The sequence below is a fragment of the Papaver somniferum genome, unplaced genomic scaffold, assembly GCF_003573695.1.
Source record: "Papaver somniferum cultivar HN1 unplaced genomic scaffold, ASM357369v1 unplaced-scaffold_137, whole genome shotgun sequence".
Taxonomy (NCBI): domain Eukaryota; kingdom Viridiplantae; phylum Streptophyta; class Magnoliopsida; order Ranunculales; family Papaveraceae; genus Papaver; species Papaver somniferum.
In genome coordinates, this window is record NW_020622934.1 from 6,979,448 (window position 1) to 7,051,536 (window position 72,089).

General features: G+C 38.4%; 2 protein-coding genes across 2 annotated transcripts; one reads left to right on the plus strand and one right to left on the minus strand.

Annotated features, from left to right (window-relative positions):
* The first annotated feature begins 25,557 nt into the window (after positions 1-25,557).
* Positions 25,558-28,839, plus strand: LOC113334364. Its single transcript, XM_026580637.1, has 5 exons — positions 25,558-26,189; positions 26,507-26,667; positions 26,965-26,992; positions 27,842-27,947; positions 28,350-28,839. The coding sequence occupies exons 1-5, from the start codon at positions 25,788-25,790 to the stop codon at positions 28,457-28,459; spliced, it is 807 nt and encodes a 268-aa protein (XP_026436422.1). The 5' UTR covers positions 25,558-25,787; the 3' UTR covers positions 28,460-28,839.
* A 7,588-nt stretch (positions 28,840-36,427) lies between these two features.
* On the minus strand, positions 36,428-38,261 carry LOC113334434. Its single transcript, XM_026580690.1, has 4 exons — positions 37,908-38,261; positions 37,590-37,820; positions 36,837-37,124; positions 36,428-36,737 (listed from the first exon to the last, which is right to left on the minus strand). Exons 1-4 carry the CDS (start codon positions 37,911-37,913, stop codon positions 36,687-36,689), a joined length of 576 nt encoding a protein of 191 aa, XP_026436475.1. The 5' UTR covers positions 37,914-38,261; the 3' UTR covers positions 36,428-36,686.
* Between the last annotated feature and the right edge of the window lie 33,828 nt (positions 38,262-72,089).

Genomic DNA, 72,089 nt, shown 5'->3' on the forward strand with positions numbered 1-72,089 from the left:
ACAAAGTGAAGGGAAGGGTTGGTCTTAGGGAGGGAAGCGAAGAAGGTGTTGAGACCAGAATGGTTAATTCTGAAGGTGTAGCTATTTTATGACTTGTATCAGAATGCGGAACTGGCTTGCAGAATTTAAGCTATCAGTTCTTTGGTATTTTTTGGATACTGTGTTGTTGTTAACCAAACTGTTTCCGTTTGGTCGAAATAGGTAGAACCTATTTATACAAGTCATATTGAACGCAACTTGATCTCTTAAAAAGTGGGAATGATTGAGTGATGGAGAAGTAGGGTCGTGTGTAAATGCCAGAAACCACGTTCCCACTATGAAGGAGACGGGTTAGTTTACACCCACTACTTCTTTCCGCCACTAACTACCCTTCTTTCTGACACTTTCTTACAATGGGCGTGTTGCACGCCGCACGCTGTAAACTTCCAGACCAATACCCTGATGAGTATCCCCCAGTTTGTGACATGTTGGATGTCTCGAGTGTTTTCGCGAAAAACGTGTAGCAGATTTCTATGTGTGGCAAGTCAAAGTCAAGAGACTTTCCACAAGAGAATAACATGTGACGCTATTAAGATTGTCTTGGCTAGTCGCCTAATACTTGCCACAGGCCTGTCAATCCTGTGGCGAATTTGGACGTCTGAGATTGTAACTCATGAGAAAGCGTGGCCATTGATTATGGCCACATTCTATTGGCGCCTGATAATAGCACAGTGGCGTCATTGGCACATGCCAATGGCGTATTGGCATATTTAGTACACGCCAGTGGCACAATGGCATGGTTGGCATAGTTAGCGTATGCCAGTGGCTCGGTGGTGTAAGTAGCGCCTGGCGTAGCCATTACCGCTAGATTTTGGCACATTGGTGCTAGACCCAATTATGGCTTGGCAACATTAGTTCTAGTTGCCATATAAATCCCAATGCTATGGGTAGCATAACTTGGCTTTGTTTGCGTATAAACTTCTCCTAAATTAGGGTTTGGTATGCCTAAACCCTAATTAGTGCATGTGGCATGTGGACGCGTCATGGTGACGTTTTTGTGCACACGGTGCCATAGTCACGCCAAAGGAACCGTAGCAAAGCCATAATGTGGAAACGGCCAGAGGATCAAGGGTTGCTATGAGTGGGTATGGCGCCATTCCTAGGGTTTCCTGGGTCCCGCATGGCTCGTGGCATGTTGTGGGGCCCAAAGGGGCGTAATTTGGGCCACAACGGGAAATTAGGGTTTTGGTTAATGCGCCTAAAACAAAGTCGTGCTTCTGACTATAAAATCCTAATTTAAGCACATCACAGCGTTGGCCACGAACATGAGGTAGGTTAGCACGTAGGCGCGCTATTTACGACACGTTGGCACGTTTGGCATGTTTGGCTTGCCGATTAGTACATTGGCGCAGCAGGGCATGATTGGCATGCACGTTTAATGCATTGATGTGACATGGAAAGTTTGGCATGCCATTAGCATGCGGAGTGGGATAACACATTTGGCATGCACGTTTGGCATGCCATTGGCATGTTGGTGCGGTTTTTGGAAAGCCAATTTGGCGTTGTGACCATAGGGCGCAATTTTGCCTCTTTTCACATTGTAGCAAGTTTAGAGCAGCCTGATTGGTTAATATAAAAGAGGTCGGCCAAGCATGGAAGTGGACACACTTCTAGTGTGCATGTGGCGGATTTAAAGCGACCTTATTGGTCGATGGAAAATAGGGCCGGAAAGTATGGGCCTAGCCACAACTCATGTGCGTGTGGCGGGTTTAAGGCGACCTAATTGGTTGACGGGAAACAGGGGTCGATCGGGCAACATGGGGTGTGGCCACTTGCAAGTGGCACCGGTTGGCCTATGGCATGGCCACACCTCCCTTTGTTGCTGCTCCTATTCCACGGCTCCTTTTATTCTTTGTTTTCTGATTTTGGGTAGGATTTTGCACCTACTAATCCATGGCGGATTAATGCAAGGACCTTAACCTTGATACTTGGAAATTCGTGCTACCCTGCTGCGAGTGAACACAAATTATCATGCCATACCAATATTAAGGGTTCAGCCGAGGAACATAGCACATGATGAATACTCGTCAGGCTCCGGCATTAGTGAGTAATACAGCTAGGATCTTAAATACTCATTAGGCTCTATACTAGTGAACAATTCATCTAGGAGCTGGAGTTTCAATATAATTGTTAAAGCATTGCTCGGTCGAACTCGCATGCGTTGCTATCTCAAGCATGTTTGTCAATGATAGTGATCAAAACTATAAGTCTTGATTTCGAGTCTATTATAGCTAAGTCTCGGACTAGGATAGAAAGTTTAGTTGAGCTCAAGAACTTCATGGCGATGCATCATACAAGTAGAAGAACTACTCAAGGAACTGGTGGAGCTTCTCGACAAAAAGGTATGTGGAGACTTGAACTTATCTATCACTCAAAAGTCTATCTACTTTATCTCCTACTCTTTGAGACAACAAGTTGTATGCTATATATATAGACTTGGATTATACACATTTGGCATTTCGAGCCGAGTATACCTCGCCTATCTATATCTCGAAATATGTGTTGGTAAACTTTTTGCTTCGATCAAGTTTATCTTTACCATGTGACGAAAGTCATGATATGTTTCAATCATCTTGAAAATTGCATTGAGGAAAAATGGTGAAACAACTTATAACGTCCTCTAAGAATGTTTCAATGATTGAAATGAGACTTTAGATTACATAACCAATGGTGGACATAAGCATTGTTGTGGAAAGACATTTATGTATAAGTCCTATTCCTTGAACCAAAGTTTGCGAACTTTGTTGATCAAGAGAACCGGAAGAATGGCGTGAGCCAAGTCCGCGAACTTCCGAAGTTCTCAAACCCGAGAATTTCTGCTGGAGTTGACAAACTAATTGTGTGAAGCTAAGTCCGCGAACCGTCGAAGTTCTCATACCCGAGAATTTCTGCTGGAGTTTTGTAAACTCTGCCCCGGTAACTTAAGTCCGCGAACCTAGTCTGCGAACTTGAGAAGGTTATATATCTGAAGATGATTTCTGAATTTAAACTTAAAAAGACTAAGGAACGCAGTTTGCAAACCGTGGCTATAAAAGTTCATGAACCAATTCAAGTGAATCAAATCATCTTTGCTTCAATTGTGTCTTGTCTTGTGTAGTACATAAGATTTCCTTGCAATTGAACAACTCTCTAACTATTTCATTTGAAGTCATTTGAACTAGTTATGGTGAATAAGAACATGGTTGATATGAAATGCTCATATGGCTAACCATTTGGTTAACTATTGTTGAACCAACAAGTGCATACGTTTGGGTACGGTTAACAAACCTAGAAGCGTGGATTGTCAAGTGTGTGTAACAAGCTAAGTTTTCGATCTAACGGTTGAGAAATATTAGCTTGAATCTAAATCAGGTTTTCATCTAACGGTGAATATTGAATGCTTTGTTACTAAGCTAACATTGATTGCAAACCCTGATTTGAAAAACTATATAAAGAAGACATCTAGTATTATGCAAAACTAATCTCTACACTTTACGTGTGATACTAGTTTGCGTGCTAGAGTCGATTCTCCTTTAACCTTTGATTTTCTTCTTCTAAAACCGGGTTAACGACTTAAAGACTTCATTGGGATTGTGAAGACAGACCGATACTACTTTTATCGTAGTTGTGTGATCTGATCTTGCATCTTCTATCGTACAAGTACAATCAGATTGATTAGATTTAGATTGATATCTCCGATAGGCAAGATATAAAAAGTAATCACAAACATCTTCGTCTCACTGTTTGTGATTCCGCAACATCTTGTTTCGCTACCATACGATTAAGATTGTTGTGAGGTGATTGATAACTCTAGGATGTTCTTCGGGAATATAAGACCAGATTATCAATTGGTTCATGTTCACCTTGATTATTATCAAAAGACGGAACAAAACCTTTAGGGTTTATCTATGGGAGAAAGATTGATCCTTTGATAGACTTGTATTTGTGAGACAGATTTGTTTATTGTCAAAGCCTGCGATTTTGGGTCGTAACAACTCTTAGTTGTGGGTGAGATCAGCTAAGGGAATCAAGTGCGCAGTATCATGCTGGGATCAGAAGCGTAGGGAGTAAAACTGTACCTTGGATCAGTGGAAGACTGACTGGGTTTCAACTAAAGTCCATTCCGAAGTTAGCTTGGAGTAGGCTAGTGTCTGTAGCGTCTTAATACAGTGTGTGTTCAATCTGCACTAGGTCCCGGGGTTTTTCTGCATTTGCGATTTCCTCGTTAACAAAACTTCTTGCGTCTGTGTTATTTCAATTTTCGAATTATATTGTTTTATCTTTATAATTGAAATAATACAAGTTGTACGTTTAGATCATCAATTAGAATAATCCAACCTGTTAGAGCATTGCTCATTCGAACTCGCATGCGTTACTATCTCAAGCATGTTTGTCAATGTTAGTGATCAAAACTATAAGTCTTGATTTCTAGTCTATTATAGCTAAGTCTCGGACTAGGATAGAAAGTGTAGTTGAGCTCAAGGACTTCATGGCGCTTCATCATACAAGTAGAAGAACTAATCAAGGAACCGGTGGAACTTCTCGACAAAAAGGTATGTGAAGACTTGAACTTATCTATCACTCAAAAGTGTATCTACTCTATCTCCTACTCTTTGAGACAAGAAGTCGTATGGTATATATATATACTTGGATTATACAAATTTAGTATTTAGAGCCAAGTATACCTCGCCTATCTATATCACGAAATATGTGGTGGTAAGCTTTTTGCTTCGATCAAGTTTATCTTTACCATGTGACGAAAGTCATGATATGTTTCAATCATCTTGAAATTTGCTTTGACGAGAAATGGTGTAACAACTGTATAACGTCCTCTAAGAATGTTTCAATGATTGAAATGAGAGTTTAGATTACATAACTAATGGTAGACATAAGTATTGTTGTGGAAACACATTTATGTGTAAGTCATATTCCAAGTCCGCGAACTGCCGAAGTTCTCAAACCCGAGAATTTCTGTTGGAGTTGAGAAACTCTGTGAAGCTAAGTCCGCGAACTCAGTCCGCGAACCGGCGAAGTTCTCATACCCGAGAATTTCTGCTGGAGTTTGTAAACTCTGCCCGGTAACTTAAGTCCGCGAACCTAGTCTGCGAACTTGAGAAGGTTATATCTGAAGATGATTTCTGAACTTAAACTTAAAAAGACTAAGGAATGCAGTTTGCAAACCGTGGCTATAAAAGTTCATGAACTGATTCAAGTGAATCAAATCATCTTTGCTTCAATTGTGTCTTGTCTTGTGTAGTACATAAGATTTCCTTTCAATTGAACAACTCTCTAACTAGTTCATTTGAAGTCATTTGAACTAGTTATGGTGAAGAATAACATGGTTCATATGAAATGCTCATATGGCTAACCTTTTGGTTAACTATTGTTGAACCAACAAGTACATACGTTTGGGTACGGTTAACAAACCTAGAAGCGTGCATTGTTAAGTTGTATAACAAGCTAAGTTTTCGATCTAACGGTTGAGAAATATTAGCTTGAATCTAAATCAGGTTTTCATCCAACGGTGAATATTGAATGCTTTGTAACTAAGCTAACATTGATTGCAAACCCTGATTTGAAAGACTATATAAAGGAGACATCTGGTATTGTACAAAACTAATCCCCACACCTTACATGTGATACTAGTTTGCGTGCTAGAGTCGATTCTCCTTTAAATTTTGATTTTCTTCTTCTAAAACCAGTTTAACGACTTAAAGACTTCATTGGGATTGTGAATCCAGACCGATACTACTTTTATCGTAGTTGTGTGATCTGATCTTGCATCTTATATTGTACGAGTACAATCAAATTGATTGGCTTGAGATTGATGTCTCCGATAGGCAAGATATAACAGGTAATCATAAACATCTTCGTCTCATTGTTTGTGATTCCGCAACATCTTGTTTCGCTACCATACGATTAAGATTCTTGTGAGGTGATTGATAACTCTAGGTTGTTCTTCGGGAATATAAGACCGGATTATCAATTGGTTCCTGTTCACCTTGATTATTATCAAAAGACGGAACAAAACCTTTAGGGTTTATCTGTGGGAGACAGATTGATCCTTTGATAGATTTGTTTGTGTGAGACAGATTTGTTTATTGTTAAAGTCTGCGATTTTGGGTCGTAGAAACTCTTAGTTGTGGGTGAGATCAGCTAAGGGAATCAAGTGGGCAGTATCCTGTTGGGATCAGAGGCGTAGGAGCATAATTGTACCTTGGATCAGTGGGAGATTGATTGGGGTTCAACTACAGTCCAGTTCGAAGTTAGCTTGGAGTAGGCTAGTGTCTGTAGCGGCTTAATACAGTGTGTGTTCAATCTGGACTAGGTCCCGGGGTTTTTCTGCATTTGCGGTTTCCACGTTAACAAAATTTCTGGTATCTGTGTTATTTCAATTTCCGCATTATATTGTTTTATCCTCATAATTGAAATAATACAGGTTGTGCGTTAGATCATCAATTAAATTAATCCAACCTTTGGTTGTTGATTGTCAATGATTGATCCTTGGATATTGGTCTTTGGTACCATCCAAGTTATTCCTTGTGTTTGATTAAAGACTCGCTGATTTCTATTAGATTGAGTAAATCAAAACAAGAGAGAGATATTAACTCCTTGAGATACTTTTACCTAGATTGAGTCTGACTATCTAGTTGATTTTCTGGAAAGTATTTCGGAGTTAGTCCATACAGATTGCGAAGCGAAATATTGGGTGGTGTCGTTAGACCCCCGCTTTTTCAATTGGTATCAGAGCAGGCAAACACGTTTAAGACCTTACAAGTCTGTGTTTGTAGCGATCTGACTCTATGGACAGTAGCGCTATCTCAATAAATGCACCACCAGATCCAGGGATTTCAGAATTCTCTTCCATGACTGATTTAATAAAATCTGTAGAAAAAATTCTATCTAAACCTCCACCAGGTTTAAAATCCCTTGAAGTGTTTTCAGGTCTTGAAAAGAAGCTTGAGAGCTTATCTCTTGATGTTGAGTTATACCTCCTGAAAGAGCAAGAATTTCTTGACAGGCTAAATCAAGTTACGATGAATAATATTCATGTTGAGGTTGATATTGATTATCAGTGAGAGCAATGCTCCTCCTCTCGTAATCCAATTTTTTGTGATAAACTAAACGAATTACAAGAGGATTTTAAATCTCAGTTATCTGAGTGTATCACCTTAAAGCATGAATTGATTCGTTTCTCAATTCCTGATACTTCCTATCAAGATAGTAGTATTTTATTCTTTTATGAAGAATCTAGGACGTCTCTTTTTATCAAAAGAGTTTCCCTTCGCAGTACTAAAAACTATCTGCACAAACTGTTTTTTATAAGTTGGAAAACAAGAAATCAGAAACACAAATCTTTTTGGGTTCTCTTGAAGTTCTTTGATAGACTTATAAAAACAGTTTCTTGGGTGCTTCTCAACACTATAAGATTTGAGAGTTGTTGGAAAGAAACTCTTTCTTGGTGCCATGTGAGCAAGACATTGTTAACCTCAACACAACTTGTTTGTGTTGAAAGTGCATCCTCACCAAGAAATGCCCTGCTATGTATACAGTGAGGGAAGCACAACAACTGGGGCGCACAGATTATATTCGGTAAGGCTGTAGAATTCAAATGGACTTTTCTAAAAAGGTATGTCTATAAACTTGAGCAAGTTTTAAATTTTTATTACTTGTTTGAGTACTTATAATGATCCATGTACCTTGACTATCGTTCATTTCTACCTAACTTGATCTGTGTTTAAGGTTCTTAAATGTTTAGGTTTAAAAACATTAGTTCGGGATGTTTGGACTTCATGGTACACATACCAAGTATGCATAACATCACTTAAAACTAAAATCCAGGGGTTTAAGTTCGCAAACCCCGTCTGCATACTGCTCCAAGATACGGAAATTCGTTTGCAAACCCGTATGCATACTTGACGTCGATATTCGGTAAACTTGTTTTGGCCGTAACTTCTTCGTACGAACTCGGATTGACCTCATTCTTTTTGCACAATCTTCCTATTTGAATTATCTTCAAAATGGAGATGAGAAACCTTGAATTTGGATTAGTTAATATTGGTATTTGTCCCATCTCTTGTTTTTGAGTATTTTGCTCCGTTTCGTTGCACTTGTTCCACTTCTCTTGGACTTGAGCACTTGGATTCTTGGAGTACTACTCTTATGAGATAATTTTTATCTTTTACTTGTTGGTAAATCACAAAGAAGGAAGTTCAAGAATGGGCTGTAGTACGCATTACTATAGGATTCTTGAATGTTCACAATCATTTTATGTGAACTATGGTGCATGGTCGTTAATGACTTTGTATGTTCTTCGTTTTTAAGAAAATCTTTTTATACGCCTTTGGTAGCTATTCTTGGTATAAATCCAGGCGAAAAAGATTGATTCTATCCCCTAAGGACAAATCATCTTATATGTGCATTACAAGTTTGTCTTGATGCCTAGGAATCTTCTTATGAGAATTTATTCTTGTTTTGAGAAGGATTACTAGAGTTTGGAATAGAAATTATTGTGAGTACATATAGCTATGTCCAACGTTTTCATCTTCATGTTTTTAGATTTACTGGTTAAATTTTATATTTGTTTGGAAGATGATTTTTGCAGTATTAATCTTTATGGTTTTATATATTGCAATATTATTATGGGATATTGGGGTTTACGACCGTGAACTATGTTCGTCTCATATTTTGTCAAAAGTAAAGTCGTTCGTGATCGGTATTCACGTATTGATAAAAGAATGAATGGACTTTTGACAAATATAAAAGTTAAGCCTACATTGTCAAATATTTGATGGAAGATAGGTTAAAATATTTTGTTTTCAAGGATTATGTCTATTAATATCATTATGCAAATAGTGGTGAAAAATAGAATGATTCCTTGTGTATTCCGCAGTATTGATCATCCCTGATCCATATTTTATGTATTACTGTGAGGATCCGTAATGTATCTTATGTTGAGCACTATACAACCAAGTTTATTTTTTAGTTTAGTTGGTGTTCCGTGAGATATGTTATGTCGAGCATATTGAACTAAATTAATCATCTTGTTTGGTTATTTAGTTATTGCTCCGTAAGTTTTCTTATGTCGAGCAAAACAAACGAAAATTAAATTGATTACTTTTGTGATTAGTTTGGTTGTGTATTCCAATTAGATTAATTATGGGTTCTCTTGTAATTAATCTAGTTGAGTATTTTCGTGTCTCCATAAGTTCTCTTATGTTGAGCATAATCAATTGAATTGATCACTTTTTGTGTTTAATTTGATTGCGCATTCCGATTAAATTAATCATGGGTTTACTTGTGATTAATTTGATTGAGTTTTTGGATATAGGAAATCATTCTCATGTTTTTTTGTGTCCAATAAAAAATCCTTTTTTTTTCGAAATTAAGGTCGCTCTTGTTGTTTCTTCGGGAATGACATCTAATGGGGGAGAGTTCTTTTGAGCTTGTGCTTAATGGTCATATCTTGAGGGGTGTGCGGTTGTGGAAATTTAGAGGGGTTATCTTGTATCTTTAAACTCCTTGATGAATGCATTTAGCTTTGGCTTTATGATTGCATCTAAATTAGTTGGTATGTATTTTTTCCTTTTGTCATGAAATATCTCTCTCGGAAATTTCATTATGATCTCGTTCTTGTACCTTTGCCAATTTTATTGACAAAAAGGGGGAGAATTAATATGTAGTTCAAACTACAAATACATATGGTAAGGGGGAGTGGTTTCTATGTGAGATGGAGTATTGACTAAGGGGGAGTGATACATATCACCATAGTATTATTGTTGAAGTTGTGATACAATTGAACTTTGACGCTGTGTAATAATACTATGACACTGTATAACAATGATCGAGAACTATGTTTTCTCATTGTTATAGCTACGGATCTTCAACAGCGGTGATGCTAAACTTACAACCTTTGGGATCATTGGAGTACTTGAAAGTGACGAAGATTTCGAGGAATGTTGAAGATTAGACGTGTGGAATATGAGCTACTAAAGTTTTTTTTATCTTTTTTGTATTCCATATGTATTGATAGTTTTGTCATTAAAATTGACAAAGGGGGAGATTGTTAGAGCATTAGTCGGTCGAAGTCGCATGCGTTGCTATCTAAAGCATGTTTGTCAATGTTAGTGATCAAAACTATAAGTCTTGATATCTAGTCTATTATAGCTAAGTCTCGGACTAGGATAGAAAGTGTAGTTGAGCTCAAGGACTTCATGGCGATTCATCATACAAGTAGAAGAACTGTAGCGCCCCCTAAGCTAACAGCTGACTAATCAAGGAGATTAACTAAATAAAGAGGCACTACGAATCTAATTCAAATACTTAAACATTCAATTAAGAAATTGAATACAAAATTTAACCCAGAACTAGCCCCGCTCAGAAATATATAAATAAAAGAACTTCTCTCAAATGATACATATATACAATAGTCATTTGGTTTACAAATGCAATATGGAACATAATAAACATATCAGAAGTTAACCAACTAACGGACTCAACTCCTCGAAGCCGTCGCTGCACAACTCTGATCTGTCTATGAAACTGAAAGTGGGAATGGGTGAGCACATCATCCCTAAAAGGGGTACCCATTAGGAATAACATTTAACTTTCAAGTAATCATGGCAAGATTTGGAAAACAATAATGTTTTCCCAAACATTAAAAAGTGACAAAGTCACTGAAATATACAAACATGTATATGGAAAAACTACTTCTTCAAACAATGTATAATATTCATGCTAACCACACTCATTAGCTATTGATATCACCAAGACCATGATGACCCACTCTAAGCAATAAAAGCTGAATTCATGTAGATATAAATGTGAAGGAGCGTATCCTATATAACACAAGTGGAAATTCGTATTTCCCATAACAATTCATATGACAAACAAACATTACAAGTCCTTTCCAAACCATGGAAATATTAACAAAATCAACAGAAGTATAGTAAAGCAATTTAAACAAAGCATGGAATGTACACTAGACAATGCATGAGTTTGTTAAGCATAAACTTTTGTAAAAGAAACAACAATGGTTACAAAAGAGTCAAATGTATTCCCACCTCTTTTGATGACAAACCACGCCTACCTCGAGATCCACGATCAACCGGTTCATCCTTTGAATCGATCGTTGTTAATTTAGACTAACTGTTAATCACACAAGAAGTCTAAGAATCTAACAAAAAACTCACACATGAATCATACAAGTCTTTCTAATGATTCTAGGCCCATTTAAGGTTCTACATCTTTTATTTATCTATCTTTAGCACATCTAAGGTTTACTAATTGAATTGGGTTGGTTTTATAGTCTATTTGATAAGTCTTGTGAATATCTACAAAGAAGAAGCCAAAGGTTAATTCGAACCATAAAGGGTTCAATTCAATCACAGTACGAAAACTATGCCTAAGCCCAAGTTTACTAATCCGGCCCATTAATCTAAGGCCCGGTCAATTTGGTTCAACTAACAGTCCACTGGGTCAACTGACGGTCAATGTCTAAAATCAGGTCAATGGTCAAGGTCAACGAGTCAAGTGGTCAATGACTCGGGTCTAGTGACTCAACGAGTCAAACTGATTCGACTCAGTCATATGGACTAAGTCAGCTACAGTCAAAACTCTTGCACAAGCCAGAGCCAAATGCTCAGGCCAAAGAACACTAAGGCACAATCAATGTGAAACAACCAAGACTCTTAACTATAATTCAAATTACAATCTATATAAACATAAATCTATAATTCAATACATTTGTAATTTAAGCCTACCTGTAATAGCAGTTCCAATCTTTTACAGCAAACTCTAACAACAACTAGCACCAATTCATCCTCTCTGCAAAAGCTTACACTCGCCTAACTCTTAACTACCACTCAGACATCAAAGCTCAACAACTTCAAGCCTGCAATTACCTTTACAATCTGAACTTCATAACCACTATTCACAAGGCCTGCACAACTCAACTGCGACTCATCCAACAGTTCATCATTAACTCAGCTCTTCTCTGCAAGTTCTACCCTTTCACTTTCTTGATCACCTGCAACTCCAATATCCTCAACTCCTACATCAATCTAAGTTCATCTCAAAACATACACTGCCTGCACCATTATTCAATCTCAGCTTCACTAACCCAACATCTTCATCAACTCATACAAATTTAAGCACCACTTCATCATAGCCATACTACACCAGTCCATATCTCACCTAATACATTCATCTATTCCAACTCAGCATATTACAGCTCTATTCCTAATTACATCTCCCTTCAACACCACCAGATTGTAACAATATCACTTCCAGGTCTGCAAGGTCATTACTTCCTACTAAATTACATCCATTATTCTATTCACTGCTCATACAGATTTCCTGGCATCAACTAAACCATGAGCTGACTTCAATCCAAACCATAAACATCGTCTTTTCCTCAATCATCTCAACCTTACAAACAACATCATAAATTACACATCTCATTTTGCTTCCTTAACAATCAGACCATAATTACAATTCCATTATGCACTTATCTCAATCCAGGTTCTATTCTCAATCAAATAAACCAAATACTTTAATAAACTCAATTCAAAATACCGAAATTAAAGTAATTAGAGACTTACCCAAGCTTCAATATCCTCTGTATTTCCAATTTACCAAATCAATTCTAATCAAACCGGAACTTCAATTTGGGGAAGAACACATGAACCCTAATTCTTCAGTTCTTCTCTAAATTCGAAATTGAAACCAAACAAACAATTCTACTCCACATCTAATCAAAAATCGTCTTTAATTCGTCACTTAAACCCTCGAATTCATCTTCCAGGATCCAGTTAACTCCATAACCTTAAATATTTGATTCAAACCTCAAAATAACTCCACAAATTCAATTAAATATTAACCCTCTTAATCTTTCATCTTCACCAACTTAACATCATCATCATAAATACTAAAAACAAAAACCCTAATTTTATTCCCCATGATTCACCACAAACCTTAACAATCGTTAATCTCTTCCTCCCTAAATAACATCAACAACACCTCCTTCACCATCTGATTAATTCATCATTCAATCTCTATCTAACCCGCTCTCAAATTCATCACTCGATTCTTACAGATGAAGAACAGAAAAGAAAGACGGAGAATATGAAAGAAGGAGAAGAAAGAGAAATGAGAAAGAAGAATGAAGAAGAAGTGAAACAGAAATTAGATTTATCCTCTCGATTTGGCTAGGGATAAGGCCAACGAAAAATGTTAAAGGAACCCAAGAATATGATAAGGGAAAGCCACACGTATCCTTGTTGCATCAAAAGCATTTTTCCGAAAATGATAATTTTACCCTTCATATTGTCTTGATGTTTTCTTCTTCATCCGATATCTGATTGACACATTCGAGTAGTCCATTCCGCGTAACTTTTCGAGATATATCCAATGGTACTAGTTTCGTATCTAAATCATTGTTAGGTTAATTTCTATTAATTAATGTTCATGTTAAACTAATTGAGTTCTTTTTGGCTAAATCAACACTTGACCGGTCTAATAGCATTGACGAGCTTGAGGGTCTTTACAAGAACTACTCAAGAAACCGGTGGAACTTCTCGACAAAAAGGTATGTGAATACTTGAACTTATCTATCACTTAAAAGTATATCTACTCTATCTCCTACTCTTTGAGACAAGAAGTCGTATGCTATATATATAGACTTGGATTATACACATTTGGTATTTCGAGCCGAGTATACCTCGCCTATCTATATCTCGAAATATGTGTTGGTAAGCTTTTCGCTTCGATCAAGTTTAAGTTTACCATGTGACAAAAGTCATGATATGTTTCAATCATCTTGAAAATTGCTTTGACGAGAAATGGTGTAACAACTATATAACGTCCTCTAAGAATGTTTCAATGATTGAAATGAGAGTTTAGATTACATAACTAATGGTGGACATAAGCATTGTTGTGGAAACACATTAATGTATAAGTCCTATTCCTTGAACCAAAGTTTGCGAACTTTGTAGATCAAGAGAACCGGAAGAATAGCGTGAGCCAAGTCCGCGAACTCAGTCCGCGAACTACCGAAGTTCTCAAACCCGAAAATTTCTGCTGGAGTTGACAAACTACTTGCGTGAAGCTAAGTCCGCGAACTCAGTCCGGGAACCGGCGAAATTCTCATACCCGAGAATTTCTGCTGGAGTTTGTAAACTCTGCCCGGTAACTTAAGTCCGCGAACCTAGTCTGCGAACTTGAGAAGGTTATATATCTGCAGATGATTTCTGAACTTAAACTTAAAAAGACTAAGGAATACAGTTTGCAAACCGTGGCTATAAAAGTTCATGAACCGATTCAAGTGAATCAAATCATCTTTGCTTCAATTGTGTTATGTGTAGTATATAAGATTTCCTTTCAATTGAACAACTCTCTAACTAGTTCATTTGAAGTCATTTGAACTAGTTATGGTGAAGAAGAACATGGTTGATATTAAATGCTCATATGGCTAACCTTTTGGTTAACTATTGTTGAACCAACAAGTGCATACGTTTGGGTACGGTTAACAAACCGAGAAGCGTGCATTGTCAAGTGTGTGTAACAAACTAAGTTTTCGATCTAACGGTTCAGAAATATTAGCTTGAATATAAATCATGTTTTCATCCAACGGTGAATATTGAATGTTTTGTTACTAAGCTAACATTGATTGCAAACCCTGGTTTGAAAGACTATATAAAGGAGACATCTAGTATTGTGCAAAACTAATCCCCAAACCTTACGTGTGATACTAGTTTGCGTGCTAGAGTCGATTCTTCTTTAACCTTTGGTTTTCTTCTTCTAAAACCAGGTTAACGACTTAAAGACTTCATTGGGATTGTGAAACCAGACCGATACTACTTTTATCGTAGTTGTGTGATCTGATCTTGCATCTTCTATCGTACGAGTACAATCAGATTGATTGGCTTGAGATTGATATCTCCAATAGGCAAGATATAAAAAGTAATCACAAACATCTTCGTCTCATTGTTTGTGATTTCGCAACATCTTGTTTCGCTACCATACGATTAAGATTGTTGTGAGGTGATTGGTAACTCTAGGATGTTCTTTGGGAGTATAAGACCGGATTATCAATCGGTTCCTGTTCACCTTGATTATTATCAAAAGACGGAACAAAACCTTTAGGGTTTATCTTTGGGAGACAGATTGATCCTTTGATAGACTTGTCTGTGTGAGACAGATTTGTTTATTGTTAAAGCCTGTGATTTTGGGTCATAGCAACTCTTAGTTGTTGGTGAGATCAACTAAGGGAATCAAGTGCGCAGTATCCTGCTGGGATCAGAGGCGTAAGAGCATAATTGTACCTTGGATCAGTGGGAGATTGATTTGGGTTCAACTACAGTCCAGTACGAAGTTAGCTTGGAGTAGGCTAGTGTCTGTAGCGGCTTCATATAGTGTGTGTTCAATCTGGACTAGGTCCCGGGGGTTTTCTGCATTTGCGGTTTTCTCGTTAACAAAATTTCTGGTGTCTGTGTTATTTCAATTTCCGTATTATATTGTTTTATCTTTATAATTGAAATAATACAGGTTGTGCGTTAGATCATCAATTAGAGTAATCCAACCTTTCGTTGTTGATTGTCATCGATTGATCCTTGTATATTGGTCTTTGTTGCCATCCAAGTTATTCCTTGTGTTTGATTAAAGACTCGCTGATTTCTATTAGCTTTAGTAAATCAAAACAAGAGAGAGATATTAACTCCATAAGATACTTTTACCTAGATTGAGTTTGACTGTCTAGTTGATTCTCTAGAAAGTATTTCGGAGTTAGTCCATACAGATTGCGAAGCAAAATATTGAGTGTTGTTGTTAGACCCCCTATTTTTCACAACCTTTGGTTGTTGATTGTCATTGATTGATCCTTGGATATTGGTCTTTGGTACCATCCAAGTTATTCCTTGTGTTTGATTAAAGACTCGCTGATTTCTATTAGCTTGAGTAAATCAAAACAAGAGAGAGATATTAACTCCTTGAAATACTTTTACCTAGATTGAGTCTGACTGTCTAGTTGATTCTCTAGAAAGTATTCCTGAGTTAGTCCATACAGATTGCTAAGCGAAATATTGGGTGGTGTTGTTAGACCCCCGCTTTTTCAATTGGTATCAGAGCACGAAAACACATTCACGACCTTACAAGTTTGTGTTTGTAGCGATCTGACTCTATGGACAGAGGTGCTATCTCTATTAACCTACCACCAGTCTTCGATGGCTCTAATTACTTATGGTGGAAAATTGTTACGCGAGCTTTTTTTCAAGCGCGTGATTTTCAATCGCGTGATTTTCAATCATGGGTATATGTTATTAATGGCTATGATGCTCCCATTGTGGCGGTTGGAGATGTAAACGTTCCCAAGAATATTGGTGAATATAATCCTGCCGAGATACTTGTTGCAAAGCAAAATTCCGACGGTTTGAATGCCATCATACATGCCATTACCCCAAATCTTCAGCACCATGTGTCAAATTGCACTAGGTCTAAAGATGCTTGGGATATCTTAGAAACCGTATTTGAAGGTAACTCCAGTGAAAAGGAAGCTAGGCTTCAAAACCTTAATTCCAATTGGGAGAACCTTCGTATGGCAGATGAAGATACATTTGATGAGTTTAATCACAGAGTGTCTGAAATTGTTAATGCATCTTTCGCATTGGGTAAGACTATCCCTGAAAAGGACATTATGATGAAAATTGTCAGATCGCTGCCATCTAGATACGAGTCTAAGAAGCATGTCATCTTTGAGGGAAATAACCTTGATAATCTTTCCAAAAATACATTGGTTGGAAAGCTAAAGATCTTTGATCATGAGCATACATCCAAAATCGGAAAGGATGTTGCCTTTAAAGCAGATAAGAACACTAAGTTGCTTGATAAAAGTAAAAATGTATATGTCTCTGAGGATGATCAGTCTGAGGGTGATTTTTTGGATGAAGATCTTGACAAATCAGTCTCCTTGATCACAACACAGTTTAGGGATCTTCTATTGAAGAGAAGTAAACGGTTTTCAAGAGACAAACCTAGGTCATCAGATAAACCTCACAATCGCGTCCCTCCTAAAAACGGGGATGCTAACGAGGCTGATGACGAGGATATTCCACAGTGCTTTAAGTGTAAAGGTTTTGGTCATTTTGCAAACGAGTGCCTAAATTGTAGAAAATACACTAGGAACAAAGGTCTTGCTGTAAAACTTGATGAGATGTCTGAGATCTATGATTCTTATGAAGATAGGAAATCAAGTGTTGGTCTTCTATGTGAAAACATTGATTTTGATAATTGTAGCAATACATATATCAACCTTGATGGTTTCGATGAAGAAGAGAATCCAATTAAGCTGGAAGAATCAATTGACCCATGCTTTGGAAACTCTATTTGTAATGTTTCAGGATCTACTATGTGTCTGGCTGCTTTCACACCACAGAGGCCTGAATACTATCTAAGTTTGACGTGTTCATTTTGTTCTCAGAAGGGTCATGAAATATCAAGATGTTACAAGTACAAACATCAAGTGAGGCACGCCAACAAACTTCAACGAAGAGCAAATCGATTAGCAAGGAAGCTTAAACTTGCTCAGAAGACTGCCGAGGTATGTAGGATTCTATCTTCGTCTAAGAAGTTGGTTTCCAAAGACAACATAAGACCATTAGAGAAGGTATGGTCAAATCGCTTTGATAGTCAGAAGTCATAGGATTCATCTCAAGAGAAAAATAGTGGACAAATTGTTGTCCACCATAGCACAAATTAATTGTGTTGTTTGGTAAACCTTGTCCCATGTGCCTGATCAAAAGAGATAAGATTGTGTACCGCTCAGGCTCTAGGAAAAGTTTTTTTTCTTAGGTTTGTTTTTCTTGTCTATCAAATAAAGTAAAGGGTTATTATTGACAATTCTACTCTTTATAGGGTTTAGAATTGGGCGTCCACGAACCCGTTTAAAGGTTGCGAACCCTACATTCCTTTTTCCTCTCTGATATACTTTATATCTTAAGACTGCTTGATGAGATTGTGAATTCCACTCACAAAATCCATTTGTTTATAATTGTTCTCTAAGCATCATGGCTTTGGATGTAAAATATGTCAATATGATTGTTAAGCCATCAATCAAGGAAAAAGAGAAATCTTCAGTAACTCCTTCCTTGAAAAGAAAGAGGAGGAATACAAGAAAGCCAAGGTTGTACCTTCTAACTCTCAGAAGTTTTCTGATGTTATTTATGAGTTGAAGGAAGTAATAAAGGAGATTAGTGAAATAAAGGCTTGCGTTTTAAGATCTTTGGAAATTCAGAAGGCCCTGGTTCGACATCATCAGCCAAGATGGTTTGTTGGTATTGACTCCTTGCTCCACGAACCTTATATTCCAATGGTTGTTGACGACAAGGAGTTCGGGAATAATAAAGAATTTCTCAAAGACATTGTTTCCTAGTATGTCTTCTTTTTGGTTTAGTTGGAAGAATAACTAGTGCTGGAATAACAATGATTGTGACTACACATAGCTATTATTTTTCATCTTCTTATTTTTTTAGGTTTATTGGTATTAAATTCTAAAAATATTTGGAGGATGATGTTTTTGCAGTATTAATCTTTATGATTTGATATATTGCAATTTTTTATGGGATATTGGTGTTTACGTCCGTGAACTATGTTTTTCCCATACTCTGTCAAAAGTAAAGTCGTTCGTAATTGGTATTCACGTACTGGTAAAAGAATGAATGGACTTTTGACAAATACAAAATTTAAGCTTATATTGTCAAATATTTTGATGGAAGATAGGTTAAAATATTTTGTTTTCAAGGATTATGTCTATTAATTGTCGTTATGCAAATAGTGATTCAAGATAGAATGAATCCTTGTGTATTCCGCAGTATTGATCATCCCTGATCCATATTTTTATGTATTACTGTGAGGCTCCGTAATGCATCTTATGTTGAGCACTATACAACCAAGTTGATTTATTAGCTTAGTTGGTGTTCCGTGAGATATGTTATGTCGAGCATATTGAACTAAATTAATCATCTTGTTTGGTTATTTAGTTATTGCTCCGTAAGTTTTCTTATGTCAAGCAAAACAAATGACAATTAAATTGATTACTTTTGTGATTAGGTTGGTTGTGTATTACAATTAGATTAATTATGGGTGCTCTTGTAACTAATCTAATTGATAATTTTCGTGTCTCCATAAGTTGTCTTATGTTGAGCACAATCAATTGGATTGATCACCTCTTGTGTTTAATTTGATTGCGTATTCCGATTAAATTAATCATGGGTTTACTTGTGATTAATTTGATTGAGTTTTTGGATATAGAAAATCATTCTTATGGTTTTTGGTGTCCAATAAAAATCATTCTTTTCTTTTGAAATTAAGGTCGCTCTTGTTGTTTCTTCGGGAATGACATCTAATGGGGGAGAGTTCTTTTGAACTTATGCTTAATGGTCATATCTTGAGGGGTGTGCGGTTGTGGAAATTTAGAGGGGTTATCTTGTATCTTTAAACTCCTTGATGAATGCATTTAGCTTTGGATTTATGATTGCATCTAAATTAGTTGGTATGTATTTTTTCCTTTTGTCATGAAATATCTCTCTCGGAAATTTCATTATGATCCCGTTCTTGTACCTTTGCCAATTTTATTGACAAAAAGGGGGAGAATTAATATGTAATTCAGACTACAAATATATATGGTAAGGGGGAGTGGTTTCTATGTGAGATGGAGTATTGACTAAGGGGGAGTGATACATATCACCATAGTATTATTGTTGAAGTTGTGATATAATTGAACTTTTACGCTGTGTAATAATACTATGACACTGTATAACAATGATCGAGAACTATGTTTTCTCATTGTTATAGCTACGGATCTTCAACAGCGGTGATGCTAAACTTACAACCTTTGGGATCATTGGAGTACTTGAAAGTGACGAAAATTTCGAGGAATGTTGAAGATTAGACGTGTGGAATATGAGCTACTAAAGTTTTTTTTATCTTTTTTGTATTTCATATGTATTGATAGTTTTATCACTAAAATTGACAAAGGGGGAGATTGTTAGAGCATTGCTCGGTCGAACTCGCATGCGTTTCTATCTAAATCATGTTTGTCAATGTTAGTGATCAAACGGTTGAGAAATATTTATTTGAATCTAAATCAGGTTTTCATCTAACAGTGGATATTGATTGCTTTGTTACCAAGGTAACTTAATTGCAAACCCTGATTTTAAATACTATATAAGGGGAACTGTAGTATCTGTGCAAAACTAATCCCCACACCTCACGTGTGATACTGGTTTGCATACTAGAGTCGGTTCTCCTTTAACCTTTGGTTTTCTTCTTCTAAAGCCAGGTTAATGACTTAAAGACTTCATTGGGATTGTGAAGCCAGGCCGATACTACTTTTATCGTAGTTGTGTGATCTGATCTTGCATCTTCTATCGTACTAGTACATAAACAGACACCAGAATTTTGTTAACGAGGAAACCGCAAATGCAGAAAAACCTTGGGATCTAGTCCAGATTGAACACACACTGTATTAAGCCGCTACAGACACTAGCCTACTCCAAACTAACTTCCGTCTGGACTGTAGTTGAACCCCAACCAATCTCACACTGATCCAAGGTACAGTTATGCTCCTACGTCTCTGATCCCAGTAGGATGCTACGTACTTGATTCCCTTAGCTGATCTCACCCACAACCAATAGTTGCAACGACCCAAAGTCGAAGACTTTAATAAACAAATCTGTATCACACAGAAAAGTCTATGATAATAGATAAATCCGTGTCCCACGAATATACCTATGAGTTTTGTTCCGTCTTTTGATAAATCAAGGTGAACAAGAACCAATTGATAATCTGGACTTATATTCTCGAAGAACAGCCTAGTATTATCAATCACCTCACAATAGTCTTAATTGACGCAGCGAAAAAAGATATTGTGGAATCACAAACGATGAGACGAAGATGTTTGTGATTACTTTTTATCTTGCCTATCGGAGATAGAAATCTCAAGCCAATTATTACAATTGTACTCGTATGATAGAAACAACAAGATCAGATCACACAACTACAATAAAAGTAGTATCGGTCTGGCTTCACAATCCCAATGAAGTCTTTAAGTCATTAACCTGGTTTAGAAGAAGAAACCAAAGGTTAAAGGAGAATCGACTCTAGCTTAGCACAACTAGTATCACACAGAATGTGTGGGGATTAGGTTTCCCAGTTGCTAGAGTTCTCCCTTATATAGTCTTTCAAATCAGGGTTTGCAATCAATGTTAGCTTAGTAACAAAGCATTCAATATTCACCATTAGATGAAAACCTGATTAGATTCAAGCTAATATTTATCAACCGTTAGATCGAAAACTTAGCTTGTTATACACAAATGAAATGCACGTTCCTGGGCTTGTGTAACCGTACCCAAACTTGTACATTAGTTGGTTCAACAAGAGTTAACCAAATGGTTAGCCATATGATCACTTTCATATCAACCATGTTCTTCTTCACCATAACTAATTCAAACGACTAAATGAACTAGTTAGAGAGTTGTTCAATTGCAAGGAAATCTTATGTACTACACAAGACACAATTGAAGCAAAAACGATTCGATTCACATGAGTCGGTTCATGAACTCTATAGCCACGGTTTGCAATTGCATTCCTTAGTTTATAAAGATAAGTTCACTAAACATCGTTTTTAGACATAACCTACTCAAGTTCGCGCACTGGTTCGCGGACTTAATTTCCCGGATGGAGTTCACAAACTCCAGCATATATTATCGGGTTTGAGAACTTCACCAGTTCGCGGACTTAGCTCACGCACTACTCCAGTTCACTTGATCAACAAAGTTCGCAAACTTAGGTTCAAGCAGTAGGGACTTATACATATATGTGTTTCCACAACAATGCTCATATCCTCCAAATGGTTATATAGTCTAAACTCTCATTTCAATCATTGAAACATTCTCAGAGGACGTTATATAGTCGTTATTCACAAACTATTTCTCGTCAGAGCAATTTTCAAAGTGATTGAAACATAACATGACTTTCGTCACTAGGTAAAGATGAACTTGGCTAAAGCGAAATCTTTACCAACACATATTTTGATAAATAGATAGGCGAGGTAAACTCGGCTCAAAATACCAAATGTGTATAATCTAAGTCTATATAGCAAAACGGCTTTTGCCTCAAGATAGGAGATAAATAGACTTTTGAGTGATAGATAAGTTCAAGTCTCCACATACCTTTTAGTCGATGAAGATCCACCAGTTCCTTGAATATTCCCTCATCTTGTATGATGATTGCCATGGAGTTCTTTAGCTCAACTACACTTTCTATCCTAGTCCGAAACCTTAGCTATAATAGACTAGAAATCAAGACTTACAGATTCGATCATTAACATTGACAAACATGCTTGAGATAGCAATGCATGCGAGTTCGACCGAGCAATGCTCTAATAGACCCAAATTCGAAGACTTGATAAACAGATCTGTCTCACACAGAAAAGTCTATTGGAATAGATAAATCTGTCTTCCACGGAAAAACCAACGAGTTTTGTTCCGTGTTTTGATAAATCAAGGTGCATAGGAACCAATTGATAAATCGTATATTCCCGAAGAACAACCTAGTATTATCAATCACCTCACAATAATCTTAATCGTATGGTAGCGAAACAAGATATTGTAGAATCACAAACGATGAGACGAAGATGCTTGTGACTACTTTTAATCTTACCTATCGGGGATAAATCTCAAGCAAATCTTAGCAAAGATAATACTCAATCATGATAGTAGAAGTAAGATCAGAACACGCAACTACAGAGAAAATAGTTGGGACTGGCTTCACAATCCCAATGAAGTATTTAAGTCGTTAATCTATAGAGTTCTGTGAAAAACCTAAGGTTAAAGGAGAATCGACTCTAGTCGTGACTAGTATCACACATGAGGTGTGGGGATTAGGTTTCCCATTTGCTAGAGTTCTCCCTTATATAGTTTTCAAATCGGGATTTGCAATCTAAGTTACCTTGGTAACAAAGCATTCAATATTCACCTTATATAGTTTTCAAATCGGGATTTGAAATCTAAGTTACCTTGGTAACACAACATTCAATATTCACCGTTATATGAAAACCTGATTAGACTCAAGCTAATATCTTTCAATCGTTAGATCGAACTTAGCTTGTTATACACAAATGAAATGTACCCTCATTTAGGTTTGAGTAACCGTACCTATACGTGTACACCATGTTGGCTCAACAGAGTTGACCGAGGTTAGCTATATGAACACTCTCATATCAACCTTATTCATCTTAACCACAACTAGTTCGAATGACTCAAATGAAACTAGTTAAAGAGTTGTTCAATTGCTATATTCTCATAGAAGTATACAAGAACACAATTGAAGCAAAATCGATTTGATTCACTCGAATCAATTCATGAACATTATAGCCACGGTAATAATGCATTCTTAAATATATAAATGTATTAGTTCATGAACAAACCGATTTTAGAACTTTAACCATTCAAGTATGCATACGGGTACACATACCTAAGTAGACGGTCTGAGTTTGGGTTCGCCAGTATGCGAACGGGTACGCATACCTTAGTACACTTCCAAAACCCAACAGAAATTCCCGGACCTATACGTTACGCAAATATGTGTACCGGTATGTGTGCTTGGTACCCGGAATTCCACAACCACAAGTACGCATATGGGTATGCATACTATAGTTCCGGTCATGGATCACATACATGCAAGAATGCATACTATGTTCATAATCCAATAGTTCTAAACTCTATTTCAATCATTGAAACTTTCTTAGAGGATGACAATAGCCGTTTTCACATACTATTAGCATCAAAGCAATTTTCAAGTTATTGAAATAATCATAACGAAACATTCCAAGTCTACACCAAATGATTGTATTACACACATGTAAGATGTTACTCGGTAATTTTCACATGATCACCTTTTGACTTTCGTCAAGAATATAAGATGAACTTGGTTGAAGCGAAAGCTTACCAACACATATTTCGAGAAATATGTAAGCGAGTTAAACTCAGCTCGAAATCTCAAATGTGCATAATCGAATACTATATAGTAATACGACTTTTGTCTCGATATAGGAGATAGAGTAGAAATAGGCTTTCCAAGTGATAGATGAGTTTTACTCTCCACATACCTTTTGTTGATGAAGTTCCACAATCTCTCCTTAGTAGTTCTTCGTCTTCAATTGATGAACGCCATGAAGTCTAATGCTCAACTAGACAATCTATCCTAATACGAGACATCACTATAAGTAGACTAGAAATCAAGACTTATAGTTTTGATCACTAACATTGACAAACAAGCTTAAGATAGCAACGCTTGCGAGTTCGACCGAGCAGTGCTCTAACAGATTTTGATCCAGTTTAGTGACGGTGACGTCCATTGTATGTAGATAGTAACCGTGGTAGTCCTTTGTTGTAGATTTCTTGGAAGTATCGGTCTGTTTTCCATGATTGGTGTTGTATGTGTCCGAGCCCATTAGTATTCTTCAAACGTTACCTGTATGACCTGGTAAATATGCCTTGGTGAATTTTGCTGCTCTTGTACACTTTTGCATTCCTTGTCAGCCGTATGTGCCAAATCGTAAATCCTATTAGTCCTCAAGTTGATTCTGAGTGGTTTTCTAGTACATCTTGGAGATTTGTTTGGGCAATATGCTGGTGTTGCTGTTGATGATGAGTTTGAGGTTGAAGATGATGTTGAAGTTGTTGTTGATGCTGAATGTGATTCCCTCCTAGCTGCGTTTGTTGTTCAGTGCTAAGGCTTCTCGCCAGGTGCGACATTATGAGTTTCCAGATTGTTTTTGAGTAATCGCAATCGAAAAATAGGTGATGTTCTGACTCCGGGTGGATGTTACATAGTGGGCATGTGTTGGTAGTGGTGATATTTAGTACGTGTAGTCTTTTGAAGGTTGGTAGGCCGTTGTGTGCGGCTTTCTACAAGAAAAGTCTGGTCTTTGGTGGACATCTTAGCTTCCAGATTGCTTTGATGTTCACATGTTGATGACAATGGTTTGGTTTGTTCGGGTCGGAGGTTGCATGGAGATGAGATGGTTGTAGCCAGATTTTGAGGAGTATTTTCCATTTTCTGTGAAGGGCCAAACGGTTTTGTCGGGTACTGGGTATTTGGTAGGTGGATATTGATGATTTGGTGAGCCATATTTATTGAGACGGAGTGTTGGATTGTGTTATGGTTCCAAGTGTTTGATGTTTGGTCAATCAGGTGGGACACTAAGGTGGTGGGTGGTAGAATATGGCTCACTAGGTGTGGTTGATTTGGAGGTGTATGAGGAATCCAATGTTGACCAATCATTGTGCTTTCACCATCACCTATTTGTGAGAAAACTATGTCTGTAAAAAAGAAGATAGATTAACTAAACATTTCCAAAAATAACCGACTGATGAGGAAGGTCGTGGGATTGCGAAGAATCATTTTCATTCTACCATAGTCCGTTCTGACTCCACGAATTTCTGAGGGTCCACAAACAAATAGAGGGAGAGTCGTTAAGTTGGGGATGGTTTTAGCTCCACCCCATAGGAGTTGCCCTTCCAAAAACATTGTTGTTGTTCGAGTTGGGGATGGGGTGCGAAAAACCCAAAGCTGGTTTTGCCTGAAAAACAAAGGAGGCTTCGAACACTGATTGTTTCGATTCTCCAACTAGCTGATTTTTAAAAGATTTTGTCCTTGAAACTTTCTCAAGTAACCAAAATCTTCATCATCTCTTAAGATACCACTAATTGCTAATGTTATCTATAACCAGGAAGTTGCAGAGATTAACTCAGCTTCAAGGAAACCCATTTCTCCATCCACATGTACTACCAATAGAAGAAACCCAGCAGCAAATACAGCAGCTTCGGTGTTATATAGGTGGAAGTGGTGGTGATGTTGGTCCCTATTCTTCATCATCAGCACCTTCAACTGCAAAGAGAAGGACTAAGAAAAATCCAGTGGTATCGATGAAGAATAAGAATTCAAAAGGTGATAAATCAGAATGGTGGGTTATTGATGGTGAAATGCATGAAATTGGTGAACATATTCCTCCTAGAGAACGTTTTGTTATACCTAGAGATAATCTTCCTAATAAGCGTCGTAAACAAATGCGCGAACAGTTCATGCGTCGTACTCGTCTCGTGCTTAAGGAACAGGTACTCTCTTTTCACTTCTAGGGTTATACTCTCTTACTACATGGTGATGCCCTATTGAGCTCCATCAATGGAAATTACGGTTCTTAATAGAAAGGGTTTTTATTTAGGATGATGAATCATGTACAACAGGTATTCGACATTTTGCCTAACTGAAGAATGTGGGCAGTTGGAAAATATCATCTTATAGATAAGGTGCCTGATTATGGCAGAACCATTAATATTTATAAATCCAAATTTATACACTCCTATAAGAGCTGAGGACATTTGTTAAATTTCTGGGGGACTAATGTTGCTATTGTTTTATAATGTGGAAAAAGGAACACGAACCTTTTTGCAAAAGGTATATGGAACTATATCAGGAGCTAAGAGAGAACTGGGAAAGGTTGTACTGGGATGAAGGCTATTCCAAGAAACTTGCCCAAGATCACGCGGATTATGAATCTGGTGACGAGGATGATCAGGACTTTTCGCCCTACAGGTTTGCTTCTGTAACCTAATTTTGAATTTTAATAATCCCTCTAGATACCTATTCTGCATTTTTGTATCACGATTTATCAAGTTCTAGTTACCGGGTCATACCCATTGTCGCTTCTTCTTATTTCACCTTGCACTTTAAGAGGCATGTGTGCATTTGAGGATTTGACTGTATACCCTCTCACTTGGAAACGGCCATCTATCTTCATACGCTCGTGAAAAACATGTGGGCATGATGAATTATTATGTGTAACCAGATAAATGTAATGTAAACTTAGACCTCTTTTTTCTTCTGTTCCAGGAGACAACGGTCCAACTACCAAATTAAGGTACCAATGTCATGTCCTTAACTCTTGCTTTACTTTTTCATTTCAATGCTAATAACATGATCATAGTATGATACTATATCTTGACAAAAGAGTAACCGGTCCCCTGTTCGAGAAGCTTGGACATAGGTGGGCAATATCAGTTTTAGTTTGTGTAGGAAACACTACCACAGAGCTGAGCAATCCAAGTAGTTACCACTCATCTATCATGCAGTTGCGTGAACTTTTATCTGCTCTAATAAATTATGTGTATCACATAGCAGGTAACTTGCCTCCTTAGTCTTTGTCTTGTACACAAATACCCGGCAGTAGTCAGAGGTTAGAGGAAGGTTAGGTTACGGGTCGGTTGGTACTTCTGTCAGTATCTGTTTGTGAGCTCATAATCAAAAGCAAGTTTAACATTTGCAGAAACGCAGACTTGTTTTGATCCTATTCTGTGCTGTGGCTTTTGCTAAATCTCAGAATCAAATTTCTGTTTAGGTTGCAGAAGCCTATTCAATTTAACTTTGGGGAGTATTGATAGGCTGAAGGTGCTATGTTTGATTTGTTCACCACTCATTTGAAGTGGCATGGATGTTCCACGCTGTTGGTTCCATGTCATCCATCAAGTTTTCCCCTGTCATTGCTTCAGAAAAGTATCCATAGATGAGATTTAACTAGAAGCAAGTTCCTGAAAACTTTTGTCGACACTTGAAAATGTTACTAATATGAAAGCTTTGCATGCCGTCATGCTGTATTTCCATCATGGATCTCCAACATTGTGGTGCATTAAGAGAACGTGCATCATACTGCAAGTCTTTGTACTGCAGTAGGATTCGGTTTCTCATTTAAGGTGTATAATTTGTAATGCAGGGCCAAGGTTTGGGAGCTGATAGACAAGGTGACAATACTTTACAAAAGGCTGGGCAAATCCAAGATAAGTTTGATTATGATAGGGAGAGAAGAATGAGGGACAAAGGTTGATCATTTTCCAGATATCCTGTCTCTTCTTGCAATTGAATTCTAACTTGATACCATATATTTACTGTTTTTCTTGCTTATATTATTTTTTTTCTTAATTTGAAAACATTTAGTTCAAGTTCTGTTATCGTAGAGGACCAAACATTTGAAGACCAGGTTTCCTGGTTGGGTCTCTGCACTGAATCACTGATTCAGCATGTGACAATAGGTTGCAAATTCAAGATTCTGCTGCTATGATACATACAGAACACAAATTTGTTCATATTTTGGAGTTCTTTGTCGGCCGAAATTTACAACTTTATTAGGCGTGTCTGCTAGTAAGGACACTTCATGGGGATGCAACTGGTTGTTTATTCTGTTATTTCAAATTTTGACGCCTTCTGTTTCCATCTGTTTGCAGCATTTGCTCCAATGAATGGTGGAAGTGGTTCCGACTTCCGTGGTTCAGCGGCTTCCAGGGATAGACCATTTGATGCTCAGAGATACTTCCCGGAGTCGGAGAGAGGTTAAACTGAGGACTTCAAATTTCTGTGTTTCGTGATGTCAGCTGTTGTCCCACACTCTCACTGCAACGCTGCCATTCGTGAATCCTCGTAGAACACCATCCAAGAATTCCAGACAACAAGTAACCACGTCTCTCTCAAGTGCCCTACTTTCTTTACTTGATGATTTTGATATGTTACAAATATCCCCACACTGGCCAAGCTGTATAACACTATTTATAAAATTGTGCCGCTGGCCGTGTGTTAAGGGAATCTCGAGTTCAAGTCTCTCAACAGTGGTGTTTGAAATCCTCAGCTGACTCATGTAGTGGCAAACTATCAAACAGCAAGTCTACTTAGCTCCGGCTTGGGAAACAATAATGTTTATCTGATCGGCTTGGCAAACAATAATGTTATCGATTCGTATTGACAGTGGGTTTAATTGAGACCCTGTTAGAGTTCGGTGATCGGACAGACAAAGGCAAATTCCTCTAAACCACACAGTCTCACCCACTTTTACCCACATTTTGAATAAGCAATGTGCTGCAGTGGTCCACATTATACAGCCAAACACAGGTAGCTTCTAGTAGTACATAAGCCCCCTTATGGGCTTGGCTGTAAGCAGTAAAAGGTCTATAAAGAGAGACAGATTAGGGATATATAGAGTGATAATTGGGAACCATAGTACTGATGTTCCATTGACAGATTAGAAAAGGTCGTAAGTAAACGGTGTAAATGCTGAAAACATCACATTTCATTTCACAAAAAGTAAAGAAAGGAGGGGGTCCCCATTTTCAGTGGATATACGCTTTGAATCTTGGTGGTGGGTTTCTTCCTTTCTTCCCCAAACACAATCATAATGGTGGTTTTCACTTTCGTTGTACAACAATGAAGAAGAACTGGTAGGGCCAATTAGCAGTTGAGCTTTGCATGCTTTTGTGCACTCTTCTAATTTACCTTTTCATGCCTTTTTCAATAACAACTGTTATCACCAATAACACCAAACAAACATTGAATTCATAGTCAGACCAATTGCAGCCAATCAGATTCACTGGTATCCATGTACAATTTGGTTAAGAATTTGTACTGAAGAGAGTATCTCACTTTCATTGGAGATAGAATTGTGTATAAGTTCACCAGTATCCATCCAAAGCTCTCTCTGGTTTTGTACTTGGGCACCCTCGCTTCATTCTTACACTTGAGCTTACACTAGTTCTACAAATGCAATTAAGATTACCAACCACTCAACAAAAGAAGAAAAAACTTTACTTGTTCTTTACATTTCTATCTGCTCATGAAACATGGCCCAACATTAATGAGCTTTAGAATATTCATCAATTGTATTAAAGTAAAGTGGCCCTTATCCAAATTCCCTTTTTCTTTCTTTTACGTTGGTGTGTATCATTCCTCTATGGAAAAAGGCAAAGAAAGAAGAAGATGGCAATAAGAATTAACAACCTGAACTCTGATGAAGATTTCCATGAGCTATAAAAAGTTTTGCTTTAAGCTCATGGTAAATACTATCAAATGAGCTGCCCTCTAGACTAGAGCTGGCAAACAAGCCAAAACTCGCGGGTTTATCCGGCCCGGCCCGTAAAAAACCCGTACCCGGCTCGGCTGGTGCCTAAACAAGCCGGGTTAGGGTTGGAGAAATGTCGGCTTGTAGAAAAGCGGGCTAACCCGTCCCGGACCGTAAATTCGCGGGTTATACCCGTATGCCCGTGTGAATTCATATATAAAGAATTTTACCCATTTCTTAACCCTAAAATCTAAAATTTCCGGGCTTCTTCTTCACGCACGGCGGCATCCATTGGAGCCACCACAATCACCACCTCTTTCTCCTTTTTTTTTTCTTCTTCTTCTTCTAATCTTTTTGTTCTTCTCCATACAGAGAGTTAGGATTTTAATTTAATTACCCTGTGAAGTGAAATCAGCGGCTGCGGCAGCCATTAGAACCACGCAATCACCACCTCTTTCTCCTTCCTCTTCTTCTAATCTTCTTCTTTTCTCTTATACAGAGAGTTAAGGTTAAATTTAATTACACTGTTAAGTGAAATCAAGCAATGAAGAAAAGGCGAATTTGGTTGAGTCTGATGAAATCGAGATGAACTGAAGAAGGTGGATAAATCAGAGAAAATGAAGTACTGGGATAAAATTGGAGATGGGTTTTATATGATTTAAGGGGTTTGAACTGTTTTGAATCAAGAATTCAGGATTTGATCGATTCATGAAGAGATTAGGGTTTTTGAGAATTACAGCTGCTATGGTTTCTAATGAATTCGAACAATTTCAGCAAACATATGCGTTCAATTTCATTTGCTGTTTCGAAAATCATGTTTGAGTTCTATACCATTTGTTGTTTCCAAAATCATGTTTTCCCCTGATGTTGTCTGTTTTCAGGTACTTGAGTGTTGATTTGTGGTATTTCCAACCATTGGCAGTCGAATACGAGGTGACCATTTTACTTGACTGTTGATTTCAGTATGAGCCATTGCCAAAGCTAGCCAATTTACTAATAGAGAATGGTTTTGGTAGTCTTGAGTTCAGGTTGGTAGTGGCAGAAGGGAGGATAATTTATATTCGTATGTGGTTGAGCTATGGCAAGGGGTTTTGATGTTTATCTGATTTGGTTAGACAGCTTGAGATGCTGGTAATGAAGCTGCTTATGAGGAAATCTGTTAAGAGCTGTAATAGATCTTTCATCTGTATTTGATTTTTGTGTTGAAAATGAATGATTTGTATTTGATTTTTGTGTTGAATAGAGATTGAAGATTGTCAAAGCTTAAACATGGCCACAAATTAACTTAATTAGGCTTTAATTTTAACTTTAGTTAAACAAGCCGGGTAACCCGTGCGTCCACAAGCTTTACCCGTTACGGGTGCGGGTTGTAAAAATGACGACCCGTGAAGAATATTAACCTGAAAGCTATGACCGTGTTAACCCGTACCCGTGTAACCCGTAACAAGCCAGCCCCGACCCGCCCGTTTGCCAGCTCTACTCTAGACCCTTGTGGTGAGTAACAAAGTTGAGTGAAATAGGGACTAAGTTATGGGTCCCCTTGAATCATTATAAAACCCCTAAAACTAGGGCTGCACATGGGCGGGTATGGGCGGGTATAAGCTAAAACCAACCTCGCACCCATAGGCTGCGGGTTTTTTTTTTTATAACCAACCCCGCACCCACAAACAGCGGGCGGGTGTTAATACCCGCCCGCTGCGGGTTGGGCGGGTATGGGTTTAAGTGGGTTTAACCCGCTTTATATTCAATAATCATTCACACATCTGTTTTTTAAAATCTAAAAACCATAAACATAAACATAACATTGCTAAGCTAAAACAAGTTTAAACAGTACAAATAAAACAACAGAAGGTTGCAATCATATCTCAGTCATGGTGCCAAAAGCATAACATTGCTAAGCTAAAACATGGTTTGAAAGCTAAAATAAGTTTAAAACTTAAACAATAAAAGTTTCCAGACTATCATATTCAAGTGACTCAAGTCTCTCATCCTAGCATCCTCAAGGATCAAGGACTTCCGACACGGTCTTCTTAAATAAATCTGCAACCAAATCGAAAATTATGTTAGCTTCTTTTAAGGTCTTTACTCTTTACTGAAATATACATAAAATAGAAAACAAAGAAGAAGAACATTTTGAAGATTACCTTCCTCAATGCTAGAGGAATCATCTGGTACATACTCCATTAGAAAATCAAGATCGACAGGCTTTTGTAACCAACTCTGCGTACAGAGTAACGCCTCAACTGTCCTCGCAGACAAAGAGCTTCTCCATTGGCTAAGAACACGCTTCCCTGTACTAAATGCAGATTCAGACGCAACTGAAGAGACAGGTATAGCTAATATATCCTTCGCCATATGTGAGAGTATTTTATACTTGGTGCTATTTTCTTTCCACCAAGCCAATATATCAAAATCGGGATCATTAGGAACACAATCATCCATCAAATACTTATCTAACTCTGAGTTTGCATCAATAACTGGGTTTTTTCTACGCTTTTTCTTCCTTGACTCAAGAATAGCCTCAATCGAATCATCTACCATAATATCAGGAGTTACATCCACAGCAGCAACACTAGATGACCCTTCCTCCACTGTTGAAAACATACACTTATACTCTTCAAAGAGTCTCACAAGTTCTTCCTTTACCTTTTTCATAATACTTTCAACCCTGTATTCATCGCTCTCATACAAACACTGGAGTACAAACTCTAATCCACCTTCTTTCTCTCTTGGATCAAGTATTCGGGCAAAAAATAATGCTGAATTCATATCTTCATACCTATCCCAGTACTTATTGTACTTGCCAATCATAAGAGTTGCCAAACTTGAAATATAAGGATCTGGATTTCTGGTATCTCTAAAAGCAATTAATTGTTCATGGATGATTGCTAATTGCCATAAGAATATATGTGATGTAACCTTTGTTGAAGCAGAAAACTTAGCAGTACAGTCAAAGAATACCTTAAAACACTTCACAAGGCCTCTGGCATAATCCCAATCTTTGGCATAAGGAGCATGCTGCTTAGGCTTTTTCTTCTTTTTCTTTTTCAGTAATAGCTTCCTGCCTCTTGGATTAGCATTCACACTTTCACTGTCAGATTCAGAACTAGATGAAGAGTCAGAAGAAAACTCTCCAAGGTCAGAATTATCAATATCAGAAAGTATATCTTGAATATTAGGTAAAGCAAACGATTCATCTTCAGGGAAAATATACTTCTTTTGGAAGTCTTTGTCATTCCTTGCTAACCTATTAAAAACTCTTTCGTACTTTTCAGCTGCCTCTAACATCAAATATGTGCTATTCCAACGGGTTTTAACATCTAAAATCAAACCTTTCTTGGAGTCAATCCTTTCTTTTGTACAATACTCTTTAAATGTAGCCAACCTAGTAGGAGAAGAAGTAACAAACTTCACAACTGACCTGATCCTCTTAATCGACGCGTTATATTTAAGTATTGCATCTCTTATAACCAGAGCAAGGACATGTGCAGCACATCTGACCTGATATAAGAACAAAAACAAGATAAACTTAGAAATTGCATTGGTTGAATCAGAAATTAAATCATCATTTGTAATAATAATAAATATAACTTTCTTACATGTAAGTACGCAGCTCTTTCAACTGCACCTGTCCAACCAATTACACTCGTCTTCAAGTAATCAATAGCCACAGTATTAGCATTAACATTGTCAAGAGTCACAGCAAAAACATCTTCGAGTCCCCAATCCACCAAACAATTTTCTAGCATGATACCAATGGCTTTACCTGTATGACCTTTCACTAAGCAAAACATGATAATTCTCTTTTGCAACTTCCATTTATCATCTACATAATGAACAGTTACACACATATAATTGAAATTATTCGGCGATGTCCATGTATCTGTTGTTAGAGATACTCTTTGTTTGTTCGCCTTGAAATATTCTTTCAACAGTTTCTTCTCATCAATATACATTTCTAAAATGTCTCTGTAAATTGTCATACGACTTGGGACAGGAAATCTAGGCTCAAACTCTTGAAGCAAAGACCTTAAACCCTCTGCTTCAACAATTCTAAACGGCAACTCTAGCTTAATTATAAACTCCACTAAACGCCTTCTGCACCTATCATAATTATAAGAGGAAGCAGCTAGTTTAGCACTAACACCTGGCTTTGGGGGTAATAAAACAATACTCTGTTGTCCCTTCTTCCTATCAAGATTCTTAGGACATCTAGCAGCATGATTCTTCAAACTAGTTGTCCCATTCCTAACCTTTGCATCAAAAGTATTTTTACAATGATTGCATCTTGCTTGAAGAGGATTTAACCTAGTAAAATCTTTCACCCATACATCAGAATACTGTTTTGACTTCTTGTTACCTTCACATGGGGTTGTAACTTCATTTTCAGAGACATCAGGTACAGATTGAGGTGTCCCACCAGTTTCAGATTGAGGTGTTGCCGAGGCTGGTGCTGCACTTGACATTTGGCTGGAAGTATCCATAGCCAAAGCCAAAGGTTGATATGATGAACCTTCTTCCATTAACCTGACTAAAAAACATTGAACACCAATTATATTTCATACCTAGATAGTAGATACAAATGAATCATTGATCAGACAACATATTATTCAGGAATTAGTCTACACAAACACTGATTGTTTCATTCATTCGAATCATTGATCAGATTTTTGTTCTGATTCCAAAAAATCAAATTGAAACAAATCATAATTATAAAATCAAAACAAAAAATAAGAACATTATAATTAGAATTTACAGAATCACAGATGAACATTAACTCAGTGAAGAAAAACCAAAACCCCAAAAAATTTCATACCTAGGAAGTTCACATATGCAGATTAGGTGTTGAATCTGTTGATTTTTTCGATTGCTAGTGAAGATTGGAAGTTGTAGTTGTTGTTGTTGAACTGTTGTTTTCGTAGCGAATCGTAGGTGAGGAAGAAGACCTAGGAGGAAGAAGACCGAGGAGGAAGAAGGGGAAAGGGCCGAGAGGTCGAACAGAGTCTAGAGTCTCTGAAAGTGAATGAGAGATTATTAGGATTAGGGTTTCATAATGGATCGGACGGCTAGGATTAATTTTATCTAAAGGTATATATTTTGCGGGTTTTTCGGGCGGGTATGGGCGGGTATGAGCTAAAACCAACCTCGCACCCACGGACAGCGGGTATTTTTTTCATTACCAACCCCGCACCCACAACGGACGGGTATGGACTAAAAACCCACGGGTTTAGCGGGTACGGGTGGGTATGGGTATCGTGGGCGGATCTTGTGCAGCCCTACCTAAAACAATGCAAAGTCACAGACCCATGTGTTCTTTTTGCTAATTTTTTGGCCTGTTTTTTTTTGGATGTTTGTGTTTACAAAAAGAAAAGAGATCCCAATGGCCAAGTATGAGCTGATATGCTAGTAGTATCAATCAGCTGTTTAAACTCTTTTTAATCTTTAATTCAAGTCCCAAAATTGTTCCCTACTTCTTTCAGTATCAAAGATTCATAAGAAGATGAAAAATAAAGTTATGGGTCTGTAATACGGATTTGTGTTTAATTTTGGATTTAGACACGTAGAAGAGTAATTAAGTAGCTCAAAGATGTGTTTCTGGACCTTTGAGTTATACTAGAATAATGGGTATCTCTTTGGATTACCCACTAATTTGCGGCTTGCTTTGATACGATCTCTGACAGATAACACGGGTTTGTGTTGCCCATATTTATTTGCTTAGCCATCTTGTACGGTTTACAGTGTAAGATACGTCTGATATGCTCCATTCTTTAGTTTAAATGCGCGCATTTGTTAAAACTAGTTACAATATTATCAAAGGTGTAAAACTACCAAGCTTTTTAATGGAATGTCTAACTCTTGCAGACTGAGTAGTACCTAGCCAACCTTTTTCTAACTCACAAGTAACAAGATACTAGTAGTAAAACACAGTGGCTCAGTGGAGCTAAGTTGCAGTTGCGATTACACATCTGCATGCTAATTACATCCTACCAAGTGTTAGTTTCGTGGTTTAGATTTTAATGGCACTAGGGATCACCTTTATTTTTTTGGTTAAGCAAATTGCATTAAAGGGGAAAGCAGCTGCTTAAGAGATACAGTAGTAGTACAAAAGAGACACTAGTGATTTTCGATGATACTGTATCTTTAACCTAATAAAATACTATTATTATGTCTAGATTTATTTGTTTTTAAAGAACAAAAGAGTCAATCTAATGTTAATCACTTTCCACCAAATTGACTTCTTCAAAATCAATCTAATGTTAGTCTTCTTGCACACCAACCGCAGCATGCATACACATTCAACTGCCCGAGACCCCAAAATCAATCAAAGGGGACAATAGCCCCTTTAACGCCCTAATATTAGGCCAAATTTATAATCAAGCTTCTGAGTTTGAGCTGTAAAAGTTGCAAGCAACTAAGCAAGGGAATGCAGATGTCTTGCCTAGAACTAGTAATAATGATGATCAAAACCCAGAAAAATTGAGTGATGGATAACTGTTTTCATTCATTCATTGACACTCCACGCAAGAAAATTAAAAATTAAAGATAGATACTTAATTTAACCCCTCTAAGGATGTTGGATTAATACAAAATAACCAAGTGATTAAGAACAACCTCTTGAAATTAACTTAACTTAATTAGAGACTGATCTATTATATATTTCTATAAGTATATTAAACCTAAAATTAAGCTTCTTCTTTCTTCTTCTTCTTCTTCTTCTTCTTCTTCTTCTTCAGTTTCAAGCAGCACAAGTGGGTACTAAGCATGAGAAGAATCCAAGCATCTTGTTCTACAACAGGAAATTAAAAAAATAAATGATTTCATGTCAGAATAAAATAAAAATTATGAATTTTTAACAATCACAATTAAGATGAATCAAATTGCTTACTCTTTTAGGTTTGTAGAGAAGTTCAGGTGGGATTTTGTAAAGATCTTCATCAACAGCTTTGGGAATTCTTTGTGGATGAGGGATGTAACGTTGCTGATGGTGATATTGTTCAACTTCATCATCATCATCATCATCATCATGTGAATACGATGAATGATGCTGCTGCTGCTGGTGATGTTTTGCCGGTTCAGTCACGTCATATACCCTACCATGCTTCTTTTGTTCCTTGATACTATTATTATTGTTGTTGTTGCTGTAACGTTTCTCCCTTGGTACTCCTCCCTTTGTCTACAAAATTTCATTTCAATAATGTCATACAATTAGTACTGTACTAATTTAATTCATAATATATACTATACAGTTAAATTCTACAATGATGATCATTCGTAAAAAAAAAAATTATTGTACTTAAACACATGTATATATAGATCAGTAAATCCAAAAGATATGTCCCATTTATAGATAATCATACAATTAGTCTGAGAAATTAAGGATCTCAAGTATATACACTCTGTTTTTAATTTTGGAGACAGTGAGAGAAAGAGAATCTAACAATTTTAGAGAAGATTTGAAGGAAAAAGTAAACAAAAAGAGTAAAATTAAAAGAAAACCAAGAAACCCATGTAGAAAAATCATTGATTTGATCATTTTTGTGGTTTTTGGACGATGGAAAACAGAACAGAAGAAACCCCATTTCTGTAAGTCAGCTTGAAGGAAGAAAACAAACTCAAAAGGAAATTGGATATTGTTTACCTTTCTGCGAGAAACAACAGTAATGGACGGTGGTTTGATAAGATCATGCTGATAACTATGAGGAGGATTAGAGTAAAGAGAATCATCAGCAACAGCACCGTACAAATCCCTTTCACCACAGCTGTATCTAACTAATCCAGCTTGTCTTGCTGATTCAAAATACTGTGTAATCGGTAACCCATCTGAGAAATCCCAGTTCCCAAATGCAGGTATTTGATTCCTCTTGAAATCCTACAAAGAACAATCAACTCATCAGCAACAACAATCAAGAACAAAAATCAAAAGGATTGCATTATTGGGTTGTAAATGAACACTTACATCCATTGCTCTGAAGACAGTGAAAGAAGAAAAGAAATGGGTTCTGTTTTCTCTAAGAGTTGTTAACTTCAGCAAGTACTATTGCTTGCTTTGGAAGTGCAGTAGTATATAGGTAGAAGAGAAGAAAAGTGATGGGATTTTTTCTTTTCTTGGTTTCTTGTTACTAGTATATTTTGTGGAAGAAGTAGAATCAGAAGAAGTCATATAAAGTTGTGGGATGAAAAAGAGCGTAAATTCTCACTCCTTCCGCTCTGGATTTGTTTTGTTTAAATAAGCATCCCGTAATCTAGTGTGAAATGTTTGTCCTCTCAGAGCTGCCTCAGACTACTCTACTCTATCTAGGCACAGCAGAGAGAGAAGAGGAGATGTTTTTAATTTAAAACATCACTTTATTTGTTTCTTGTCGTCTCAAGCCTGGGACTTCTACTCGCGTATCTCGAGGCGGCTTCTCTCATCTTGGTTGCCTAGAGATGCGCGGGAAGACAGGAGAGTAAGGCGTAAGAAAGGGATGGGAATTTGCTATTCTCCTCTTGTTTGCTTTTTTCTACTCTAAAGTTTTGTCCTTGTTGAGTGTTGGCTGAGCTGCTGAAACTTGACAACAGGGTTTCACATCGAACGAGTGAAACCCTCTGTAGTGATCTGATGTAGTTTGACCTAAATAACTGTGTGGTGGCATTGAGTTTTGTGCATGAATTAAAAGTCCTTAATTTGTTTCGGTTAAGTCCTGCCTTACTTGTCACGGTTCATCATGTTTGACCCGTTTAGGTTGTTTTTTAACTTTTGCCTAACTTAGTTTGTCTATTGTAGATGTAGATCTAAACGGTATTATTAATTGATCAAGTAGGGTTATCAAGGATACCAATGCAATCAAACCATCAACTCATGATCCAAAACTTCCATTACGAATTGATTGATTCTTAATATTGTTGGTTGGATTCTCTGTTTGTCATTAATGGTTTGCTGTTAAAAAAAAAGTTTGAATGGTAAAAAGGGATCCAATATGTGTTTGCAAGATCCTAAGCTTTGTACAGCCTACAATGTTGTATAGCAAGTGTTTATTACAATGCGTATGCGTTTCTCAAAAAGAGCAATTTCTGGTCCGTTTGTTTAGTCAGATCTTTCCGTGTAAGCTAGCTAGCTCATTTGATTTATCTTATGTTTTCTGTTGAAGACTTGAATGCATTTAGTTCCTTCCTAAACACACAATCCATAGATTAAAAATAAAATTAATGATAACAGGATAATTAGGGCACTTTAGAGTAATAACTACTCCTAAAACTTCTGTAATAATATTGGAGTACTAAATAGATTTGATTATCTAATTTGTACGTAGTACATCACAAATCGGATCCGGTTATGATAGTATGAAGGCACTCATATTGTTAAGTTACGAGATGAAACTTTTTAAATTATCCTCTTTACATTCAATACTTAAATGTGTGGACAATATAATTTACTTCTGAATTTTGATCATAAACTTTTATTAAATTTTGGTCATAAACTTCTAAGTATAAATGGCTAGTTTGGGGCCTAGTGTGATTATTTGAGGTCTATGAATCTCTTCAACCAACCTAGAGAAAAAGATATGGGATGTCTAAAATATGGTAAAATACTAAATTATCCTTTAAAGAAACCTTAATCACTCAATTAAAAAATATAAAAATCATTAATCAAAACTCTTTTTTTTTTCCAGTTTCCATCAAAATCAAAAACTAAAACCCATCAATCACAAACAACAACCGAATTTATTTTCTAGGGGGTTTTGAAAGAAAATTCGAAAAAAAATAATTCAAGTGGTTAAGTTAAATCCCTTTAATCCATTCCTTTTAAGAGGAACTCAACAATGATTTAACTCTAAATCTCTGAAATTTACTCATCAAATTTTCGAAAAATCAACCAAGAATCGGTTTATATGTGCATTAGTGTCAACGATTGTGGTTGATGTTCATAGGAATTGGTCTTTGTTGTACACCTATATAAACCGATCACATCAACCACAATCGGTTTACGCTAATGCATACATAAACCGATTCTGGGCCTAAGTTTGGATTTGTAGAGAAATCAAGAACCGGTTTTAAGTGCCTCATACATAAACCGATTTTGGAAAGGTAGCTATTTCCAATTATTCCAAACTCACAATCGGACCATAAATGTCTAGATATAATCCGATTATTTCTGCAAACGACTAATTTTTTTTTGAAATGATAGTCGTTGGTCCCTTCTGTATATAAAAAGGATAGCTTGTTCTCTATCATACATTACCTTAGTGTTGATGGTAGTTTTTAGCTTACGGTTAAAATCGTAAAACCTTGCATATGATGTGACGTCAATCTGTAAGGAAACAGAGCCATGAGTGTTAACCTCTCCGCTGACATACTTATTGAGTCATTCAATATATTTATATGAAATTTATCCAGACTGGCACATGTAGCAACCATCCCAGATGTTCTGTAAATTTCGGCACCTTGCCTATATTCACTTAATATAAGTTTCTTTGAATGCTTTCTATTTATGTTCCCCGGATGAACCCTTAATGTTGATATGGCATAACCATTTGTATTCACTCACAGCAGAGTAGCACGAATTTCCAAATATCAAAGATAAGGTCTTTGCATAAGGCATTCAATCAGAAAGCATGTTGCTCTCTGGAAATGAACTTAAAGAACTCTGTGTCAACACATAGAATTCAATCAATTACTTTTGCGCCTTGCACAATATACCAGACCTTGTTTGTCGAAGGTAAACCTAGGCAAACTAGGAAAATTAATCCGCCATGGATTAGTAGGTGCAAAACCTTGCCCAGAGTCAGAAAACAGGGAGCCGCAACAGCAAAGGGAGGCGTGGCCACGCCTTGGCGCCACTTGCCATTGGCCACGCCCCATCCTAAAACCGGCCCTATTCCCTTCGACCAATCAGGTCGCTTTAAATTCTCCACACGCACATAAGTTGTGGCTGAGCTCATACTTGCTGGCCCCATCTCCCTTCGACCAATCAGGTTTCTCAAAAGTCGCCACACTCACACCAAAAGTGTAGCCGCGCCCATGCTTGGCCAGCCCCTCTCCTTCCTACCAACCAATCGGGTCACTTTAAATGCGCCACAAGCACTAGAAGTGTGGCCGCGCCTTATGTTTGGCCGGCCCCTTTTCTTGGCCAATCAAGTCGCTCTAAACTTGCCACCATACGTTAAACGCCAAACGCACCCTGCAGCGCCACCATACTAACTGGAAATCCAAATGCGCCTTGCCACAACAACATATTGATCGTCATGCCAACATGCCACTCTTCCGCAGTAACATGCCACTTCGTGGCAACATGCCATAAAATAGCGCCCTATGTGCTAACCTACCTCTTGTTCGTGGCCAACGCCATGAAAAGCTTAAGATTAGGGTTTTCCGGTCAAAAGCACGCCTATGCATTAACCAAAGCCCTAATTTCTTGTCGTGGCACAAATTGTGCCACTTCGACCCTACAATATGTCACGGGTCGTTTGGGTCCCATGAAGCCCTACGGTTGGCGCCATATCATAGCCGCCCATGGAAAATCTTACTCTTGTTGTCGTTTCCACACTATGGCCTTGCCATAACTCCTTTGGCATAGCTATGACGCCATTTTCATAAAAGTATCGCCATGCCACGGTCGCATGCCACACGCACTAATTAGGGTTTCGACATGCCAAACCAAAGCCAAATAACGTTTTGCAGAGCGTTGGCATTGATGCGTCAATAGGGCCAATTTTTCCGCGCCACATGTGGGTCCAACACCGAGGTGCCAAAGTATAGTGGCCATGGCTACGCCAGACGCTACTTCGAGCTACTGGCATGTGCTAACCATGCCAGCCATGCCACCAAACCCTAGCCTTAGCCATGCCGCCAAACCCTAAACTTTGGCCACGAAGCCAAGCCCTAGCCCTGGCCATGCCGCCAAGCCCTAACTTTGGTCATGGAGCCAAATCTTAGCTTTGACCATGCTACAACACCACAGGCATAGCCACGCCATAATGCCACTAGCATGCCGCTATGCTACTGCCACGGCTACGCCACTGGCATGCCGTTATGCCACGGCTACGCCACTAACATGCCTCTATGCCATGGCTACGGCACTGGCATGCCACTATGCCACGGCTCCGCCAGGCGCCGATATGCCAATAGCTCCACTTTGCTACACAACAAGATATGGCCGTGATCAATGGCTATCCTTCCTCATGAGATGCAATCTCAGCCATTCAAGTTCGTCACCGAACTGACAGACTTATGGCAAGTTTCAGATAACCAGCTGCCTAGATCTAATGACCATGGCTACGTCAGGCGCCACTTGCACCACCGTTCCACTGGCATGCGCGAGCCATGCCAGTCGTGCCACATTGCCACTGGCGTACATCAAATCATCACTGCGCCATTATCAGGCGCCAACGGAAGGTAGCCATAATCAAGGACCACCCTTCCTCACAGGATGTAATCTCGGCCGTCCGAGTTCGCTACCGAACTAACAGGCCTGTGGCAAGTTTTAGGCGACCAGCCAAAACGATCCTGATAGCATCACATGTTATTTTCCTGTAGTAAGTCCCTTGACTTTGACTTGCCACACGTAGCAAGGTGCTACATGTTTTCCACGAAAACACTCGAGACATCAAACATGTCACAAACTGGGTGATGCTCATCAGGGTATTGGCCTGGCGGTTTACAGCGTGCGACGTGCAATGCGCCCGTTACAAGAAAGTGTCATGAAGCAGGACAATTAGGGGTGGTGAAAAGTAACGGTGTAAACAAATTCTTTTCCTTCATCATGGAAGCATAATGTCTGACGGTTACACGAATTCACTTCCTTTATCATGGAAGCATAACGTCTGACGGATATACGTTACTCTTTTCTTCCACCACTCAATCGTTTCCACTTCCTACGAGGCCAGGGTACGTTTCAATATGACTTGTATAAATAGGCTTCACCTATTTTCACCAAACAACAAGTTTTTGGTCGGCAACAACACAATATCTAGAAATTACCTGGTAGCTTTCCATTCTGCTAGCCAGTTCTACTTTCAGATACAAGTCATAAACAACCACACCTTAAGAATCAACTATTTTGGTCTCAACACTCTCTTCGCTTCCCTCCCTAAGACCAACCCTTCTCCTTCACTTTGTGACGAAGCAAGCCTGGAACGGTCATTTCTTGGTTTAGGCCAGGATTGTACAGATTGATATCTCGAATCAAAAGTACTCCCGTGCAGTGCATTGTTTAGGGTTCGATTCGTTTGTCATCCACACACCCCAAATTACCAAAATCAGCAGAAACGGTTTTCACCTACAAAAAATTGGCAACCACAGTGGGAGATTAATCTCTCGGTTACAATATCAATTTCCAATTCCCAATTTCATTTTAAACCCCGATGTCAAGATGGTAGAACTCAGGCCCATATCAGCAACAAAACTTGAGAACACTAGCGCTGAAATCATCCCCGGTACTAACGCTTCTTCCAGTGGAAATAATACGCCACCTGCCAACACCAGCGGCGCGGAAAATGTTCCTTCAGGTGTTACACCGCCGATCACCAGAGCCAGAGCCGCTGCCGCCACCCTCAACATTTCTTCGAGTGTGACACCTCCAACCGTCACCAGAGCCGTTGCTACTCCTCCATCAGGACGAGAAACTGGGGGAGCTAGAGGAAATCGATCCCATATTACCATTGCTGATTTGATGGAAAGGCAAGAAGTTCTCGCTAGAGCTCAGAGGGACATGGCTTCGACTCAGAAAGAGGTGCTTATTTTTCTCAAGACACTAACGGAGTGGCTACCACAGGCACCACACCAAGCAGAGCCAATGAGGAACACCTTCAATACTCCTGGCGCCGATAACTCAGCAGCACGCACCTTTGTAGATGAAGAGACTCATTTAGGAGCTCCAGCGGAGAGGAATCAACCATCCAATTTTGTCACACGAGAAGATTTGGAACGACTTCTTCGAAACCGAGACAAAAGCGATTATGCGGACATGTATCAGCATCATCCCCCGTATCCTCCTGAAGTACAAAGAATTCCTCTTCCAAGATGATACTCTTCTCCTCAATTATCCCTGTATGACGGTACCGGTAATGCACGTGAACATGTCTCTCGATTTTTGGAATCCTTGGGCGAGCACGAAGACAACCATGTTCTTCATTTGAGGGAGTTTTCGAAGCCACTTACCGGGAGAGCATACACCTGGTACAACAACATTGCACCAAACAGCATATCCAACTGAGGTGACATGGTTACGGCTTTCTACAAGAAGTACTTCTTTGTGTATGAGCAAATTACCTTCTCGGATTTAGGAAGGATGTTTCGATGGAACAATGAACATCCAAATGATTATGTCAAAAGATTTAGGATTCAAGCGTTGGATTGTCATGACCCGAATGTGACCGAACAACAATTAGTGGATTCTTGCATTAATGGTATGGTTCCGATCTACCGTGCCTTACTTGAGAATCTGCGATTCCAGACATTCTCTGAACTTCATGAGGCTGCTAAACGGTCGGCCACAACGGCTCCAGCATTGTTGGAAAGAACCAGACCATCCAAAGTTGATGACGCACGCGAAACTCGAGGAAACATACGCCTCATCAACAAGCAATATAACACTGGCCCCTCTGTGAGCGTGGTTAGTGAAAGAGGAAAAAGGAAGGCTCCAGCAGCAGAACAACAACCCAAGCGCACAATGCCAGCACATCAGGCGGCTCCATCACCCGACCAGTGACTGCAATAGGTTAAAGCGTATTTTCAAAGAAAAGGTGGAGGCAGGGGAACTTCAACTGGGCAATGAGGGAGTTCACAGAGATCCTCTTCCAGTCATGAGTTTCATGCTCTCTAGTGACTTTGTTCATAAAACCGTGCAATTCATCATGGAACATGTATGTGAGAGAAATTCTCTATTTCTCCAAGGCGCAGCGTCAAGATATATTTACGTCCCTTAACCGAGTTGTGTCCGGCAAGCGACTTTTTCATATTGAAGAAACCACGCCAGAAACCCAAACTCTCTCGTGAAGCGGTGCTGGAAAATACAACTGGGGACTGTTGACCACGGTTTGTCTGAGGGACACCGAGCTTGACAACACGTTGATCGACGCGGCCTCTGACTTCAATATCGTTACCATAAAAACTCTGAGAGATGCGGGAATTTCGAAGAAGGAGGCTACCCGTTCCCCAATCATGGTCAAAAACTTGGACGGAGAAGCAATAGACGCATATGGCTACATCAACCTCGAAATTAAGATGGGAGACGCTCTAACACGCCATTGTCAAAGAACTCTCAAATTGCGACATGATTCTGGAGCGCTCATGGGTACACGACAACAAGGCGAAATTGGGAGTGTCCCCTCTGCCGATGTCGATACCCGAAAGAATTTCCGACAAACCGTCCAACTTTGAAGATTACATGTTGTCGTATCAACAACTTACCAATGCAACTCAATTATCTGGAGAAAGCTCGTCGGCGTTCATCCGCAGATTCCGAACACAAGTAAGTCTGGTTAAACAACCCTTTCTATACCCAACCACTTCTCCTCTCGACCAGGCATGGGGACTCGGTCCAGTTATCAACCCGGGCGTCATTAAGAGATGTGAATGGGACGCCGGGCCTTTCAAGTGCTTTATCAAAAATTTGGAAGCTTCCGCAGTCAAAGATGACAATCTTAAAAATCAAGTGGTTGCACAACTCCCAAACCCGTTTCAAATTGGATATATGGTAGTCAAGACGACCTCGTTTCAAGTTGGAGATGTAACAGTGAAGTTATCCGCTCAACGTGATTCGTCTAAAGAAAAGGAAGACGAGCGATATCTGGTGGAAGATGTTATCTTGGGTGGTTACTGCAAACTCATCAATACCGATAAATTGGAAGGTGCGACGATTCACTCGCAATGGCTCAAGCCCTTCAATACCTAAGACGTTGTGCTACCTTCTCCTCTAGCGTTATCCTTTTAGTATTTCCTTCAGCAATTTCCCCTTTCATGCAATGTTTGTAACTTCTCTAAAAATGATTGCACTGCTTGCATTCATGATTAAAGTTCTCAAATTCAATTAAAGAACATCTTTCCTTAAAAAAGTTTTCCTGAACCATCTTAAAGGAAAAATACCAAGAGAACCCAAACTCTCATAGAGTCATTACCCGTCGATTGAAAACCAGAGAAATCAAACCCCCACAAAAATATCTTATTCAAAAAAAATAAATACTGAAGAAAAAAATAATGCAAGAAAGAAGATCATCAAGCAACGACGCAGACACTTTATTCAAGAATCTCTAGCCACGGCTTTCACCTGATGGTTTTTCTCTATTTCTCCCATAACGTGTCATCCAGCTTGTGGCATCTCACACTTCTACGCACCCAGTCGGCATGCCACAGAAGCCCTGGATAATTTGCAAGGGAAAATCCAATAAAAGGTTGGTCAAATCCTTAATTATTGCTACTGTTTTCCCACGTTTTGAGTTATTGTTGCCAACGACATGCGAGGTGTTGCTATGGAAGTGGCTATATGAGAAGAAGATAACACTCCTATTAGCATTATTATATTATGATTCTCTTTCCGCTGGATTGTTATGGGGATGAAAGAACTGGTTCTTCGCAAAAGGGGTTTTAGGGTTCTTCCAGGAGATTTTATTCGTTCAATCAAAAATATGAAATTATCAAAGCAGGAATGTTACTCGGTGAGACATGGCTTCAGTCGCACAAAAAAAAAACATCTACAAGCTATGAAAAGATGGATGAAATCGCAAAATGGGAAAACCAGTTGTCAATGACAAAACACCTTGGTCAATGACGCCTCCATCAGAGCTTTTTCAAGCACTTTCCCCAGCACTTTCTACGACAGCAAACATTACATCCAGAAGCTATCTCAGCAACGGATTCAACATCCCATCCAGAAGCCGTTTCAGCTTCAACATTCCATCCAGAAGTCGTTTCAGCAGCAGCTTCAACATCCCATCCGGAATCCATTACCGCAACAGTTCCAGCATATGTCCCCACAGCTTCTCTAATGACCCCAACATATGATTCCACCGTTTCACCATCTGCCTCAACAACATCCTCAACGATCGCTTCGATTTCCTCAATAGCAGTTTCGACATCCACTTCAGAAGCTGCTTCAGTCTCGCAAACCACAACCTTTTTAGAATGCTCTGGTTCGTCCACCTCATAATCGGGGATTATAATACCTTTGTGGACACGGTAATTAAACTGGCTCTCGTCTAGAAGTTTCTTAGACTCAGTCCTTCGCCGTTTCAATCGAGAGGCGAATCGTTCAGCTCTGGCACTGGGTTGTAGAGAAGCTTCATCACGTTGATATTTCCCGACTTGCTGGGATGCTTCATCATGTCTCCATTTCTCCTCCATGTCAATCATAGCCATGAAATCCTGGGCACGCAACCGCAAGATGCGTAGATGGGTGGAGACATGCCTTGTATAACCCGGCATGCTGCATGGAACAAAGGGTTGATTTGGTTTAATATCTCCTCATGTGAAGAAAACCTGGGTTCGTCGACTTCAAAAATCTTCTCCGAAGAGTCAGAGGTATGATCATCACCGTAAGACCCTATTGTGCACTACAAATTATTTATTTTTTTCTACATTATGTCTGCATCGGAAATAAGAACACAAAATAGAGAACTATGAGAAAAGACATGATACGATACCTGTGAAGAAGGTGGGTGCAATTCTATGATGATCTATACGAAAGAAAGAATAATTGTCTCACCTGGACTGCTGATGGAAAGAGTCTTGCCGCTACAGAGATAAAGTCAATGATACGAAAATAAAAGGGCGAACATTTATATACTTTGTATTTTGAAGTTTTAGTAGAAGAAGGTTTCTTCTTTCGGGTCATGCACAGAAGAAGGCAACCAGACCCGCAATGCCAGCCAGGCACTCTCCCTGCCATTCCGTGACCAAGCCAAATGAGCGCCTTCTTCACCGCTCAAAGCAACACAATCTCCGCACGCTCCACCAGACAAGCAGCATCATCCCCACCCGCTCCACAGCTTAACAAGCAATGCCATGACTCCAACACTCCATGATCAAAGCCGCACTATCTCTGTCCATTCTGCAAAAAACGCTGGCACCATCTTCACTGTTGGGTAGCGAAAGTTCAAAGCGCGCTATCCACCATTCCACGGATGTAGCCAAGCTAACCGCGCTACCCACCGTTCCGAGCAAGCGGCGTCATTCCGCAACGCCATCTCTGCACGACCAAGATTGAAGCAGCGCCATCTTAGCCTTTCAAAGCAGCTCCATTCACCGTTCCACGAATCAGGAGCCAGCCGTGCCATCTCTGCTTCTTCGTGATCCAGCCAGCCAAGTGTCGTCCACCGCTTCACAAACCTAGCCAGCCAGCGCCCATTCCGTGGACCAAGTTGCAGTGCCATCTCTACTGATCAGTAGACAAAGTCGCAATGCTGATGCCGACACCACATGGCCAAGTAGAATTCATGCAAAGCCGCCAATGCAAGGATCACAGATTCTTCATGCCTCCTGAAAAAGGTTAGCCAAATGTTCCCGATAATCCCTTCATGACTTGCCGCTTCGATTTTAGTCTTGCCTGTCACCATCTCATGCTTACCCCGCAACAATGTCACTGTTACGTGCTAAGCATGGGACTTAATGTTGATGGTAGTTTTTAGCTTAGAGTTAAAATCGTAAAACCTTGCATCTGATGTGATGTCACTCTGTAAGGAAACAGAGCCATGAGTGTTAATCTCTCCGCTGGCATACTTATTTAGCCATTCAATATATTTATATGAAATTTATCCAGACTAGCGCATATAGCAACCATCCCAGATGTTCTGTAAATTTCGACGCCTTGCCTATATTCACTTAAGATAAGTTTTTTTGAATGTTTTCTATGCTATGTTCCCCGGCTGAACCCTTAATGTTGATATGGCATGACAAATTGTGTTCACTCGCAGCAGAGTAGCACCAATTTCCAAATATCAAAGATAAGGTCTTTGCATAAGGCATTCAATTAGAAAGCATGCTGCTATATGGCAATGAACTTAAAGAACTCTGTGTCAACACATACAATTCAATCAATTACTTTTGCGTCTTGCGCAATATACCAGACCTTGCTTGTCGAAGGTAAACCTAGGAAAACTAGGAAAATTAATCCGCCATGGATTAGAAGGTGCAAAACCTTGCCCAGAGTCAGAAAACAGGGATCCACAGCAACAAAGGGAGGCGTGGCCACGCCCCATCCTAAAACCGGCCCTATTTTCATCGACCAATCAGGTCGCTTTAAACTCGCCATATGCACATAAGTTGTGGCTTTGCCCATACTTGTGGCCCCATCTCCCATCGACCAATCAGGTTGCTCTAAAGTCGCCACACTCACACCAGAAGTATATCCGCGCCCATGCTTGGCCGGACCCTCTCCTTCCTACCAACCAATCGGGTCACTTTAAATGCGCCACAATCACTAGAGATTTGGTCGTGCCTTATGTTTGGCCGACCCCTTTTCTTGGCCAATCAAGTCGCTCTAAACTTTCCACTATACGTTAAAGGCCAAACGCACCCTGCCGCGCCACCATACTAACTAGCAAGCCAAACGCGCCCTGCCACAACAACATATTGATCGGCATGCCAACATGCCACTCCGCCTTAGTAACATGCCAAACATGCCATTTGGTGGCAACATGCCATAAATAGCGTCGTATGTCTAACCTACCTCCTGTTCGTGGCCAACGCCATGAAAAGCTTAAAATTAGGGTTTTTCGGTCAAAAGCACACCTATGCATTAACCAAAGCCCTAATTTCCAGTCGTGGCACAAATTGTGCCACTTCGACCCCACAACATGCCACGAGCCGTGTGAGACCCGGGAATCCCTAGGGTTGGCGCCATATCATAGCCACCAACGACAATTCCTACTCTTGTGGTTGTTTCCACACTATAGCCATGCCATAACTTTTGGCATAGCTATGGAGCCATTTGCACAAAAGTATCGACATGCCGCAGCCGCATGCCACACGCACTTATTAGGATCTCGACGTGCCAAACCAAAGCCAAATAACGTTTCCCAGAGCGTTGGGATTGATGCGGTAACATGGAAAATGTTGCCACGCCACAAGTGGGTCCAACACCGAGGTGCCAAAGTTTAGCGGTCATGGCTATGCCAGACGCTACTTCGTCCCACTGGCATGTGCTAACCATGCAAGCCATGCCGCCAAACCCTAGCCTTGGTCATGCCTCCAAGCCCTAACCTTTGGCCACGACGCCAAAACCTAGCCTTGGCCATTCCGCCAATCCCTAACTTTGTCCATGGAGCCAAACCTTAGATTTCTCCATGCTACAACACCACAGGCATGGCCACGCCACAACGCCAGTAGCATGCCACTATCATGCCGCTATGCCAATGGCGTCACTTTGCTACACAACAAGATATGGTCGTAATCAATGGCCATCCTTCCTCATGAGATTCAATCCCAGCCATTCAAGTTCGCCACCGAACTGACAGACTTGTGGAAAGTTTCAGAAGACCAGCTGCCTAGATTTAATGGCCATGGATACGTCAGGCGCCACTTGCACCAACGTGCCACTAGCATGCGCGAGCCATGCCAGTCGTGCCACATTGACAATGGCGTACATCAAATTATCACTGCGCCATTATCAGGCGCCAACGGAAGGTGGCCATAATCAACAACCACCCTTCCTCACAGGATGTAATCTCGGCCGTCCGAGTTCGCTACCGAACTAACAGGCCTGTGACAAGTTTTAGGCGACCAGCCAAAACGAGCCTGATAGCATCACATGCTATTTTCCTGCAGTAAGTCCCTTGACTTTGAATTTCCACACGTAGCAAGGTGCTACATGTTTTCCACGAAAACACTCGAGACATCAAACATGTCACAAACTGGGGGATGCTCATCAGGGTATTGGTCTGGCGGTTTACAACATGTGGCGTGCAATGCGCCCATTTTAAGAAAGTATCATGAAGCGGAACAATTAGTGGTGGTGAAAAGTAATGGTGTAAACAAATTCATTTCCTTCATCATGGAAGCATAATGTCTGAAGTTTACACGAATTCACTTCCTTCATCATGGAAGCATAACGTCTGACGGTTATACGTTACTTTTTTCTTCCACCACTCAATCGTTTCCACTTCCTACGAGACCAGGGTACGTTTCAATATGACTTGTATAAATAGACTTCACCTATTTTCACCAAACAACAAGTTTTTGGTCGGCAACAACACAGTATCTAGAAATCACCTGGTAGCTTTCCATTATGCTAGCCAGTTCTATTTTCAGATACAAGTCATAAACAACCACACCTTAAGAATCAACTATTTTGGTCTCAACACTCTATTCACTTCCCTCCTTAAGACCAACCCTTCTCCTTCACTCTGTGACCGAAGTAAGCCTGGAACGATCATTTCTTGGTTTAGGCAAGGATTGTACAGATTGATCTCTCGAATCAAAAATACTCCCGTGCAATGCGTTGTTTAGGGTTTAGATTCGTTTCTCATCCACACACCCAAAATTACCAAAATCACCAGAAACGGTTTTCACCCACAAACACTTAGTCAAAGAAATTTTTCTCTATTATTCATTTTTTTCATTCTAAGATATTAAATCCATCATCATCAACTACCAATTCATTCTAACATATACTTAGAAGATGCAAACGAACTACTCCATCGTGATCAACTACTAATCTATAGTGATCAACTACTAATTCATTTGAAGACATACTTAAAAGAAGCAAACGAACTACTACATCATCGTCAAGTGTTGTGATGGAAGAAGAAGACGTACTTAAGGCAAAAAAACGAGGTGAAGACCAATTCCAAATAAGCATAGACTAAAGGATGTTGAGGAAAAGACCGAATGGGTTAAAATTATTACATTGTCAAGGATATTTCCAAAGAACGCCAACATGAGAGTATATTTTGGATTCAAGTTGCATCGCGTTCTTTCGTTCCAAAGATGGACGGTAAGTACAAGAAACCACGCCATCATTACCGATCTGATTATGTTTGTTCGAGGACGATTCACGTTAACAAATTGTGCTGCAAGTACAATGAGTTTCTCGCTAGGCACAGAGGCGACATGTTTGCGGCACATGATGCTTGTACGAATCCAATAATTCCTTCAAGCAATAACCCATACATTTCTCGTAATCCTTCTTCCATAGCGCAATATAACTCTCAAATAATATTCGAACTCGTCCATGGACATTGAGTGTACCATTAAATCCCAATGATGATGAAAATCCTTCCATAGTAACCCATTCTCTTCAACTCTTTTATGCTTTTCTTCTTCTCCTCCTCTCGTTGTTTCGGAGTTAGTTTTTGAAAACGCTCATCTACGGCCTTCTCACGAGCGGTACCTTTTCGTGGCTTTGGCTTTTGGATATGATCCCTACAATTACTTATAATATCAAATTGTATGTACCATGTGTATAGAAAATACTAAGCGTCCGGGAAAACTACACCTAGTGGTTTAAGGGCTTAGTGCATTCGCTAAATGCATACGAAAGACCAGCGACAGTGGTATAGTTAGGATTTCTTAATTTCTGTTTCACTTGAGGACAAGTAAAATTCAGGTTTGGGGGTATTTGATGAGTGCCAAATATTGCATATTTCTACACCTTTTTCTTGGAAATTATCTAATCTTTTGTGCCTTAAAATCACACATTATCCCAAATTCTGTATTTTCATTGTTTTCAAGAATAAATACTTTTGCTAATTAACTTTGTGTTTTTAAGTACTAAATAAAGCTTGGATGAATAAAAAAATCCAAAAGAGCAGAGAATTGGTGGCAACGGAAGAGATACAACAAAGACTCTCACTAGAAGGCAGTGAAGAATATCGTTTGTACCCCATTCATAAGTGAAGAGTGTCGGTTACACGATCTACCCCTAGAAGTGGGCTTGAAATTTTGAATTTGAACAAGACATGGGTCTAGAAGTGATAAAAACCAAGATCCAAGACCCAAACCCATTTCCAACCCGAGTCGTCAGATTAGATGTAGTCATGTAGTTGTTAGCATCCAACAATGTAAGCAATCGATTCATCAAATATTGATGCGCCTGGCGAACACCCTAGCCTCTTGTCTCCTACCCCTAATCGATCAGAAGCCAAACACCCCTTGTATATCGTTCTCATCTTCTCCAACCTCTGCAGAACTATCACTTCACTTCACCCCTTCCATCAAATCCATCCCGACTATTTCTGATTACAGCCATCCACTCAGCCCCCATCAATCAAAATCCTAGTCTCTATATATCTCCATCGTATATTCTTCTCCAAAAAAGCAACCCTGGAAGCTAGGGTTGAGACAGATAAGACTGGGTTTATCTTGACAGTTGTAGAACATCAAATCAGGGAGCCGTAAAGTTAAATTGTAGAAGGGGTTTGTCGGAAAACACGTTTTGGGTGAGTGGGTATTCTCCAATTATCAAATTAAAGAGGAATTGAGTGAAATTGTGTATAAATAAGGAGGACATTATAGAGAGAAATCATGCCCGGATTAGCCGGTGCACAGTAGTTAGCGATAGTTTAGGTTTGATTTATGTTAGAGCACTGCTCGATCGAACTCGCATGCATGTTATCTCAAGCATGTTTGTCAATGTTAGTGATCAAAACTATAAGTCTTGATTTCTAGCCTATTCATAGATGTCTCGGACTAGGACATAGATTGTGTAGTTGAGCTTAGACTTCACAGCGTTCATCAGTTGAAGACGAAGAACTATTAAGTGGAGCTTGTGGAACTTCATCTATAAAGGTATGTGGAGACTGAAACTCATCTATCACTTGGAAAGTCTATTTCTACCCTATCTCCTATATTGAGACATAAGTCGTATTACGATATAGTTTTCTGTATACACATTTGAGATTTCGAGCTGAGTTTATCTCGCTTACATATTTCTCGAAATATGTGTTGGCAAGCTTTCACTTCGACCAAGTTCATATTATATCATGAGAATATTGCCGAGTAACATATTACATGGTTTGTGTGATACAATCATTTGGTGTACTCTTGGAATATTTCGTTACGATTATTTCAATATCTTAAAAATTGCATTGATGCTAATAGTGTGTGAAAACGGCTATTGTCATCCTCTAAGAGAGTTTCAATGATTGAAATAAATAGTTTAGAATCATGTAACCATGTTTAGATATAAACATAGTGTGTTATCACATTTATGTGTAAGTCCAAAACCGGAAACCTGAAGTATGCGTAACCGTATGCGTACTGGCGGTTGTTGGATGTCTGAGAAAGTATGCGTACCCGTACGCACACTGGCGGAAGTCTCAAGTCCGTGAATTTCTGCTGGAGTTTGGAATGTAAATTGGTATGCGCACCCGTACTCTTACTGGCGTAACCAATCTCGGTCCAGCTACTTAAGTATGCGTACCCGTTTGCATGGTTGAGTTGGTTACTTTGTAAAATCGGTTGTGTACATGAACTTAAACATTTATAAAATAAGGAATGCAATCTTTGCAAACTATGGATATAATGTTCATGTATTGATTCGAGTGAATCAAACCGATTTTGCTTCAATTGTGTTCTTGTGTACTTCTATGATAATATAGCAATTGAACGGCTCTTTAACTAGTTTCATTCGAGTCATTTGAACTAGTTATGGTTAAGATGAATAAGGTTGATATGAGAGTAATCATATGGCTAACTTTGGTTAACTATTGTTGAGACAACATGGTGTACACGTTTGGGTACTGTTACGTAAACCTAAATGAGGATACATTTCATTTGTGTGTAACAAGCTAAGTTCGATGTAACGGTTGAAAGATATTAGCTTGGTTGAATCAGGTTTTTCATCTAACGGTGAATATTAAATGCTTTGTTACCAAGGTAACTTGGATTGCAAACCCTGATTTGAAAAATATATAAAGGAGAACTCTAGCAACTGGGAAACCTAATCCCCACACCTCTTGTGTGTTACTAGTTGCATCAACTAGAGTCGATTCTCCTTTAACCTTAGGTTTCTATCGAGACCCTGTAGGTTAATGACTTCAAAGACTTTATTTGGATTGTGAAGCCACACCCAACTATTTTCTTTGTAGTTGCGTGTTCTGATGTTGCCCGGTTCTATGTTTGAGTACTATCTTCTCTAAGATTTGCTCGAGATTTAATATCCGATAGGCAAGATAAAAAGTAATCACCTTCGTTTCATCGTTTGTGATTCCATAATATCTAGTTTCGCCATCATACGATTTAAATTATTGTGAGGTGATTGATAATACTAGGCTGTTCTTCGGGAATATAAGTCTGGTTTATCAATTGATTCCTGTTCACCTTGATTTATCAAAAGACGGAACAAAAACTCTTGGGTATTTCTATGGGAGACAGATTTATTCAATCTATAGAGTTTTATATGTGAGACAGATTTGTTTATCAAGTCTTCGACTTTGGGTCGTAGCAACTCTTGGTTGTGGGTGAGATCAGCTAAGGGAATCAAGTGCATAGTATCCTGCTGGGATCAGAGACGTAAGGAACGCAATTGTACCTTGAATCAGTGTGAGATTGATTAGGGTTCAACTACAGTCCAGTCTGAAGTTCATTGGTAGTAGGCTAGTGTCTGTAGTGGCTTAATATAGTGTGGTGTTCAAACTGGACTAGGTCCCGGGTTTTTTCTGCATTTGCGGTTTTCCTCGTTAACAAAATTCTGGTGTCTGTGCTCTTTCTTTTCCGCATTATATTTTGTTATATAATTGAAATATCACAGGTTGTGTGTTAAGATCAATCAATTAGAATATCCAGCCTTTGGTTGTTGATTTAAATTGATTGACACTTAAACATTGGTATCTGGTACCGTTCAAGTTACTCTTCTTATATTCAATCAGGCTCGCAGATTTCTATTTGATGATTGCAGATTGAATTAAGAGTTAGAGATATTAAACTCTTTGATCTACTTTTCGTTAGATTGATTCTGACTGTCTTGTTGATTCTATAGAAAGTATATTGGAGTAAGTCCTCTCAGATTTCCAAACGAATTGTTGGGTGTGGTTTTTAGACCCCCGCATTTTTAATTTCATTATCTTCATGATGTTCTATTTTCATAGTTAGGGTTTATATGAAACCATTAATCTATTGCTAAGTTTAATTAAAGCTTTTTATTTTTCTTGTTGTGCCATAATGTTTTTGATAAATATAATCCGAGCCTTCAGCATTTTGCTCTCACAGTGTATGCCATGTATCCATTGTAGTTAGAACAACACTATGTTGATTGTGCTGCAACTCATGTTTAACTGATTATTGTTCGATCCTTTAACTAGTTGTTCTTTAATCAAACAGTTAGTACTTCAGAGGGACACCTTAGTTGCGATTAGAATATCCATATCATGATTGTTTAATCATCTAAGTGATTGATCTGCAGTTAGTTGTTTTGTGAGAGTACAACTAATACTAGGATTAGGTAATTATCTTAGTGACACTAAACCATCCTCCTGAAATTACCCTTTGATGTGCAGCAGACTAGAATCTTCACTACTATCTGGATAGTCGGCAGAGCCTAGAAGTTCACCGGTGTCTATATAAGGGACAAGAATAGTACTGATATTGAATTGAATTAGTATAGGTTAAATGGTGGATTTAATTTCCCTAGCACCCTAGTTATATGCTTTTTTAGAACACTCTTTCCTTTCGCATTTGTTTATTGTTTTAATCTCATTCAAACATCTTGTCGTATTGACACAAAATCCTCCCTTTTTGGTTGCTCCTTGTTGGAAATCAGTAGTAGTAAGGCCATAGCTTCAACCCTATACCCACCTTGTCCCTGAGGATCGACCTGTGTTTTCCCTATGTTGCATATCGACACTGTACATTTGCAGTTAGACATAGTCGTAGGCTACTTTCCAGACCTGCCACTAACATATACGAAGTTGTTTCTAGTACATAATCAAGCGACTCTTAGATGAGTTTTGGTTCACTAAAATATGACAAATAAACTTGACATACCAACGCTTGGTGGGTTCAACCGAGCTATGCTCTAATAAATATTTTTTCTATTTTTATGTGTTGATTTGGGTTAATAAGGTTCTTACGTTCTGTTAGGTTCTAAATTAGGAAAAGAAGGAGAAAGCAATATCTATTACTGGCAACCAGATCTGGTATGTTTTTCTTATTTCTTAATTGAAATCAAGTGTTATCTATTCGGATAAGTTAGGAGTTAATTAGGATTTTAATGGGTATCATCTTCTCCTTACCCTGAGTTATTCTTCAAAGCTTTGAAGAAATAGTTGTAGTGGAGCTTGAGTACTTTAATATGTTAATCCTGAAATATTGAATTCTTTCAGGTTTCAAAGATGCTTGAACGAAATAAATTGCACTTTCACTGTATATATGCTGATACCCCGAGGTAACTATAATATCACAATTGTAATTAAGTTCTTAGTGTATTATGTTCTCAAGGTCTTAAAATGACAACTCCTCGGAATTTTAAGTTCTAAATCTTGAAATAACTTATAAAAAAAGTTATAAGTCATAATTACACTGAACTTCTTCCTAATCAAGAAATGTTATTTTTGAAGATTTAGTAAGTGGAACAAGGGAATATAGTCTTTATAGGATTTTCTACCTTCCCATGATGACCAAGTCAAATAAACTAGTCCAGTAAACTTTTCATTCTTTTGTCAACATTTTAAGGCTTTTTATAAGGATTTATTTCATCTTCTTGATTTAAGTTAATCTCCACAATTTTGGGTATAGGTAACCCCATATGTTAAAACCTTTGTTTGGAAAGCTGCTCACTCCATACTTTCCAACATTATGAGAGTGGTAACAATTCTTTATGATATAAATATCTCTCGTACCATATGCAGCAACTATGAAGAGTCCCTTACTCATATACTCCTTCAGTACAATGCATCAAACTTTGATATGAATTATGTTGTTAATGGTACTACCAATTGTTAGAGCATTGCTTGGTCGAACTCGCATGCGTTGGTATCTCAAGCATGTTTGTCAATGTTAGTGATCAAAACTATAAGTCTTGATTTCTAGCCTATTTGTAGATGTCTCGTACTAGGACATAGATAGTGTATTTGAGCTTAAATCTCTCGACGTTCATCTCTTGAAGACGAAGAACTATTAAGGGGAGCTTGTGGAACTTCTTCGACAAAAGTTATGTGGAGACTTGAACTTATCTATCACTTGGAAAGTCTATTTCTACTATCTGCTATATTGATACATAAGTCGTGTTACAATATAGTTTTCTCTATACACATTTGAGATTTCAAGCTGAGTATATCTCGCTTACATATTTCTCGAAATATGTGTTGGTAAGCTTTCGCTTCGACCAAGTTCATCTTATATCATGAGAAAATTACCGGGTAATATCTTACATGGATTGTGTGATACAATCATTTGGTGTAAGACTTGGAAGGTTTCAATAATGATTATTTCAATATCTTGAAAATTGCTTTGATGCTAATAGTGTGTGAAAACGGCTATTGTCATTATAGAAGAATGTTTCAATGATTGAAATAAAGAGTTGGTGATGTAACCATCTTTGGATATAAGCATATATAGTGTGTTCGCACATTAGTGTATAAGTCCATAAACCGGAAGCCAAGAGTATGCATATGTGTCTATACATATTGGTGAAGGAGACAGGTTAAGTACGAGTACCCGTAAGCATACTAGCGGAAGTTTTCGAACCGAGAATTTCTGCTGAGTTTGGTTTTGGCAAAACTCTTAACTAGTCACCTTAAGTATGCGTACCCGTACGCATACTGGCGGAAGTTTTTGAATCGAAAATTTCTGTCGAGTTTGGAAACTTTACAAACTCAAAAACCGGTTGCTTAAGTACGCATACGTACGCATACTTAAGCTGGTTACTTTGTCAAATCGGTCAAGTCCATGAACTTAAACATTTAAATCATAAGGAATGCAATCTTTACAAACCGCGGCTATAATGTTCATGATTGATTCAAGTGAATCAAACCGATTTGATTTCAATTGTGTTTTCTAAACAATTAAACAACTCTTTAACTAGTTTCATTTGAGTCATTTGAACTAGTTATGGTTAAGATGAGTAAGGTTGATATGAGAGTAATCATATGGCTAACCTCGGTTAACTATTTGTGAACCAACCTGGTGTACACGTTTAGGTGCGGTTACATAAACCTAAATGAGGGTACATTTCATTTGTGTGTAACAAGATAAGTTCGATCTAACGGTTGAAAGATATTAGCTTGGTTGAATTAGGTTTTTCATCTAACGGTGATTATTGAATGCTTTGTTACCAGGGTAACTTGGATTCCAAACCCTGATTTGAAAACTATACAAAGGAGAACTCTAGCAACTGGGAAACCTAATCCCCACACCTCCTGTGTGTTACTAGTTGCATAACTAGAGTCGATTATCCTTTAACCTTAGGTTTCTTCTCGAGACCCTGTAGGTTAATGACTTGAAAACTTCATAGGGATTATGAAGCCAGACCCAACTATTATCTTTGTAGTTGCGCGATCTGATCTTGCTGTTTCTATCGTGTTGAGTGCAATTTGAAATAATTGGCTCGAGATTTTATATCTCCGATAGGAAAGATTGAAAAGTAATCACAAAAAAACTTCGTATCATCGTTTGTGATTCCACAATAACTTGTTTGGCTAGTCGATTAAGTTTATTGTGAGGTGATTGATAATACTAGGTTGTTCTTCGGGAATATAAGTTCGGTTTATCAATTGATTCATGTTCATCTTGATTTATCAAAAGACGGAACAAAAACTCTTGGGTATTTCTGTGGGAGACAGGTTTATTCAATTCTATAAACTTTTCTGTGTGAGACAGATTTGTCTATCAAGTTTTCGACTTTGGGTCGTAGCAACTCTTAGTTGTGGGTGAGATCAGCTAAGGGAATCAAGTGCGTAGTATCCTGCTGGGATCAGAGACGTAAGGAGCGCAACTGTACCTTGAATCAATGTGAGATTGATTAGTTTTGAACTACAGTCCAGTCCAAAGTTAAATGGTAGTAGTCTAGTGTCTGTAGCGTCTTAATACAGTGTGGTGTTCAATCTGGACTAGGTCCCGGAGGAATGAGTCCAACTGGAAGTCACCAAAGTCGTGGAAGTGAAAGAAGATTGAGACGTCGTATGCATGAGGTACCAGAAAGTTCTACTCCAAACCTAGTGTTAGATACTCAAGTAGAACGTGGAGCTGATGAAAACGTTGGCATGGATACAACTCCGACAAGTCCGCTTGGACAGATGGACATAATGACTCCGGGAGGTGGTGTGAACTTAGAATTTATTAGGAAATCTAATTTGTTTGCCCCAATTGCCTCAAGCTCTTCAGCATTTCAGTTATATCAGCGAACTCCTCCACCATATCAAGATATGTATCGTGTTCCCTTGCATCCTATTAATTTCCAAGGTTTTGCTGATTCTGATGAGACTCAATCACCAAGTCAATCTCAAACCGAACAAGGCTCGATAACTGAAATGTTGAACAGTACCCTTAATCCAGAAAATGTGGGTAATTGGGTCTTTGGTCAAGGAAGAAACGATAAAGGAAACGGTCAAGGAAATCAGTAGTTTATTTGCAGAATTTAGTTTAAACATTTCAAATGTAATCTTTTTATTTTAATTAATGAAAACTACCTTTTAATTAGAAACTAGTTTTACATTTCAACATAATATCTCAAATCTATATCCCTTGCAACTGAAACCCAACATCGAATTACAAAAATATTTTCTTAAATTGTGAATTGAACTCGGGTTCGAGCGTTGGATGATGAATTATCATAATATTTTCATTTGATTATAATCGTGAAAAACTGCAGCCGGTGGATGATGAATTAATCAGCGATAATCATAGAACCGGGCGATAGATTGACTAACGCTGGCGATTGACTGACCAACAAGCGACAGGAAGACCATCAAGCTATGGAAACTCTGTCGTGAATGCCTATATGCCAGGACTGACATATAGGCATACGAGTTTGGCAGTTTGGCATACCCGTAATGGGTGCATATATGCCAAATTTCATGTTTTGGCATTACATAGGAATAGGCCTTATCTCATGAGATATCTCGTAGAGGGAAATGACTACCATTGAGATTGATAAGGGTGGAGTGGGTCCTTACATCCCTCTCACACGGTACAATATCCCGGAATAATTTCGGATCAAATTGCCAGTATTTTAGCGTGCTTAGCATCTAGATAGGGAAAGATATAAGTGGGCCCCCCTTCCCTCTGACACTTCGGTTTGTTAATCATTTTTGTTTTTGATTTTCTTATCCTAAACATCCATCCTAAACATCCATGATAAAACTCTGTGCCCTAAGCTACTGAGCTACATTAATTTCTTGCAACTATTGAGAGCCTTTTTTTATCGGTAAAAGTCGAGAGCTTAAAAAGGATTGATTTGGAAAGCCTGACTTTTGGCATGGAATTCTATACATTATTACCAATGAGATACGGCAGTGGACACAAATAGCAGCAGCAACTACCAATTCGACTATCCGACTAACTGGATGATGGGGTAATTTTTCTATGCAAAAACCAGTCGCCTTCATGTTTCTCCAATCAGGCCTTTAGATTTCCACAATACTGAAATGTGGTATGGCACATACAAATTGATATATTCCCTAAAAAAATAACAAGTAAATTCAAAAAATAGCATTGGGACCACGCGAGCAAAAAAGAATTGTACTGTAGCTGATGGCAAGGGAAGTCAAATTTATAATCGCATCGGATAACAGAGACTTAACATGCAATACTCTTCAATTCTCCATTCTCCATCTCGCAACCGACTTCAATTCTCAGCTGCTGCTGCTGCTTCTTCTTCTTCCTCTTCTTTTTATGGCATGGTGCAGGATGGGGCAAACAGCGGGCAGGCGAAAAGAATTTACGGTTTCGAGTTTGCTGATGTATCACCTGACACAACCATGTGAATTGACATCTACATCGTATATTTCTTACAAATGTAACTTTCTCTAGTAGATGCTTTCACCAAAATGGATCGCTTGTTGCACTCTTTCTCCATCGATTTTGCTGATTTTGAAAGAAACAAATAGATTAACAAATTCAGTATAATGGCTGTTGTTATTGATGGAGTGGCCGTGCAACTACAAGAGATTAATTAGCCATGTTGCCTCATCACGTTCCTTTGTAGGAAAGATTTTTAATGCGGGAAGCCACTGTTAATCCGCCGGAGCAGACATATCTTACTAAACACTAGTATTACCTTAGGTTAGCAACAAATGAAGTCGCATTTTAGCACGATTGCATACAGTAGGAAAGTTAGGCATTCATAATTTGTTGTTGGTATGATGGATGGACCGATGGTCTAGTTGTTATGATTAGTACTATTTACAACCATCAAAATTTTAACCTGTTTTTTAGTGCGAAATCGCAATGATCATTTAGGATATCAATTTCTATGATTACATTCGTCTTTGATTGTTTTGCATACTGTAATCCCGAATCAAAAGACATTTTTCCTAGTTTATTTGTATATTTCCAAAATAATTATTATCGTTTTATTTTATATTGATTAGAGAACTATCTGACAATCATGTTTATACTTGTTGTATTTTTGTTTTAAAAGTGTAATTATCCCTTTTTCTTCTTCTTCTGCCATTTCTAATTTTATCACATTATTACACATAAAAGTATAATCAGCTTATTAGTATTTTCTTAATTTAACTACTAATAAGTTTGACAGTGATTGCCAGAAAATTTTTAATGATTAGCAACAAATGATTTTACCACAACTGGGCAAGTAGTTTCAATCGTTGGTAATATTTATCTACCTTCGAAAGCATGTTATTGAAAACAGTAGATAAGATTCCATCAAAAAGAGCCGTGATTAGCATCCATCTAAAAGATCCGATATTATTATATCTGGGCTAATATTATGGTAAGATACTAATTAAGCTTTTGAGATTAGATTATAGTCTAGGATCATGATAAGGCTTAATCGACAATCATGCATGAATATTGACTTCTTTGTTTTAGTTTGGATTCTTTAGAATTCGAAAGATACACTTTGATTTCTATGTACTCTTTTTGTATTTTCTCCTTCAGATGTTCATCATTTCATCACTGCTGTCTTCCCAGGGATAAAACTATTTGAACGTAAGGAAAACAGTAAGTATTTTCAGAGTACGTAGAGAAAATCCAACAGTTAGAACTAAGATTTACTTTTACCACTGCCTTTTCTGTCCACTGAAAAGGTTATCTTTACTCTGCACTGCTTCTTACTACTTGTAGTAAATGGTATGGTTAGCTTTATTCTTAACAGCCCAAAATCACGGGAAATGCAACTAACGAGAGTTGGAACTCTACCCATCCCTGCCCGCGACAATGAGCAAACAGCATTAATTGCACTTTTACCGTTCTCAACTGCCCACAGATCTTTTCCTTGGATATGTTTTTTTCCCATTAGCCTCTTATGTAAAAATCCAAAGGATTTTGTCACGTCAGTTCGCATGGAAATAAAAGCTCGCTCATCTCAAGTTCTCATGTAAAAAAGCACTCTGTTCTTTCGCTTTCACCGTTTTATTCAATTCATAACGTTCTTTTGGACAGAAAGTGGCTAGAAACACATTCATAAGCAAAAGCAAGAACAATACTACGTCAAAGGGGTTGGAGGCTACGACAGAGAAAGACACAAGGCGAGAAAATAAGAGCCATACAGAAGACAAGTAATGTAACTTTCTACTACTAGGGTTTTTAAGACGAACGAACCTATGATGCATTACCCTAAGAGTCTTAAACTCTAGCGATCTACTTACTAAACCCAATGGATATATTAGGCTTAGGAGCTGACATACCCTAAAAACTTAAAGATTAAAAAACAAAAGTCAAGAATTTTGGGTTGAAAAGACTAGGAAAAAAGAAGAGACAGGGACACTTCTTGATAGCCAGCAGCAGTTGCAGTGTTGGGGGCACACCCCAAGGAAGAGGAATATAGAATTAGTTATGTCCCAATCAATCAAAGAAATTACTAGTAATATATTTTTATCAAGAAATACAGACCCTATAGATACTGGGACGCATCTGTGTAAAATAGTTAAGTTAATAACAGACCTACTGTACTTGGGTCTACATGTTACGTGTTGGCTTTGCTGTAATAGCAAGTCAGTTGAGAGTTAAATCATCAAGAACCTAGGATACACCACAACACAGAATTCCATCTGATTACCAGTACTTACTGTTTGCTGCTGATCATAATCTTAATTAATTGCGCATTTGGAAACTCAAAAGCCTTCCTTTTGATGTGTTGTTGAAAATAAATGGTTGATATATTATGTCATCTTTATCACTGGCTTCTCTTTTGTGTTACTAGTACCCACCACTCCGTTATTTCTAGGTGTACATATGACTCGATGTCTTTTAAGAAAACAGATGACCCATCAACCGATCCGTTATTTGTATACTTTTGTTACAGGGAGGAGTCTTTCGGATCAAGGGAGTGGAAAACCCGTACTCAACTCATCTAACACAACTTGTTCAATACTTTTCAATGAGTTGAATAAAACTATCCTCAGCACAAGACCCGTTTCAAAACAGAGGCTAATTTTCCTTTTTTTACTTCTTCTTCCCACCAATTGTGAAGGATATTCATAAACCCTAAAATTCCAATTTCATGTATGATTCATCTACTTAAAACCATCAAGATTTTGTACACTTAATCACTGAAACTATCTCAAAAAGGGTTTGACGATAATAATGGATGGTTATCTAGACTATATGAAATTAGGAAGCAATTTCCAAAGCCAAGGAAATCAAATGAAACATTTTGTGAATCCCTGTTTTTAAATGTGCTAGAGTTTGCTGCAAGTAAAAGATTCTAAGCACGTAAGTAATAAAATCATGATTCTCTCTGCTTCTTCTGTGTATCTTTTCAACAAAAAAAAAAATCAGTTTACAAAACCTTGGTTCGGTCATATCAGAAGAAGAGAAATGAAATATTCATGTTCACAATATGGAATGCCAAATTTCTCTACCACGTAGATTATCGTGGAATGAGACATTTCACTACCACTTGAGGCAGGTGAAATAGAACATTTCACTGCTATTTTGGTGATGGTGAACATCTTAATACCGAACAACATAAAATTAGTCGAGGAATATAATGAGCTAGACTATAAATTAAACTAAAGTTTCACTTCCATTTTAGAAGTTGCTTCTTAGACTACCCTATTCAGTTCATACACTTTTGACTGATGAATGCTCATGAATGTTTGTGGTGCTCAGGTGCTAGCTTGGAAATGCAATTGGCTGCATGGTCATAAGATAAGTTTATCAATTGAGCGAGAGAGTTGCAAATGGAACAAGCCTAACATTCATATTAGGTGTAATATAGTAAGACTAGACAATCAAAACCAAAAGAAAACAATGACAATTAAATATTCTATTTCACAATCAATTGAGTGGAAGCGTGGTTTCACCGCCACTTCACTAGTAGAGAAATCAGGTATTCATGATATGAAACTCGACGTGAATGCTTCATTGCACTACCTCTGTTTCGGAAGAACCGAGGTAACACATACTGATTTTTATTCATTTACATATTTGTACAACATAAAAATTCATGCTCCAATGGGGATGAAAGATTCTCCGTTGTCATTAAATTCAGATACATTTGGGGATGAGATTAACAAATCGTTTCAATTGATTCTTTAAGTTTGAGTGTCAAACCTTCAACTAAGTGGCTTTCACGAACATTCGATTTCAATGATAAATTTGCAAAACCTTGATGATTCCACGAGGATAAAGGAGCTCATGATTTTTAGGGTTTATGTTTTGGTTGCTGAGATACGAGTCAAGTAAAAAGGGTATTTTGGTCACGAATGAGTTAATATCTAACTCATCTATGAATCATTGAGTGAACTCTGATTCTTCCACTCCCTTGATCCAAAGGCCTCCTCCTAATAACAAAAGTGTATTTGTATACTTCCGGTTTGAAGCGATGTTCAATTGGATCGGTTGGCTATCTAATTAAATAATAATCCACTGGAAAGAAGTTAACATAAGCAATTAAAAAAACGATAGTATAGTAAAAAGAAGGAAGAGAACAAGAAGAACAGGTGAACTGAAAGAATACAGCTCTGCTCCGTCATCCTGACGTAAGCATTCAAATTTTATCTTCATGTTCTCTAAAACTCAATTTCTGAGAAACGATCTCACTAGCATTCATCAATCAATCCTTCTTCTTCTTGTGATTATCGTTCGCAATTATATCATTTACAGAACCTACTTACTATCCACTACAACATTTGATCGAAAATCTTTATTCAACAAGAATTATTTCAACAAGAATAACTACAAGAAAATATTCAACAAGCTCAAAAGTAAAAGCAAACAATTCATTAAACTTTACTTAAAAATCTTCCAAACTAGCATTCATCATTACAACCCAAATATGCATTCAAGCTATTATATTTCCAGTTTTTCAAAAAGATTCTTCACTATTCCTGAACCAAACAACCTAAGTACTTTCTTCCAAATCCTAAACCATCTCAAACACCATAACCAACACCAAAATACTATAGCCAAATCCAATACTACTACTAACTAACCAAAACAACTTTCTGAACACCATTACCTATACACATCAACATCACTACCAAAAAAGGGAGAAAACCGGCTGAAAAGATTGAAATCGGAAAAGCTATTTTGTTAAAAACATGTTGATCGTTTTCAAGCTTTATTATAAACTTGAAAATCGAGCATTTTCCGACACTTGCGAATAGACTACCAAAAGTCTTCTTCATCAGTGCTCCATCCTTCCTCTTCATATCTCTCATTATCATCACTGTCAGATGCCGCAGGTGAAGTATTACTTGAAGATGCAGATTTCTCACTGTCAGCATCTTCTCCAGTCCCCTCCTCTTAAGTATCGTCCTCTAGCATCTCTTCATCTTCATGTTTTGGCTCACCCTCCTGCATGGTCCTTGCGAAAATCTTCGGATTGGCACGTTCATAATCAAACCGGTTCCTCAACTTCCTCTCATGGTGTGGACCATCCTACCGAAATTGTTGAGATCCTTTTTACATTTCTTGAGTGGTCGATTACCGGTGAATCTCCTGGAAACACAGGAGGTAAGGATTCTATTGCCATGGGATATTCTTGTTATTGTTTTTTCTCCCAAGCTAGGATGTCATCTGATGTTGTTTGCTTTTGGTCGTAAATTAGTTCATTCCTGGCCAACCATAAAGTCCAAAATAGTAAGCAGACAGAAGAGATGACAGATAGTGGTGCTGGTTGTTGTAGAATTTGGGAAATGGTTGTTTGAGGCGTTAAAAGGTATGTGGGGTTATAGTTGGAGTTTGGTAAGGTTGTTATCTGAGTGAATAAGGTGTTCCGAGCCAAAATCGCAGTTGGGAAGTGAATTAGCAGGTGAGTCGTTGATTTCTGATTAGCGTTGCATCTGGGGAAAATGTCGGAGTTGGTCAGATGGATGTGATGTAGGAGAGAGAATGTTGGTAGACCCTCATTAATTGCTTTCCACAAGAAAAGCTGAATTTTTGGTGGACACGGTAAAGTCCACAAGAATTTTGTAGGTGGGAGTGGGTTTTGAGTAGGTTGACCTTGGGTTAGACATTTGTATCCCGACGAAGTGGTGTATTTCCCAGATTTTGAGCGGGGACAAATTATTTTGTCTTGGGGGCTATCTTGGGGTATGTGGATGTTTATAATTTTTTGAGCTGTAAGATTGGGTAAGGTGTTTAATTTTTCCTGGTTCCAGTTATGAGAGATCGGATCAATGATATCAACTACTTTTTGGATAGGGTAACATTGAGCCAGGTCGAGGTTTGGGGAGTGTGTAGTCCAATTGGCTTCTATTGGTGTTAATAACCCATTTCCAATATGATGAAAAATCAATTGTTCCATGAGAGGGACGAGTGCAGCTAATTATCTCCATTGAGCACTGGAGGAAGACAATATGGTTGGTGGTTGAGATATTTTTCACTGCATAGACTTCCACATATGGATTCAGGTTGTTCATGCTATCCTAGGGTTTTGATGTCCCATACTTTCGATTTACAATTGTTATTTCTAAAAAATCAACTTTTGCAATATCAAGAATCAATTTGAATGAAGGATTTGCATAATTATAATTAGAGGATATAAATCACTTTGATATTGGTAATTAATGGAATCCATAGCCCGAGTGTTCTCCATATTTTTCATATCACTTTTATTTAAGTTTCTTATAGTTGTTATTTAAAATTAAATCTAAAATCTGCTTTCACAAGTCTTGAACAAATCTTATTACTACAACAACTTTGAAATCATATCAATTTTTGGCGCCGCCGACGCGGACTTGTCTTTAGGCTAGAGTTTTTAGATTTTTTTATTTTTTAGGTTTTTATTTTATCTGTTCTTCTTTACGTTTCTGGGTTTTTGTCTTTTTCTTACAGAATTCGGATTTTGGAGCGAAAGAAAATTTTGCCAAAGCTTTTGGTGAATACTTAAAGACTTCGAGTGAAAGGCAAAGCGAAAGGAGCGAAAGAAGAAGATTTTTTTTTTATTTTATATAAAAAAAAAAGAAAAAAAATGAGAGACATTTTTATTTTTTTAGACTTTATTTTTCTTTTGCACTTTATATTTTTGGACTTTGGACTTTAAATTTTGGGACATTATTTTTAAACCCTACGGAAGGGTAGTTTAAATATAAACTGTTTGCAGAGAAGGACGGTGATTACGATATCACCTCGGCCCCTCGGGTTTGTACATGACATAGGAGTCTTGGCCCGAGTCGACTACAAAGGTTCATCCCCCGTCTGGTACGGGAGGTAAGTTTGTCGAAACACTCGCGAATCCCCTGTCAGCGAGTTACTGTCTTCCTTCGTATGCATATATGTTGAGGACTTGAAAAGGGCTGCTTTAATTTCCTATAAAGGGCAAGGACTGGCCATACAAGATAAGGGTTCTGATTTCATCACCGTTCTCTTCTTGCCCGCCTTAGGAAAACGACACCAAACGCGAACCTAAGCCTAAAATTTTGACTAGAACGAGACCGATAGGGTAACGAGCTTAACAGGAAAGTCATTCGAAAAATATTGGTTACTCTTTTAAGCATACTTCGAAGTTCTCGACGGTTTCTGTAAGTTGAATGCGTGACTGCGCCGCCTTGTAATACCGGTGAGGCCTTGGGTATTAAAGCTCCACCGAGCTTCCCTCGCCTCTATTCAACTTACTTTAACTCGGATTGATTCCAGAGGGGTTTGCTTAAATTGTAACGAATTCCCGTTCGAAGGATTAGAAGCTAGTCTAGAAATAATCTAAGTGGAGCCATCATGCTTTTTGTTTGCTAGAAATCAGTAGGTTTGCTGTGGTGGAGTCAGCCTTGTTTGTGCTTGCATAGAACATCCCTTCCTTTTTTAGGACTTTTCTTTTTGATTTTGTTTTTCTAGTGTATGCCCGAAGTTTTTAAACGGGATTGAAAAAGAAACACTCTAGTTCGTTTGATTAGTGACCAACCTAGTAGTTCTTCTTGTGAAGGCGGGGAGCTCGAAGACTCTTCTTTTGAGAGCTCCGTTTTTGGAAACTTCAGTTTTGAGAATCTGTCTCTTCGTGAGGAAAGTACCCCTAGTACTCCTAGTCCTTTGGTAGTGCCAGAAATGGTAACTTTGAAAGCTTTGCTAAACCAAACTAGGACCTCTCGTCCGTCTTGTATCAAGTTAGCTGAAACCGAGGCAAATTATGAACTGAAACCTGGGACTTTACAGATGCTCCCAATGTTTTTAGGGAAGGAGAATGAGAACCCCTATTTTCATGTTAGGGAATTTGAGGAAGTTTGTAGTACTCTGAAAATTAAAAACCTAAGTGATGATGCGTTGAAACTTAGGTTATTCCCCTTTTCCTTAAAAGATAAAGCCAAATCTTGGCTGTATAGTTTGGACTCTGAGTCAATTGAAACATATGACCAACTTACTTCTGCCTTTATACATAAGTTTTTCCCAAGGCATAAACACATCGTTCATTAGGACACAAATATGTACTTTTGCCCAACAAGAGGGAGAATCTTTATATAGGTACTTAGAAAGGTTCAATGACTTGATATCTCAACGTCCTCATCATGGTTTGGAGAAGGTTAGGTTAGTTCAGATCCTCTACGAGGGTTTAGATTATTCAACAACAACCATGGTTGAGTCCTTATGCACAGGTGGGTTTAAGAATAAAACTGTTGATGAAGCGATGACATTTTTGAATGAAATCGCCGATAAAACCCAACAATGGGAAAATAGTAGGGAACCCCAGAAAACAATTCTTCTAAGTAGAGGAAATGTTAATAGGGTAGAAGGATCTTATGAGTCAGATGCCAAAATAGGAGCTATATCCAAAAGGTTAGAAGCCTTAGAATTAGGTCATTCTAGTGGTAGTAGTGGAAGAAATGAGCCTTTTTGGGAAGGCCATGCTGTTGAAGAGCAAGCCAATGCTCTTTATAACAACACTAGGTTTGATAACCGGCAGAAGTTTGACCCATATTCAGAAACATATAACCCTGGCTGGAGAAACCATCCAAACATTTCTTGGTCCAAGGGCCGGAATCAAGGTCAGTCTAGTAATGCTCAGGTTCCCCCGGGTTTTGGCTATACTAAAAATCCTTCAGTTCCGGCACAGTTTCAGATGCCTTCGGATAAGAAGATTATGAGTTTATAAGAGTCTCTTGCTTTGTTAACTCATAACACTGTGCAGTTTCAGCAATCTGTTGCTCAAGGTTTAGAAGAAAATAAGAGAATAGGTCAGGATAACTCTCAGGATATTTCCGAGTTGGAAACCCAGGTTAGTCAGATAAATGAGTCTTTAAGAGAAAGAGGTAAGTTTCCTAGTCGGAATCAACCCAACCTTAGAGGAATTAATGAAATAGGTGAAAGACCATCTGATCATGTGAATGCTATTAGAACCCTTAGGAGTGGTAGAGTGATAGACAACAAGGTTTCCATGCCTGATAGTGAACATGCTGTAGTTCACCCTTCTGAACCAGAAACTAAGGAGACTGATAGAGTCTCTAAAGAGACCAATGAGGGTCATATTGAGCCCGACTTTGTCCCTAGAGCCCCATTCCCACAGCTGCTAGTTCCAACTAAGAAGGAGTCCAATTTTAATAATATATTGGAGGTTTTTAAGCAGGTAACTATCAACCTTCCACTACTAGATGCAATTAAGAAGATTCCCTCTTATGCCAAGTTTCTCAAGGATATGTGTACGTGAAAGCGAAAGCTTAACTTCCAGAAGAAAGCCTTTCTAGCTAATCAGGTAAGTTCTATTATTCAGAATACCACTACTCCTAAGTATAAAGACCCAGGGTCCCCTACCATTTCTTGCATAATAGGTAAATACTGTGTTGAGAAAGCGTTGATTGACTTAGGAGCTAGTGTGAACTTACTACCATATCATGTATACCTTAAGCTAGGACTTGCTGAGATGAAACCTACCCAGATGACACTTCAGTTAGCTGATAGGTCCGTTAAAATTCCTCGTGGTGTAATCGAGGATGTTCTCATAGAGGTTGACAAGTTTATTTATCCAGTGGATTTTGTTATCCTAGATACCCAACCTGTCCCACACCCAGAGAACCAGATACCGGTAATTTTAGGTCGCCCGTTTTTAGCTACATCCAATGCGATCATTAACTGTCGAAATGGTATTATGAAATTGTCTTTTGGTAATATGAATATTGATCTGAACATTTTTAATATTAGTAAGCTACCCTATGAACTAGATGACTCGAACATAGAAGAGGTGAACATGATAGGAACATTAGTCGAGGAGTCATTACCAAACACTTTGTTAGAAGATCCATTAGAGAAATTCCTAGATCACTTTGGGATTGATTTTGATGATGATAATGTGATTAATGAGGTGAATGCTTTGTTAGATTCAACCCCTTTGTTAGATACTAGTAATGGATGGAAACCTAAAGTCGAACCACTACCAGTTTCTAAGTCTACCCTAGTTCCTTCATTAGACCTAAAACCATTGCCAGATTCCCTGAAATGTAGGTTTTTAGGCCCGTCTAAGACTTTACCTGTGATTATTTCTTCCGTCTTGGATAGTGACCAGGAAAGTAGGCTAGTAACCGTCCTTCAAAACAACAAGGAAGCTTTAGGGTGGACCATAGCTGACATTAAGGGTATAAGTCCCACTGTTTGTATGCATCAGATCTATTTATAGAGTGATACCAAACCTTCTAGGGAGATGCAACGTCGACTAAACTCTAATATGAAATAGGTTGTTCGAAAC

What these genes read in the sequence shown, in the direction of transcription:
- LOC113334434 (XM_026580690.1), bottom strand. An exon ending in CTGTTGTTTCTCGCAGAAAG is followed by an intron (nt 37,125 to 37,589) that starts GTAAACAATATC and finishes GAAATTTTGTAG; the next exon opens with ACAAAGGGAGGAGTACCAAG. An exon ending in TTCTCTACAAACCTAAAAGA is followed by an intron (nt 36,738 to 36,836) that starts GTAAGCAATTTG and finishes TTCCTGTTGTAG; the next exon opens with AACAAGATGCTTGGATTCTT.
- LOC113334364 (XM_026580637.1), top strand. Translation starts at nt 25,788, where the DNA reads ATGTTATCTATAACCAGGAAGTTGCAGAGATTAACTCAGCTTCAAGGA. An exon ending in GTCTCGTGCTTAAGGAACAG is followed by an intron (nt 26,190 to 26,506) that starts GTACTCTCTTTT and finishes ATGTGGAAAAAG; the next exon opens with GAACACGAACCTTTTTGCAA. An exon ending in GGTCCAACTACCAAATTAAG is followed by an intron (nt 26,993 to 27,841) that starts GTACCAATGTCA and finishes TTTGTAATGCAG; the next exon opens with GGCCAAGGTTTGGGAGCTGA.